This window comes from Beta vulgaris, chromosome 8, assembly GCF_026745355.1.
Source record: "Beta vulgaris subsp. vulgaris cultivar EL10 chromosome 8, EL10.2, whole genome shotgun sequence".
Classification (NCBI taxonomy): domain Eukaryota; kingdom Viridiplantae; phylum Streptophyta; class Magnoliopsida; order Caryophyllales; family Amaranthaceae; genus Beta; species Beta vulgaris.
This window is the reverse complement of record NC_079209.1, coordinates 6157351-6228557: the sequence shown is the minus strand read 5'-3', so window position 1 is coordinate 6228557 and position 71207 is coordinate 6157351. Positions and strand designations below refer to the sequence as shown.

General features: G+C 36.2%; 8 protein-coding genes and 1 non-coding gene across 16 annotated transcripts; 3 read left to right on the top strand and 6 right to left on the bottom strand.

The window, feature by feature from the left end:
• Nucleotides 1-4341: 4341 nt before the first annotated feature.
• Nucleotides 4342-7902, bottom strand: LOC104900811 (RAN GTPase-activating protein 2). The gene is made up of 2 exons (XM_010688334.3): nt 7682-7902; nt 4342-6423 (listed from the first exon to the last, which is right to left on the bottom strand). The coding sequence occupies exon 2, from the start codon at nt 6412-6414 to the stop codon at nt 4804-4806; it is 1611 nt and encodes a 536-aa protein (XP_010686636.2). The 5' UTR covers nt 6415-6423; nt 7682-7902; the 3' UTR covers nt 4342-4803.
• A 4009-nt stretch (nt 7903-11911) lies between these two features.
• Nucleotides 11912-15372, bottom strand: LOC104900810 (gibberellin-regulated protein 2). The gene is made up of 3 exons (XM_010688333.4): nt 15104-15372; nt 13034-13097; nt 11912-12273 (listed from the first exon to the last, which is right to left on the bottom strand). The coding sequence occupies exons 1-3, from the start codon at nt 15167-15169 to the stop codon at nt 12092-12094; spliced, it is 312 nt and encodes a 103-aa protein (XP_010686635.1). The 5' UTR covers nt 15170-15372; the 3' UTR covers nt 11912-12091.
• Nucleotides 15373-16671: 1299 nt separating this feature from the next.
• LOC125492921 (uncharacterized) lies at nt 16672-17631 on the top strand. Its single transcript, XM_048635667.1, has one exon. The coding sequence runs from the start codon at nt 16672-16674 to the stop codon at nt 17629-17631; it is 960 nt and encodes a 319-aa protein (XP_048491624.1).
• A 655-nt stretch (nt 17632-18286) lies between these two features.
• LOC104900809 (uncharacterized) lies at nt 18287-20603 on the bottom strand. 6 transcript variants are annotated; one of them, XM_048634898.2, is made up of 4 exons: nt 20498-20603; nt 20349-20401; nt 19578-19679; nt 18287-18940 (listed from the first exon to the last, which is right to left on the bottom strand). In XM_048634898.2, exons 3-4 carry the CDS (start codon nt 19644-19646, stop codon nt 18362-18364), a joined length of 648 nt encoding a protein of 215 aa, XP_048490855.1. In that variant the 5' UTR covers nt 19647-19679; nt 20349-20401; nt 20498-20603; the 3' UTR covers nt 18287-18361. The 6 variants fall into 6 exon arrangements, with proteins under 6 accessions (XP_048490855.1, XP_057247221.1, XP_010686632.2 ...); XM_057391238.1 differs by having other exon boundaries at nt 18287-18914; nt 20498-20598; XM_010688330.4 differs by having other exon boundaries at nt 18287-18943; nt 20498-20596.
• Nucleotides 20604-37551: 16948 nt separating this feature from the next.
• Nucleotides 37552-38025, bottom strand: LOC125492923 (uncharacterized). The gene has a single exon (XM_048635670.1). It carries the CDS (start codon nt 38023-38025, stop codon nt 37552-37554), a length of 474 nt encoding a protein of 157 aa, XP_048491627.1.
• A 1797-nt stretch (nt 38026-39822) lies between these two features.
• LOC104900867 (two-pore potassium channel 1) lies at nt 39823-41370 on the top strand. The gene is made up of 2 exons (XM_010688395.3): nt 39823-40601; nt 41226-41370. The coding sequence occupies exons 1-2, from the start codon at nt 39823-39825 to the stop codon at nt 41368-41370; spliced, it is 924 nt and encodes a 307-aa protein (XP_010686697.2).
• Nucleotides 41371-47599: 6229 nt separating this feature from the next.
• On the top strand, nt 47600-53219 carry LOC104900806 (microtubule-associated protein 70-5). Its single transcript, XM_010688328.3, has 10 exons — nt 47600-47768; nt 50590-50675; nt 50773-50838; nt 50915-51085; nt 51161-51487; nt 51571-51717; nt 51821-51892; nt 52107-52619; nt 52702-52850; nt 52962-53219. The coding sequence occupies exons 1-10, from the start codon at nt 47672-47674 to the stop codon at nt 52975-52977; spliced, it is 1644 nt and encodes a 547-aa protein (XP_010686630.1). The 5' UTR covers nt 47600-47671; the 3' UTR covers nt 52978-53219.
• LOC104900807 (pentatricopeptide repeat-containing protein At4g16390, chloroplastic) lies at nt 49968-61783 on the bottom strand. 3 transcript variants are annotated; one of them, XM_019251147.3, is made up of 3 exons: nt 59461-61783; nt 57869-58445; nt 49968-50826 (listed from the first exon to the last, which is right to left on the bottom strand). In XM_019251147.3, the coding sequence occupies exon 1, from the start codon at nt 61575-61577 to the stop codon at nt 59526-59528; it is 2052 nt and encodes a 683-aa protein (XP_019106692.1). In that variant the 5' UTR covers nt 61578-61783; the 3' UTR covers nt 49968-50826; nt 57869-58445; nt 59461-59525. The 3 variants fall into 3 exon arrangements, with proteins under 3 accessions (XP_019106692.1, XP_048491682.1, XP_019106691.1); XM_048635725.2 differs by lacking the exon at nt 57869-58445 and having other exon boundaries at nt 49968-50370; nt 50704-50826; XM_019251146.3 differs by lacking the exon at nt 57869-58445.
• A 7664-nt stretch (nt 61784-69447) lies between these two features.
• Nucleotides 69448-69521, bottom strand: TRNAR-UCG (transfer RNA arginine (anticodon UCG)). The gene has a single exon. It is a non-coding gene; the product is annotated as a tRNA-Arg (tRNA).
• Between the last annotated feature and the right edge of the window lie 1686 nt (nt 69522-71207).

Genomic DNA, 71207 nt, shown 5'->3' with positions numbered 1-71207 from the left:
AAAGTTTTTTTATGCACACAAGTGAAACAACATTAAGAGAACGTATTGTGTCAGACTCGTCCGACCATAATCTTTGGTCGGACGACTTTTAGGTGGTTTCAATTATTTTTCAGTTAGTTTCAAAAAAAATTCAGTTTGTTTCAATTTTTTTTCAGTTAGTCTTAATTTTTTTTCAGTTAGTCTTAATTTTTTTTCAGTTAGTCTTCATTTTTTTTCAGTTAGTCTTAATTTGTTTTCAGTTAGTCTTCATTTTTTTTTTCAGTTAGTCTAAATGAAAGTAACTTAGGTCTAAATGAAAGTAACTTAGGTCTAAATGATGAAAGTAACTTAGGTCTAAATGAAAGTAAGTTAGGTCTAAATGAAAGTAACTTAGGTCTAAATCAAAGTAACTTGGAAGTTGGGATTCTTACTTTTATTATTCTTTCATTTAACAACTAACTAATATTAAAAAAAAACACTAACCTATGTTTTCCTCTCACTTTCTCCTTCTTCTTCATTCCTCTTAGCTGATTTCTTTCTTCTTTGTTATTCTCCCTTGTTGTTGACAACATCTTCATGGCCTCTCAAAGGTAGTTATACTCGTGTTTTTTACCTCTAGAATGTTTTCAAGTGCTGTCCAGCAGCGCGGCGGCGGCGGAGGAAGATGAAGAAGGAGCAGCGGTAGCATTGTCGCGATTTCGTCCGACGAAACATATTGGGTCAGACGGTCTGACCCAATACTTTCACTTAAGTATATGAGCATAAAAGGTAAAGTTATGTTACACGAACTCTCTGTTTCACGTCAAGTTACCCGTCCGTAAGGGATGATTTCACCTAACTTTTCTTAGAACAAGCAAAGAAAAAAAAAAAAGGTTCATGTTTACTCCGACTGAAAGTGTCGAAACGGGACCAATGGGCGAAAAATGACCTAACATTTTACATTATTCAATCTTCTATACCAACGTAACTAGAATATGGATCTATCAGGCAGATCAAAGTTCTTCAATTTTTCAATTTCATTAAGATACGATTGAGGTAGTAATGAATAATGATATATGAGATCTAGACAAAATAAATAGAGTCGTAGAAAACATACAATTAAGGAAAAATTTACATGAATAATCCCAACTTTTATCAGCCTCTCAAAATAATCTCAACTTTGAATTATTTTAAAATAATCCCAACTTTAGGTGTACCTTCTCAAAATACTCCGAACTATTAATTTTCAATATATTATAGACCTAAAATGGACTAATGGAGGCAATAAAAAAGATAGTTTGCTCATTTCGAAAAAGTCCTCTCAAAAGTTAGGATTATAATGGAATAGTCCAAAGTTGAGATATTTTGAGAAAACCGGTAAAAGCTGAGATTATTCACATCAATTTTTCCTACAATTAAAAAGAAAAAATGAAGACTCTTCATGCACTATGGATAGTCCAGAATCAGATCCTTCGCATCATTGATTATGAAGTGATTGGAATAGAAGTTAAGAGCTAGGAAATAAGAAGAAAAAAATAGCAAGGGGCAGCTAAAAGCTTAAAATAGGTTATGCCAAAAGCTTACTGTGTTAGGACTACAAACACTCCACTACAACTGTATAAGTTTAATATATGCAAGTAAGGTCAGACAGTATCAGGAAGTTCCATAATCAGGCATATAATGGCGTCATCTTGCGAAAACGATGGCGAATGTAGAAGTACCTGATACAAGAAGCATACATGGAAAAGCTTTCAAAGTAGGAGTTGGGCAACAAGCTAGGCTGTAGATTCCTGTGGAATTGAAAAGAAGATTTAACAGTTCGTGACTTCAAAGATTGGCCCTCTTTCCTGTCATATCTGAAAGAAGATTAGTAGCTTAAGTTATCAAATTATTGCATTAATTAACACATCAAGACTCTTGATGTTCGCTCCAAGATCTAATGTGAAATGCGTAGTTTAAGATGACTTTTAAAATACGGAGAGCACCTTCATTAGAAAACACAATCCATGCATGTCAAAACTTCAGCGTAACAGCACCATAAAAGTCCCATCAAATTCTTCGAATTCACATACCCAATATTCATGATTACCTAAATGCAGAAATGCTGCATCACTTTCAGATGCTAATACCATATATCTTCAGTTTCTTCAAAGCAGCAAATAAACTACAGACTTTTACATGAAGAATGTAAACAAGAGGCAGAGAGAGAAGCCCTATGATCGCCAGCTAGTTCTTGTCAATGATGCCATAATCTCTGCTAGCCATATTTCTACAAGATCTTCAGTAGATGGTACATTTAGGGAACACTGAAACACAGAAACAGAATCATGAAAAAAAAAGTTGTATCTAAGCAACTCCATCATGGGCATTGGGGCAGGCATACTTCTGACCTCCATTATGAAGAACAGAAGAAGCCTCACAAGCTCTTTAAGCACTGTTCAGACAAATCCGATCTTATAGAGTTGAACTTTTGAAGTGAGATCATTAAATTCTGGAAACCATCCATCATAGCTGGTCTGCACAGTTTGATCATTATTCTGCCAATTTATAGGATAATGTAACTCAAGAGGTTAAAGTAATTCTTTGTTATGAGTACTAGAAGAGCAGATTGCACAATATTTCAGAAGATTCAAACTCTTTAGATGAACAATGGACTTGTTCAGCTTCTGGTATCCATATGACAAAGCGTTCCCCATCCATCTTTTCCAAGTGATGGACAAGACTCACCAGTAGCCATCTCAGAAACGGCATAATACATAGGAAGCACCAATGCATGCTTAAAGGACGGAACGCACAGGGGGTGAGGATGTTTTGAGCAAGCGCTTCAATAAGAATACCTGTACTCATACGGATACTTTGCATCTCTTCATATATATGCCCTTCTTCCAGTAGTTGCAGAAAGGCTGATCTACAGAGCAATAAAATTCATGGATCAGTTCAAAGCTCCACACCAATGCAGTACGAATGCAAGGTCAACAGCACACAGAAGAGTTTCTCGTACACCTGCTCAGAAAATTTGCGTAAACAGGTTTGTGCACTGTATATACCTTTTAAGAACATAATATACAGCATATTGAATATGCTGTTGACGCCATTTGAGCAGAGAACATAGGATAACACCCAGGATTCCCTTAGAACAATAAGGCTATATGTTTCTCTGACTCCAGTCCAAATCGAGCAACCATCTGAGTCCATCCAAACCCAAACTGTTCAGCGTTTTATGTGTTATGCCACATAACACCTCAAATTTAGACCTGAAGTCAGCAAAACTTGTTCCAAGCAGAAGAGAGAACCAACACAACTTAGGCAGAATATATCATACAGAAATGATGTCTTTCGTGCTTGCCAAGCCACTCCTTATGGCCTCTTGAAGCCCTGGTTCAATATCAGTTACACTAGTTTGTCGATACTTCCCGTCCATAAAGAGTAGTCTGTTTCAAAATCACAACAAAACCATTGTAGGTTAAGACGATAAAAAAGATGGATTCAAAATGGACATAATAAATACATCAGTATAAATTGTGTATCTAGAACAAAAGGTAGACCTGCAAGGCCCGTGAAGTTGGATGGAGTGTTACCTCATGTGAAGGACACAGCCAAGAAGAATGACCTTTCCATGGCAGTATACCAGAAGACATACCATACGAGATTTGATTGATATGCATTCTAAAAAAGGACAACATCACCGAATATGGAAGTATGAAAAGAGGATATATGGCTGTTAATGCCACACCGTACACCAGAAGACATACCTTACGAGATTGATCGATAAGTACTCTCCAAAAAGGACATCACCAAACATGGAGTATGAAAGGAGGATATATGGCTTGACAGTTGACAACGGTCATACCCATGGCTTGGCTAGGTATGGCCCAGGAACAACACGCTACCTGGTGCCAGTACAGTGTTGAATAGCCTAAATATAGAATCAAAGCCAAGGCAAAACGCTTACTATTGGCCCGTCATGTAGTGCGGTCATGCCTAAGCTTGAAATTCGTGAAATTGTATTTGACAAAACTTGCGCCTCATGACGAGTCGTGCTTCCCATTCCAAAATTCCCATCACAGAGTACCATATCTTTGACGTCTCCATGTCATGCCATGCTTTTCCATGTTAGGTTGTGTCATATTTCAGGCAGTTTCAACCCGTAGACACTTTATTGCAGTACTAGATGCTTTGGAATTAACCTTTTCACTTTTACTAAAACTGAATTTGAAAGTAGAAAAAAATGGAATAGAAGGTGATGGGAGTAGAATAAAAAACAAATTAAAATTCTCACAATCTTCTTATGAAATGAAGCCATTTACAATAATAATTATTCACCTTTTATTGCAATTAGCACTTCGTAATTTTAAGAAGAGAACCTGACAGGCACCTGAACAGTAAACAGAACAAGTTTATATTGAAAGAGCTGACTCTGCAACATCATAAAGTACTACATAACAATGATTCAGCACACTGAAATCTTGAAGTACATCTCCAGCAAAGGTTGCTTCTTTATGAACAGAAGCTCAATATGACGAAAAAATGGCAATCCCTCTTTTACAATATCGATAAATAAAAACAGAGTCCTACATAGAACAGCTCAGTGAGGGTTCCAAAGAAGCAACTTACCCAGAACAATAAAATTACATAAAAGAGGGGAATGGGGAGGGTTCAAAAGAAGAAGAATGACCTACAAATATAAAGCTATAAGCCACTCCCCATGAAAGTCATTTGCTGCCAGATGCTCTAAAAAGCTGTTGATCCAAAGCGTGTCGAAGATAAAAGAGGACAACTGTGGATTCGGATGCTAAAAGTACGCTACTGACTTATCCTACATAATTTTACCTATCAGAAATAAACCTATTCCTCACCGACATCAAGATTCTTCAGCTCAAATTCCAGTTCATTTTCCTCTCCATCACCATCCTCTGATTCCTTTTCATCCTCATCTCCACCTTCCGGGTCATTTTCATCCAATGGCCCGAGCTTCTCGGGAGACTTCTTGAAAATTTCATTAACATCATCAATTCCATCATCTGAGATGAAATTTCCATTAATATTCAACATTTCAAAATCAGGCTTATCCACCACCATATTAGCCAAAACCCTAGCACCAGCCCTTCTTATTGCATTTGTATTCATATCAAGTTCCTTTAACTTAGTATGACCTTCCAAAGCCTTGCTAACATGTAAAGCTCCTTCATCCTTAAGCTCGTTTTCAGCCAAATTGACCTTCAAGAGATGCTGCTTTGATGTTAGGCATGCAGCCAGTGCGGGCGTAGCAGCAGGCGTAACGTCATTTCCAGCCAGCTCCAATACTTCAAGCAATGGAGCTGAATCCTTGAGAGCATTTGCTATAGCAATAGTTCCCTCGTCTTCTAAGTTCAAATAACTCAGGTAGGCCTCAAGAAGATTTTCATGTTTCAAAAGAGCTTTACTCAAAGCAATTCCTGATTCTACACCAAACATGTTATCGCGCAAGTCAAGCTTCTTTAAATGAACACATCCCTCTAGGGCTTCAGATAGGGCAACCCCTCCTTCAGAAGCTACTCTAGTTGAGGAACATCTAAAGTCCTCCAGCAAAGGAGAACGCTTTACAACCTCAGAAATAGCAAGAGCACCTTCATCACCTGTCATGTTGTTGTGAAACTGAAGCACCCTAAGCTTCTCTGTGGAAGGAACCAGCTCATTTACAGCACGTGCTGCCTCCTCTGAGATGCCATCATTCATCAAGTAAAGCTCCTCTAAGTTACTCTGTGATTTCAGAAGTGCTCCAAATGCACGAACACCCTTCTCACCCAAAGCATTGTTAGAGAGGTTAAGAGATTTCAGAACAGCACCTTCAAGGGCAGCTGAGAACATGTTCATGACTTCCAAGGCTTCTACCTCTGGTCTACCGGCTATAAAATCAGACAGGTCTACTTCCTTCAATTTATCCTTGATAGATGCCAAAATGGGTTCTGCTACACGTGCTGCGCCTAAACCAAAACTTCTGTTACTGAAGCATATCTTGGTGTAATTGTTTGATGGGTCCTTTAATGGTGCCAAAAGCTCTTCTGCCTCTTCAGCCTCAATGAAGGCACGAGGGCCTTTTGATATATCAAATAAACTTTCATGAACCAACTCAGAAATTGGCACTTCTCTGACAACTTTAGTTACAGGACCTCTTTTCAGGGCTTCTAAGATTAGTTTACTACATTCCTTGGCATATAACTGAACTGCAGAGCTCCCATCACCATCTGGCTCCTTTTCATAGAACTGATTTGCAGCAGTAAATGCCACCTCTTCAATTTGCTTAGCATTCTCCTCGGCCTCCTCCTTACTCAAGCTACCATACTTCTGGGTAAATATTGTTGGAGTTGAAAGATTGCTGGTCATTCGTTCAACAAGCATGATCCTAGTGTTCTGGCTCGGAGGCCACAATTTAATGGAGAATGGACGGCGTTCAGGATTTGTTTGCATAGCATCCATTTGAATAACCTGTTGATTAAGAACATTAATATGTGCATATTTCTTCATACACATACAAGGGGGGACACTAAAAACAAGTTATCCTGAGGGTGAAAAAGGACAGTGACAAAAAAAAACCTACTTGCTAGTCTGAATTCTACCAACTGAAGAAGAGTATGCTTCATAGAAAGCATATATTAAGCACCTTAGCATTCAGTATGATGATAGCCTTATTAATTTAGGCTTCTAATGTCAAAAACAAACACAATAAGATTAAACTTACATGGCGGCTAACATACATCAATTGCATAACGAAGAAAACGAGTCAAACAAGATCACTTCCATCAACAAACTAAAATACATATTATCAGTTGCATAGAATTTTTAGTAACCGATGATCAAGTGGAATCCATAATCTTTCTTGTAACTCATCAATTTTCAAAATCCCATAACTACTAGCCTACTACTATGGTACTATCGACGTATGAACCCTGTCCACAACTCCATCTCACTGAAAACCCTCCTCTCAGCAAAAATAACACCCATTTTTCTTCTAGATATACCATGAATTGCTCAGCTAACTCCTCTTTCTAACATTGTTCTCCTAGCTTGTTTTCCAATTAGAATAGAATAGTCAAGCTCTACTCAAAATACATGTTCAGAAATTTAGAGATTCTACGGTTAAATTTTTTAAAGGTGCCTGCACTATCAACTTTTTCGTTCATTTAGTAAGTTAGATTGGCAACATTCAGTCTCTGCATCGAATCCGAAAAATTCCGATATCTGAAATTGTCAGATATCTTAAACCTGAAGTTCTTACCATTATGACAATCATCGAAAAATGAGGCAGATTACCAAAATTCTCTCAGCACAAACATGACATAGAAAAACCATCCCTTCATGTTAAATTTTTAAGTGATAATAACTGATCACAATCTAGCATTACATATACAATTATAAATAGTAACAATGTAATAGCAGCACATCAATGAACCTAGTTTCTAAACAAGAGTGAACCTTTTCTTATTTATAATCTAGTATTAAATCATGTGATTGGTAGGTTTAACTCCGAACAAGGAAAAACCACCAGAAAAAAAAAACAAAAAAAAGTGTATGCATTCATTCAGACATCTTAACAATCAACTGTGGAGCAAATAACTGAAATGAGAGGAGAAACACTACAATACCAGAAGATCCAAACTAAATTCAGAAATCGTTTTTTAAAAAATAAGAAATTTCGCGTCAAATTTATATGTTAAAATCTAGAAATCGAACTAAAACACAAAACCTGAATAAATGGAGAAAATCAATGGAGATCTGGGGAGAATATGAGTGAGGATTTAGCTTCGATTAATGGCGGCTGGATTGAATTGAGTGTGTGTGAGAGTGAGAAGAAAGAGCAGAAAAAGTGTGGGTTAGGGTTTTGTTTCAAATTGTGGGTTTCAAAGTTTCAATTTGCGTTTCTCACACATTTCAGTGATGTTATTCGTTCCCTTCCCTCCCCCTCAAAAGAAGGTATGGAGGAGATAGATTTTTTTAAAAAAGTGAACTAGTATTTGAGCTCGTGCGTTGTTACTTATTCGGAATATTACCTTTTTTTCAAATTTTAGATGCATTTTTTTCATTTGTGTTAAATATAATTAAAAGAGATGGTAATTGTGTTATGAATAATACTAAAATGCCGAGTTTAAATCTTGTTGCAAGTCAATTTACTTTTGTTAGTTGGCATGACAGATAGAGTTGAATGTAGAGAGAGATGATAGTTTTATAATTAACTTTTTATATATTGTGAAACTGAACTACTTGCGAATTCAAATTACAAATATCAAATAAGAGAAGGACTAGAGAAATCGTTAACTATGTATGCAATTTAAGTCATCAATAATAAAAGAAGAAACCTCAACGAACCAATCTAAGGGAACATGTAATTTCTCTCGAACATTACTTCCATCGAATATTCGAATCTTACTAAATCGCTCTTGCATGATCATAGATCACTTAACCTAGTAAGAGCTATATCAAATCCTACCTCTCGGTCTATAATTTTGCAATACAATAATAATTAGTTGATTTGGCCGAACTTACAGATTAACTAAACACTATGTACACATATGACACATCAGCGGAGAATTCAAACTCAAAATCAGTTAGTGACCTTATAAGAAACTGCATACTTGTAGTTTAATATTAGGCAACAACCTAAACCCAATGTTAAAGAGAACATACGACAGTTCTCAATATAGTGACCAATTTAATATATATAGTGACTATTTTAATATACTTAGTGATTAGCTTAATCCATTTAGTTATCACATTCTTTAATTCATTTAGTACTAGTTTAATCCATTTAGTAACTAGTTTAATCCACTCAATAAGATTGTTATGTTCTTTTTAAAAAAAATTGTTGTAGTTTGAGATTCAAAGAGAATCAATAGAAGGAGACGAGAATAGGTTGGTGCAGGATGTCTAGGGATAGTGTTAGGTTAGAGTGAGATGGATGGAATTATTATGACAATATACGATTGAATTTGTCTACTTTCATGTTAAAATTAAACCGCATATTCTAATAATTTGTGACTCAAAATTGGTTGGGGCATTCATATTTTCGTATTTTTTAGTTGGCCCAATTGCCTTTTAATTTACTGTTTTGCTTTTAGTTAAGTAAGACGATATACCCTACTGTCTGATATCCAATTCTATTTTTTAGTTAGGTAAAGTTTGCAGTTCCAAGTTGTTAGCTAATCATACTTAACAATCACAACTTTCAATTAACATTTAATAAACCTCAAATTACATTCTCTTCCACCGGAAACATAACATATAAAATGTTCCTCTTCCCGTGGGTCAGGGTGCATAACACAACAACTTCAAAACGAAGTATCAGATTACAAAATACTTTACTCAATTTCAAATAATATAATACTCAATTATCAAATACGCATTTGAATTTAAATCATCTTGATATTTCACATACAACTTTTAAATCACTAATTTAATTAGGACTTCTTAACCAAACTTTAACTTTTAATACACTCCACTTTAATATTTAATACACTCCACCTCCAACACAAACCTACAAATTATAAAAGAAAATACAAAACAAATACTAAACTAACCGTACAATCATATAATCTTTAATCTATTAATTTCATTTTAATATTCTACAGATGAGGTATCTAATGGAGCAATGACGTTCTTTTCAGCACACTAGCATAATCTTGACATATCACATAATTATAAAAGGAAATTATCTCTAGTGACATTGTAATTAGTGCTAATTTTTAAATTCTGAACGATTATCCAAATAGACCTTTACTTTCGATTAACCCCTTTTAATTCGAATGATTTAATAAATTCCATTTTACAGATGTTTCAGAAGAGCACTGAAAATAATAAGGAGAATGTTGAGCATGAACATCACATTTGTGGCAAACAACGTGCACCAACCAACCACACAAATGGTGAAACAATCAAAAGAGAAATAAGAAAATGTATGGGGGCTGACTAAGTTCCATACCGGTCCTTATAGACCGATAAGAATCGTCATGGTCAACGCACTCACCAAAGAACCGTTGACTTTGTCGTTCCGGTTTTATCAGCATATCTTAACGGTACTCCTCCTTGGGCCATTCCCACATGGGTCTGGGTTTGATCCAATTTTTATCTAGATTCTAGATGCACCTACGGGCCTAAAGATAGATACTGTAAGAGGATAGAATTGTATCCAAAGAGGATAGAATTGTACTTAACTAATAGGAGCAGAGTCCTACTCTAGTAAGGACTCTTGCTTTACCCATTATTGAATTAGGCATCGGAGGGGAGTTCCTCGGATCAACCCCCGAGGTTAGCTTACGTATTCTATTTTGCAGGAAATCAAACCAGCTTACATACGAAGGAAATATCGGTTCATACCCTACTAATTATCCATACCGGAACAGAAAATGATGCAAATTGTGATTTTAGAAATTTATAAAGAGGTTTTACGATGACAGAGAAATAAATATGAAAGGTCTAAGCTCTAAGAAGAGTCAGAACCATAACAAATAATTGTTCAAAAGGAACCCAAACAGAACAAGAATTAACGTCATACAAAATTCCTTCATCTTTTCACCCTAATAATAATGTTTTCCAAAGTACAAGATCCATTTATATAATTGCTCAAAAGTGAGATTTTTTTTAAAAATTGCTCTAATTACAAGGTCATCAATGTTAATTTTCCTAATCTTAACATCGATTTTTGTATAACTATAATCTCTATGGTGCATAAACTTACGCTCCTACACAAAATAAGTAATAACTATAATTCCTTTGCTTTCTTAAACACTATTCAAAAGATGTACTTCAATCGTGAAAGTCATGCATTGATGCATATGATCAAATTGTCACTGAGTACATGCTCTAAGTCTAGGAACTACACTATAACCCCAAAAAGGGGTTGGCTAATCTAGGTTAAAGCTACGCTAGAAAGAAGTAAATTGCACGTTGTTGTGTTTGTTGTTTTTCAATTGATCCGTCTACTTCTATTTATACTTCATCATTATGCTTAACTTCCATGCATCTTTGGAGGGAAATGATTTAAATCATTTATGATTCAAACCATAACTGCTTTCTTCTAGCGCCAGAATGGTCACGTCTCAGTGCCCACGTAATTTACATGCTCCATGATCAGATTGATAGTTACCCACGTCCCTTATCCATGTCTTTATAATTGTTTGGCTTCCATCTCCTGAACATTCTTAGCTTCCATGAGCTTCTTTTTATGGGCTTCTAGTCTTTTGACTTTTATTGACTCTTTCTTGTGGGTCCTCTAATATGATTGGGCCTTCATATCAACATAAATATTGAACCCTTTGGGGCTTAATACAATGTATCGTAATAAATGTTAGCAATTATCTAAAAATGGTAGTAAGAAATTGTCCCGCTAATTTGTGAGGTGATGTGCTCAGAACTCACAAATTATTAGCAGAGAATCACGCTTAAAGGTTATAGGTTAATGGTTATAGTCAATATTCTTTAACAATATCCTGAAAGTGACTTCTTCCATTGCTAAGATGATCAACAAACCTTTAGTAAACCTAGACATGGGCCGGGCCTGTTCATGGGCTCGGCCCGCTGGCTTGGGAAATTGGCGGGTCGGGCCAGGCCCGAGCCCGTGAGTGGCGGGCCGTGCCGGGACGGACTTGAAATTTCAAGATTTTGTACATGGCCCGGCCCACGGGCCTGCGGACCGCGCTCGTGCCTACTGCGGGCCTGACCCGTGTTTTATTTATTTATTTTGTAGTTTTGACAGTCTTAGGCTAAAAAACAAAGGAAAGGAGCGTTCGGTCCGCCGGCTCGTGCCGTTGCGAGCCTAAAATAAAATTTCTTGACCGCGCCAGTCCCGCGGCCCACGTAGCGGACAATGGGTCGGGTCGGGCCTTGAGTGGGCTCGTGACGAGCCGGGCCAGCACGCGTTCTACAAGAGAGTTTAGGGTTTGACCTAAGGCTAATAACGTAAATAGATAAATACAAGACATAATACATAATTACAAAAATACATATACATTCTAACAGGCAAATTGCAATTGCAACATGCATGCACCCAAAAATTATTACAACTAAACAATTTTTCACCACGAATGCGCCATAATAATGTGATATATGAAAAATAATTAATGACAGTGTGTAAAATTATTCACACTTCTTACTAATTGAAGATTCATGGACACTTTTTGCGACCACCTTTGGTTGTCATGTTATCCCAACACGGACACACATTAGCATTGCCTGAAGTTCCTGGTGGCACACAGTTGCAACGTTGGCAGCAAGTGTTACATGTCCTGATACATATTCGATATCTTGACGCCACACTACACCTTATATGACATTTTCCCTTGCAATCTGTCAATATTACATCATAAAGAAAAGCAAAGTATGTAAAATTCGTGAGATAGCATCTATATTACAAAAATACTAGTTGAGCTTACACTTCAAAACCATATTAAGGTTGGAAGTTTGATTGTCAATTCCTAAAGGTTTGAGGTTGTGATGGTTGACAATGGGGTATGATTTTCGATTTTCAGCTTTTGAGTTTGACTATTTTTTTTATAGAATTTGATAAGATAAATGACATTAACACTCTTTCATAGTGCACCTAATTATAACCAACTAGTTATTAGGCCCAGGCTATACTTCGGGTAAGAGAAATTTTCATTTATTAATATTATATTTTGAAATGATAACACTAAATATCACTTGGTCTAGTTGTTAAAACTTTAGTATATAAACTTGAAGTCATGGGATCAAATCCTACACTATGCAATTTCTAATTTTTTTGTTGTATGTGAATTACATGGAGTAAAATGAACTTAGGGAGAGCGCCACATGATACCGTTCCTTATTTAGAAACGTCTTTTAATATATTAGTATAGATTCTAAATCCCTTGACCTTTTTTATGAGAATTGAGACTTCGTAGATGGAAGGGCTTAATCACCCTTCTCTCAATCTCAATTAATTATCAAATTTGTAAGAAAAATAAAAAGGAGGAGCCTGACACCCAAAGGGTGATGTTTCACATAAAGAATATGGTTTATCCATCGGATGACTCTATTTAAATTTCCAATGATAGCAACTTTCTTAAGGAATAGAAGAGCTTGTTACCTATTTTTGCACCCAAAAAAGCACCCTTAGCGGGTTGTTGTGGATTTGCACGACAAACCTCCAACTGTAGTTACAAAATAGAAACAGAAATATCCAATGAGTTGGGAAATTGAACATGCTTATTTTGTTTAACAAACTATTAAGAATTCGGTAGACAAAATTACATTATATTCCTAGGGGCATAAGTCAGGAGTAGGGGTGCTTACAAACGAGTCGAGCCCTAACTATATCTCGGTTCGTTTATTGCTTAGCTTCGCTCGTGAGCTTGACGAGCTCGATAAGTGAAGCTCGGCTCGAGCTCGACTTGGCTTAATCCCGATTTGAGACAAATTTAAAATAAACCAGCATAACATTAAACCACCCAAAAAATTCATTTTCGATATTAAAAAATTATTGACAGGACTTGTAGAATAATAAAATAAATTCAAAAAATAACATGAATTAACATATTTTATTTCATTTTTAAATGCTAACCGAAAGAATTAGTTAGAAATACACATAACAAGGCAAACTAGATCTAAAAGGATACAAAAAGAAAAGACATGAATTGCTCAATGTAAAAATTTGTATAAAAGGAGATGGCCTTGTTTGACAATTAGCGGATAGCTATTAGCTGTTAGTTGATTGTATTACCTAATTTGACTAGCGGGTTGTATTAGTTATTTGTATAAAGGTGATTGGTAGATAGCTGATTGTTAATTAATTGTGTAAAATGACCAATAAGGAAATTGGCTTAATATGTTAGGTTTAGAATACCTAGGTAAGGGTAGTAATTTTTAGGGAACTTTGAGACATAAATGCAATTTTTTCTTTCATTATCAAACCTCCAATATTAAAAAGCTTCTCCCCCAACTTTTTCAAAAAGAGCTTTTTGATCCCAAAAAGCTATGTTAAACCTCTCTTTACCAACACCCAAATCAGAGGATTGAATAGTCAAATCCTTTAATATGACCTCAAACCTCTAATTTTGTTCCAAGCCTCTCTTTACCAAACAAGGCATAAGTATAACAACTTTTTTAAAAGTGTTTTAGCCTATAATGACTTTTTTAAGTGCTTTAAATTATAATAATTTTTTTATATAAATTAATAAGTGAGCATGTTCACGATCTTTTCGAGCCGAGTTTGGACTAGTTGGGCTCCACTCGTTAAGGTCTTGAGGCAAGTTTGGACCGAGCTGAGCCCAAAAAGTTCGAGTCTAAATAGTTTAGTATATATCGAGATGACAAACAAGTGCTAGAGTATGGATTTGATTCGAATTAAAAACCAATGGTCAACCATTCAACCTTTTGGGTCTTGGTCGGTTTAGGTCAAATAGATAGTTTTTTTTTGACAATAAGTAATCAAGGTGACTAATCGCAATGCCCTCTTCTTGCCCTAATGTCAAGATCGTGGGCACTTTGGACTCTAGAACGATCCACCTTTTATAAATGGTCAATAGATAATTAGGGCATATTTATGTTAAGTTTCAATTATTTCATTATGCAAGAAATATCAATTTTGGTATAGGAATTTAATGGCACCTTTCTTACTCGAATTAAACAAATAAAGAAGGCTGAGGTCTCATTATATTTCTTTTCTACTTATTACATAGTAGTTTTTTATTTTTATTTTCCATGCGAGTAGTCTTTTTATATTTGGGTCTGCATGGTTATCGAATTGGAGTTTGGGCTGGGTCCATCCAGTTATATCATTTCAAGTCCATTGGGTCAATTTTGATAATTCTAGGGGTACTCGACCTACATGTTGAAGACAATTTGCAATCCAATCTATTGAAAGAAAATAGTCAACAAATTATTAACCAAATTCATGCATGTAGGGTATTGTTCTCTCCAACTTATAAAACAAGTTTCAGGTCCAATATGTTTAGATCACGTTTGATCAAGTCTAACATAGCACTCAAAAATAAGTTCCAATAAGGATCAATTAGGTTTAATAAGTTAAGTTCAGATAAGTTCAGGTTTTTTCACGTAAAGAGAACGCACCAGCAATGTAATTGATTTTTAAATTGTGAAGTAAAGAAATAAAGAATAAGCATTGACATATGAAATGTAGGATTAGGAACATACAAACCTGATGTGAGACGACTAGGCAAAAGATGGCAATGGCAAGGAGGAGGATTCTATTGAAGTTACACATCTCTGGAGAATGTTACCATTCATTGGAAATCCTGAAAAGAGCCAAAAATCAAGAAATGTGGAGTTTTACCAGATTATGTCTTTGAAAGGTAAATTTGAGAGGAAGAGAGTGGATGTTATTGTGTGCCAGCGAAGGGGCTCAAATATGCTTCCATCTAAAGGCAAATTGTTAAAATTCTTACATATGGAGGCTTTTTTTTTATATCTTTGTCCTATTCTTAAGGGTTAATTATCTTCTCTAATTAGTTCTTTTTTCTTGTTGTTTCTCTTTCAAAGGAAACCTATATTTCATTTTCCTTAATTAGTTAGTAATTATTTATTTATTATATAATTAATAGGTTGACATGTATTTATTTTCATATAAATGTATGTCAACTAGTTTAGACGATAACACACCAGCTTTATCTAATCTAGATATGATATTTCGCACCTCCTTATGAACCAAAATAATAGTACTCTAGCGGTCTAAATTTAGTAGCAACAAGAATATACTACTCCACTATTTAGGATCTCTAGAGGTCCTTCTCTGAGTAGTAATTACAATTCATAGTGCAGTTCTCAATATATTTTCTCACCCAATACCCCTCCGGATCTTAAAGCATTATTCCAAGAGACAATCAAGGTTAAAGAAAATGACAATTTAGGGACATATCTAGGCCTACCCATCTCCCATAAAAGACCTACACGTGCCCAAGTTCAATTTGTGGTGGATAAGGTTCGTGCAAAGCTTGCACTATGGAAAACTAAGTTCCTATCAAAGGCAGGGAGACTTTGTTTGGTAAACTCTACGCTCTCCACAATCCCGGCCTACTATATGCAAGCTGCTTTTCTTCCTGCTGCCTCTCTTAAAGACCTAGACATTATATGCAACAACTTTTTATGGGGGATTCCACAAACCATAAAAAACTTCACCTTGTGGGGAAGGAGGTGACTTTTAGACCTAAGAACAGGGGTGGCTTGGGGTTAAGGGACCAAAAATTGACCAATGTTGCATATATGATGAAACTGGGTTGGAAGATCTCTCAGGGCCCACCATCTCTTGCCCAAGACTGCATCAAATCTAAATACATCCACCAGAACCATGCTACTCCTTTCAAAAATGGCTCCATTATATGGAAAAACATAGGAAAAGGGTGGGATCTTCTCCAATCCAATAGCTCGTGGAGTGTAGGAAATGGACAATCAATTAATTTATGGGAGGACAATTGGCTTGCTATAGGATGTCTTCGTTGCCTGATCCATGGACCCTTGCTGGAGTCGGAGAGCTCCTTACGGGTGTGTGACTTATCCTCCCATGGTCAATGGGACTTTACTAGGATCTCATTTGAGCTCCCCCAAATAATCCAGGACCGCATTACTAGTCTTCCACCCCCCCAAGAGGAGACCAGAGGAGATTTGCTCATCCCTCATTTCGTATCCTTGAAGGGGTTTTCTCTTGCTCAGGCTTATGATAGCCAAATTAACTCCCCCCATGTCAACCTGTCTTGGATTTGGAAGTCAAAGATGGAGCCAAAGCTAAAGTTTTTCTTTTGGCTCCTGTGGAGAGACCGAATCCCACATAAAATGCTTCTTGCCCTTCGAAACATTGTCCCTAACTCCTGTTGTCCTCGCTGTCACCTTCCTAGTGAAAATTCAGCCCATGTGATCCGCGATTGTGTATTCTCTATGGAGATCTGGAAAGCATGTGGTTTTGATCCCCTCCCCCTCTTATCCTTCAATGATTGGCTCCGAACCAATTTGGAGGTTGATTTTAGGTTTAAAGGGATTGAGTGGGCGGACATCTTTCCATATTTATGTCATGAAATATGGAAGAATAGGAATGACTGCAGCATTAATGGGGCTTCCCCTTCTTCAGCTGACGTTATCATCCCCAAAGCCATATCGCTGTCTCTTCTTTTTATTCAATCCAAAAAGTCCATTGTCCTACCCTCCCTTGCCCCTCGAAACACGGGGTCTCCTCCTTCGCAGACCACTCGTCCGACCATCCATGTAGATGCATCCTTCACACACCTAGCGGACCCCATGGGTACCGGGGGTGTGGCTAGAGACGAGAGGGGGTTTTGGATCATAGGTTTCGGGACTAGGAGTTTTGCGATAGATGTGGTCATGGCTGAAATCATGGCCATTCAACAGGGTTTGCTCATTGCTAGGCAGTTTAGGTTACTTGAGGCCATTATATTTACTGATTGCATGAATGTAGTAGGATTGTTGTATAATCATGAGAGTTGTGCTGACAAATATATGAGTGCTATTTTTGAATGCAGAAAGTTATGGAGGGATCTCCCCCAAGTGACAATTGAGTATTGCAGCCGGAAGGACAATCAAGTTGCGGATTTGCTTGCCAAGGAAAGTAGAATTAAGGATGGTAGTTGCAATGTAACTAGGATGTTCCCAATTCCCCCTAGCTATTGTAATACGGCTTATATTGCGGATTTTAAAACTCGTTCTAATATGACTATATAATATGTGGCTTACTTTTTTCACCAAAAAAAAAAAAAGTTCTTAGATGTGAGTAATACTACAAGAATAGAATTGGCAAATAGTAAAAGAAGAGAATTGGAATAAATTTAACCATTATCAGATTTTTGTTGTTTTTTGTGGTAAAAGAATCATATCATATTATTAATTATGTAGAGGTTATAACAGTGACTAATTCCGGGCACAAGAAGTATTAGTCATTATATTGATTGTGTATCATAATAACATGGTAAGATTAGTATAAATTCAATGACATATCTAGCTTCGTTAGTTATTTAGGATCTGTTCTCTCCAACTTATTTTCAGTTCAATTCAGCTCTGGACAATACTTTTACTCTCACATATCACTATTCATTTCAGTTCATTTTAGTTCAATTCAATTAAGTTCAGTTGTTTTATACCGAAGAGAACATGCCCTTACTGGAATTATGTTTGCATATGTGTGACAATAATTCCGGGCAGTATAACTAGTTTGTTTGAATTGAAAAGCTGTCTGTTGATCCAAGTTGAGATTCCTATCCTGAACTCTGTAAGACAGGTTCAGACAAATTCAGTATTTCCTGACCTAAAACATGAAAAGCTGAATTTCCTGATTGGGGTTCAAGTATATGCATAATGTGTAAATATGTATACTTTCAAGTGCCACAAAATACAGGAATATGTATATCATATTGTGTACAGTATATTAAAGAATTGATACAATAATCAAGTTCCTCTAAAACCTAACCCAGCAACGAGTACATTGTGCCATGCAGTCTCCTTTGCAATCAACATTATAACCCAAGACTTTAGGATTACGAAGAAGGAGGTTTCTCAAAGGCTTCCCTGTTATGCCCCACTGGTTTTCTAGGATCTGTACATTATTCTTTAGCTCGTTCTCGAAGCTACAACCAAGAACTTCAGGAAATTTCTTGAGAAGTTTGGAGAGATCATCATCAGAGAGACTCAAACTCCTGAGATACTCCAGTATTTTATTCACAATCTTGTAATCAGGGACCTCTGCTTTTCGTTCCTCACCCCAATATGGTGAGCGAATGTGGCCAAATGCTTTTCCCAGTATCTTGTCTTGCTCTTCAATGCTGAAGTTGAACACAGACAGAGCTTCTCTGCAAGATGCCCATTTCTCAGTATCTTCATTGCTCAAGGTTACATCTATTGTTGGAGCTGCAGAAAGCAGTTCCCACTTCTTGAATGGAAGGGAAATGTTCCTAGCTTTTCGAGTCAGTTCCCGTGGAGAAAAGCTCCGTAGGTCTCCATGGACTGCTGAACTAACGGGAGGTGCTACAAAATCAGGCTGCTATAGCCAGCAAGAAAGGGTTGAATTATGAGTGTTAACCAAAAATTAAGCATACTTGTTGCGAGAGAGGCCTAATCCTTATCAGCAAACTCTTAGCTTATATCATAAGGGGTTTTTCTTTCATGTTAATATGACAACATTTGGCAAATTTACTGGGATGGGAAAGACAATAGTTCGAAACAGGAAAAAAGAAAAATGAGAAAGGGATGTGAACAGCCTAAGCGAGCAACTGCAGGGGGAGCCTAAGCTTACTTATCATGAAGGTAAATTTTCTTAAGAAACGCGGTCAATTATAGACAGCAGCTTGATTACTAAATACTAACCCTTGGGAAGTAATAGTACACTAGCTGGCTTTTGCTATGTCTTTCCTTCGGCAGAACTTGTAGCCTAGATTAATGAAGGATGACCAATGAGGCTACAGAGTAGAACTTCCACCCTCCAAAGAGATATACAGAAGCTCTTTCTAAATGCAAGTTACTCCTACCCCAAAGAGTAAAAATGGTATAATACGAGACACCTTCTTATGAGGTCGAGTCAATGAAATCGAAGAAGATACTATATTACTATGGTTAATAAACAATTAAACAACAAATGCACCAGACTTTGACAAACGAGTTTCAGAGTAGAAGCTTACAGAAGACCAGTGTAAAGATGATCCATGATAAAATGCCAAAGCTGGGGAAGGCACGAACTTCGCCAGCATCACTGCACTGATCAGAAGTTCCTTACACAAAACCTTAAATCAGAAGAACAATAACAAAGTTAGACTCTGAACAGATTTCATAGCTTGCACTGTGAATAGCTTCATATTCGATATTAACATAATAACATATCCAGGACTCGATATTGGATATTCCAAAAAGGCGATAATCGATATCCAAATCCTATGCAATTATCGCCCAATCCTATCCAATAAATTCGGGTATCCAATATCCGAAATCATGTGGATCAGATAATTGTTAGATCACACAAATCCGAGGACTTTATCATTATAAAAATCGTCTAAAAATGAGGCAGATTATGATCAATATTCTCTATGTTAAATGGGGTCATCGAATCCTCAAAGAAAAACTCGAATTAATTTACTTTAGTAACCCAAAAAAGTATCATTTATCAGTTCTCCATTTAGTTTTACTCCATTTGAATCCATTTTAAAAGTTATTACCATACAGTTATTCACTATTCACTTATTATTCAATATAATTCTAGTGTTTAATAAGAAGATGGATAGTTTAACTTATAGAACTCCAAGAGTCCAAGCAAGGACAAAATCACAAGCAAAATAAAAGATAAATGATGTTGCTAACATATAATGAATGCCTCAAAACATTAAAATTCATTCAGACATATGAACAAACACACAGTTGAAGACATAACTAAAATGAGCTGAGAAACACCAACATACCAATTCTTTTTCAGCAATAATGCTACGGATTTGGTGTCGATAGAATACGCAACCTGAATTCAGAAATGGATGATAAAATTAAGAATTTTCAGATGCAAAAACCTTAAATTACGAACTGAAAAAAAAAAAAAAAAAGAGAGAAAGTGAACCTGGACTTGATAGAGAAATCGATGGAGAGGTGGACTATATGAGCAAGGTGAGTTTGAGATTATGTGAAATTGAGAGAGGCATGAATCAAGAGTAGAGACAATGGACTATAGAGGAGGAAGTAGCCACTAGGCAGGCAATAGAGGCAATATTTTTATTTTTATTTTTTTTATCCATATGAGCCACGAAGGCGGTACAAAGTACAAACAAGGGGAGGGGGGATTCGAACCTGTGAGGCTGTGACCTATCGTTCACAGCACCTCAATCTTAACCACTAGGCCAAGACATCCTTGATATATTTTTATTATTTTTATTAGAGAAACAAACTTAAGCGAAAATTGGAGGTGCGCACGGAAGCACCTTCTTTGAGGTGCCGTGCGCAAGGTTTTCAATGAACATTAACAGTTTTGGAATGAATATTTGTAGGATCTATTTCAATTTCTCTTTTCTTAATTTTTTCACTTCATGTGCGTAGTGAACCAATAAACATCCGGTTTATTCTAATGACATGGTAGAATAATGAAGACACGCTATTGTTGATTGATTTGCAATTTCGGAATGAACATTTATGAAAAATCTAGTGTAATAAACACATTCTTTCTGTTGAATGAATAATTGCAATCTTGGATTGAACATTTTCGACTAATTCCAAAATCCAGTATGTTTACGAATTTTCAAAATTTTGAAATTGCGCTTGTAGGCGTGTTTTTATTTCGCCTACACGGGATGAGTGCATATTAGATTTGACCATCCCACTGTAAAGGTTTTTTGTGTTGAAAACGTTTTGAAGTCGCCAACAATTCTTTAAAGGAAGAATCATAAACCTAATGTGATATGGAAAATCGTAGGGACAAACTAGAGACTTATCCAATATAGATTTCTCTATCATGACTAAATAGATGGTCAAAATGAATCAAATATTGAGTTAGAGGGTGAGGGTACAAATACAGTCACGAACCATGTTGCACATTGTTGGCTTCTACTAAATATCGATTCATGTTAATGTTTATGCAAAAGAATAACCAAATAATATTTTAAACACCCTAAAAATAATTAGTCTAGGTTGGTTCATGAAACACATAAAAAGACTATTTTTTACTGATATGTTATTATGCAATCAATTTACAAGGAACCTAGCAGGTTGTCCAAATTAATATGATTGATGTTAGAACAATTATGTAGGTCTCGATTAACAATAAATAACACGTGGGTTATAAAAATAATAAAGGACAATCATATAATATGCATAGAACAATCAAGCAGATATAATAATATATAAAAAGAAATAAAAAAGGTTTAGAATATACAGTAGAACGATTTTATATTAAAGATATACATCATAATATATGGTTGGTAACGCGTCTTAAAAAGATGTCTTTTATCCTTTAATTACGGGTATATGATATTACGGAATAAAATCTGATTTAAACTAAAAAAAATATCTTTTATAAATATTTATTTATTAAAATAAATCAGCTAATTATTATTAAACAATTAATCGTACTTTTCAAAGGATTAGGCTCAAAATACGATTAATTATCATGAATAATTAATTGAGTTTTGAAATAGGATTTTAACACTTTTCGAAATGGTTTTGAATTGCTTTTTTAGACTGCTTTGCCCTTGGATTGGACCAATTAATACCACAATATGTTTCATTGTCGGATCCTTAAAGCGGGAGACACGATTAGATATCTACATAAGCCCCCACTTTGACCGAGGTTCAGGAAAACGAAAGTCAAAGTATACGGTGTCGTGACGGAGAGTTTGATGAGAGAGGTTAGAGAGATGTTGGAGGATTTAGGGAGAAGAGAGTGAAAGTCCTTGAAAATTCGCGTGGGAAAACAAAAGTAATGAATTCAAAAAATAGGTTTATGTTTTTCGGTGTTCATTGGAAATCAACATATGTTCATTTCGTGCGTTTTTGGTTTAATGAATAAGCGCTTTGTGCTTTGGGATTTTGCGTTTTGGATGGTGCGCACCTTCCTCTACATACACACGTGCGCACCATCGACAAACTGGCATGACTCCTAACATAGGACCAGCTTACAACATCCTTTCAGATGATGGAATGAAAAAACAACATCAATAGAAGAAAACCAGCAAATCAAAGACGAAGAAGCGTGATCCCAATGAGCCATAAAATTCGCCGCTTGATTCACTTCCCAAAAACAATGATTGACGGATACCTCATTAAACAAACTCAGATCCACAAGAGAGTCCATCACCAAAGACTGAATAACCCAAGGAACCTTCCAACACTGACGGATGGCATTAATAACCACTAAATTGTCCCCTTCCACCACAAGAGAACCAATCCTAAGAAAACGAGTCGCTCTCAAACCACTCCGAAGACCCCAAGCCGCAACCATAAGGATAGAGCAATCCAAAGAGAGAGTCATAGCCCCTGCAAGACATAGCTCCTTTAAATGATTCCAAATAGCAAAGCCAAAAGAAGCTTGCCCATTATCTAACTTCGACCCATCAAAATTAAGCTTAAACTACCCTTCAGACGGGAGAGACCACACCACCAACAAATCAGACACGGGAGGCGGCTAGGGGCGCCCCATCACCACATCACAAACAACATCACTACCACACGAAACCAACAATCCTTGGCAAAATTAGCAATAGAGTACGCAAGCCCAACCACCAAGGAAGAATCCTCCTGGAAAATGACTTTGTTACATTGAAACCAAACAAACCACCAAATAATAGAAAATTTGACTAATGAAGTCGTAGAACTCATTGAACCAACAAGATTAAAATTTCTACCACATCATCCAAAAACAGACCATCATGCAACAAACTCCAACCAAACAAATCATGCATCGGCTTGACCATATCTAACATAAAACGACACCTAAAGAGTAAATGGTTCGCATCTTCAGAACGATAGTTACAGAAACAACATTCTTAGGGCAGAAAAACATGAACTTTTTCTAGTCTAACCTTAGTAGGCAACCCATCTTGGCAAATTTTCCAAGAAAATTTTTTATTTCGCGAGAAACCGCCAGTTTTCAAATCCATGTAGAAACCGAAGACGGAAGATCGATAGCCAGACCCTGAACTAATAAAGGACCAGCCCTAATCAAATATTCACCGTCCAACGTCAGACTCAAGACAATAATATCCTCTTCTATAGTAGCTGGAAGAAAAATCTCCAAAATGGCATTCTTAATATCCAAAGGAACAATCTCTTTTCCAATATTTATTCCATTGCCTATCATTAGAAATAACTCGATTGACCTTATATTAGCAATCCCAACAACTGGGGTACAGATATTTGAAATTGGATAGGGATAAATCCAATTATCATCCCAAAAAGAGATGGATTCAGCCGAATTGACAATCTACCTAAGACCTCTTTTGAAAGTCTCGCTGCTTGACATTAACTTTTTCCAGCATTGCCAAGAGCAATTACCAGACGAGATATACTCAAAAAGCTTAGAATTAACAGACTTAATGATTTCACAACTTTGATTAAAAGCCTTAGCAAACAATATAGTATCATCTGCCAAAGTCAGATTAGGAATTTTAACCCAAATCTACCTAATTTCACACATAATAACTTTTCACCACCCATGGCCTGAGCATAAATTTCCCAAGCTAGGAGCTCCGCACTTAGAATAAAGAGATAAGGCGATAGGGGGTCTCCTTGTCTAATTCCACGAGAGGGCCGAAAGGCCATTGACTAAAGCAGAGAAAGAAACAGATTATCGAAACCCAACTTTTCCAACATAACAAAGATAAATTTTCGTTCTAATTGACCATATGCTTTTTCCATGTCAAGTTTGATAGAAATCCACCCTTCCTTTCCAGATTTATTCTTAAAGGAATGAAAAACTTCATGAGCTAATAAAATATTATCCTGAATTAACCTCTCGAACACAAACACTCCTTGTAAAGGATGAATAATTTTGCCTAAAACAACTTCGAGACCATTAGCTAATAATTTGACAATAATCTTGTATAGCGTAGAACAAAGACTAATAGGACGACAAAAGTGATTGGTTGTCGAAGGATTATCAATTTTGAGAATGAAAGTAATAAAAGTATGATTAATTTCCGCTAATAAATGCCCATAATTTTTTTAAAAAAGGCTTGAATAGCTTTAATGATCGAGTTTTCGACAAGAACCCAATACCTTTGGGAAAAAGGGTGGAAAACCATCCGGACCAAGCGATTTATCTGGCGCTAAATCAAAGAGATTAGCTTTAACCTCTTCACCAGAAACCTCTTGACATAAAAGCTCAGTATTCAAACTAAGTCTATCATATAAAAGTAACTATATTAGGGAAAAAATAATTATATCATAAAAAAAATCAACTATTATATCATAAAATTGACTATGTGATACAAAAATTAACTATATAAAAGAAGATTATATCATATAAAAAATGACTATATCAGACGTAAAGGACAATATTAATGAAAACTAACTATACATATGATTTCTCGGTGCACATTAAGTTATTGTGGACCCGCTCCATTCGAGGTTTTTATACTAGAAAAGTAGCCATTTCTACCTCCGTTTCTTTAAGAATATCATACTGACTTTTTCACTATTCATAAAATTCACGTTCACTATCATTTGTGATTTGTGCGTAAGAAAAGATAGTCATATGGGGATCTAGTTAACATGAATTTTATAAATATCAACTTTTTATAATTTTTACTAACACATAACTAGATATATTAGTGTTAAAAGATTTAAATTTGTATTGTTATGCGTGAAAAATGAAAGTGATAAGTGTAATCATCTTTTAGGAATAGAGGTAGTAAGTTTTAGGAGTTAGCTGTACAAGGACCTACAGTTTGGGACATCTCATCATTATGGACCTAAAGTTTCTAAATCCATCTTTAAAGACCTCAAATTATATATGAGTTATAATGGTGTTATCAAAGTAACTTCATGTCCTTAAAAAGAATCATATTTTAAGTACTTAACTATAAGACATTATAATTTTTTAAACACTTAGGCCCAATCATCGATCAGAAGATTTAGCTTGCATGAATTGTTATTGTTTGATACTAATAAAGGGAGTCGTTTTAGTATTTTTAAAAATACATATGTATTTAGAACTAAAAAAGCGTTTATGATGCATTTGTCTTATGGATTTTCTATATATTTGGTAGATAAATAAATACTCACACGTCTTGTCATACATTCAAGTCTAATACATGCATGATACTAATTCCATGACCTATCAATTACATCCAGAAATTACTCAACATAATTTTCTTTATTAAGTTTCTTTGATAAAATGAATCATTAAGGTATTGTGATGACATCTTGTATCCAGATCGGTAGAATTCCATATCTTGTAAAAATAAAAAAAAAGGTAAGGAAGGTTATAATTTATGGAAAAAATAATCGTTCATATTCATTATTTCGAATGAAGAAAACATATGCTTTGTTTAATTTCAAGTATTCAGTTTTACCAATAAGATTTGAAGACTTACTTTCCATTTGAAATTGCACACAAAAAAAACTATTCGTCTAAGAGAGAACCACGAAAAATTATGAGAAACGCCAACAAACACTGGCTTATTAGTCAAAGATATATATAGTACATTATAAAAAAATTAATAAGTCAACTGAACATTCGAGAACTAAAATCACGTTCATTTGAAGAGTAGTTTTGAATTATTTGATTTATTAGATCTTGAATTTTAATGAATTTCTTTTTATTTTCAACAATTTATGGAAAAATAAATTCATGTAAATAATGAATTGAGGAGTCTATGACTATGGCAACTATTAGGAAAGACCTCCTGATAGTCAAGAAGGGCTAAACACAAACTTCATTCCCTTTTTAGAGGCAACTTCATTTTCCCTTTTCGTTTTTCTCCATTATTCAATTTATTTCTCTCTTCTTTTCCTTTCCTTTAATAAAAATGAACCAAACACACGGTTATACTTTGTTTAGTATTTTTTTAATAAAGAAAGGAAAAAGAAAGGAAGAGAAAGGAATAGAAAGGAAAAGAAGAGAAAAGAAGGGAAAAGAAGGTAGTTGTAGTTTCTAATGTTTGGTATAATTAGTGGATTCGAGATAAATCACATGTTTGGTTGTCATTAGTAAAGGAAAGGAAAAGAAGGAAATAAAGAAAACATAGGTAAAAACTTCTTAGCATTCTTTCCAGTCAAATTCCTCCGGTTTTGGGACGAAAGGAAAGTAAGGATTTAAGAGTATTATTTTCCTTCCACTTTCTCTCCTTCCTAATCAAACTCCTCTTATTTTCTTTTACCAAACATGAGAAAGTTTGTTTTTACTTTTCCTTTTCTTTGTTTTCCATCCAAATCCTTCCTACCAAAGAAAGCCTTAAGAAGAATTTCTTTAAATTAGGGTTTCTTGAAATTAGGGTTTTATTTGAATTATGATTTCTTTTAACTTTCAAAATGAAGTTTCTTGGAGTTTACTTTGCTTTAGGAGCAGTTTTTGAGTTGTCACAGGGGTGGCGCACAAAGCCACAAAAAAGTTAGGCCCATATACTATTTTTATGTTAATAGATATTGACTCATTGTATAAAATATTTTTCATTGTTAGTGTTGGACTCATATATCATATATGCACCGTCTTTATTTTATATATATATATATATATATATATATATATATATATATATATATATATATATATATAGAAGTGAGTTCATATGAGAATGCATACTTATATGAGAAATGAGAATGAATTTTACACGCTATAACTCTTATGAATGAGTGATGTAACTCTAATGAAAAAGTGATGTAACTCCAAAAACAAAATATTTGGAAAAAAAAAATCAAAAAAAACAAACTTTTTTTTGAATTCAAAATTTTTTAGAGGGATATAACTCTAATGAATAAGTGTTGTAACTCTAAACCAATCGTGTGGTTGAGATTCATTCTCATTTCTCATGTAAGGAACATTCTCATGTGATCTTGCCTCAATATATATATATATATATATATAACCGCATAGAAAACTAGTACAAATATTACTCTTGATCATGAAATTACGGTTTTAGTTCCCTTGATGTTAGTCACAAATATTTCAAAAAAATATCTTTTACCATTTTTAACCCTTAAACCTTTCAAACACACCCCTAATTTATACTAATAACAAACTAACACATTGTCCATGTACAATCATAATAAGGATAATGGTAACACCATGAGCTTATTCACTCTTAAAATATATAATAAGATAAGATTATAACACATTGCTATTCGGTAAGCCAACTAAAACAACTTGTCTAAATGCAAATAAGTATTATGAGTCCAGTAGTTAGGTGTACGAGAATTTTGAGTAAGGGGAGTGTTGACTGTTGAGTCTCCTACTCAAAATTAGTTCTATAGTTAAAGGAAAATAAGATGCATTCAGTTAGTACTTAGTAGCGTAGGATGATTTGTTCAGTTGAACCGTTAATGGCATATTATTAGGAGTTTATTTAGCGCAGTCTTTGAGATATTTATAGGTTAGTGGGTCATCATATCTAAATCATGTTAACGCTCCTATTTTCTAGTGTCAGATTGTTAGTGTTTTGCTTGTTTAAGGTAATTTTTTTACGGTTATTTCACCAAATACCCCCGACAAATCAAGAAATTCACCATATACAATCAATGTTTCAGAAATGCACCGTATACCCTTGAGTTTCCAAAACTGTGTACCAGATACCCTTTTCCTAACTGAACTTCTATACGTCGCCCATCATTTACTAAAATCGCCCAAATTTACACACAAATAGACTATATTACCCTTATTTATTTTTCTGATTTTTTTACCCTCTCCCCTCCACTTATCTCTTCATCTTCTTCCTTCACGCTTCATCTTCTTCCTTCACTCTTCCACCATTTACTCAGCTTGTAAAAAAATGTCTGAGGAAAATCAAACAAGAAGAAAAATTATCCTTCGTCTGCAACAGAAATTGCACTTGCAAGAGCGGCAGAGAGACACCGAGAGGAGGCGGAAGCGGCGGCTTTGGCGGCGGAGCTTGCGGCAGCAGAGAAATGGACGCCGAGGAACGGCAGTCATCTCAGGTAATTTTTTTTACACAAATTTCACGCCAACGTTTGCCCGACGATTTCCCATGGAAGGATCGTCTGTCCAGGACGAGGATCGTCTGTCCAGGACGATCCTTCCATGGGGCGATCGTTTGCCCAGGACGATCCTCCCATGGAAGTACTGTCCAGGACAGGATAGGATCGTCCTGGAAACGATCGTCCCATGGAAGGATCGTCCTGGACAGACGATTCCATGGGTTTTTTTTTTTTTTATTTTTAACGGATGGCGTGATTTCTTAGGTTATGTTATTATTATTATTAATATTGTTATTATTATTATATTTATTATCATTATTGTTATTATTATTAATATTGTATTATTATTACTATTATATTTATATTTATTACATTATATTTATATTTATTATATTATTTATATTATTATATTTATTATTATTATTATTATGGTTAATAATTTGTTGTGTTATTTTTATTATTATTATTATTGTTATTATTATTATTATTATTGAAATATTTTATTAAAGTAATTGTTGGTGAACTAGCCATCTGGGTTTCAACAATTTGCTGGTAAGACGATTCCCGGATTTCGAGTTGCGCAGTACGAGGATTCAGGACCGCGTCATCCGCATTCACGTGGTGTTTCCGCTTCCGTTAGAAGGACGCGGATGAACCCGACTGAGCCGCGACGTCAGCTTCAGTTACACGATGAGGGTGGTGCGGCGTACGATGCAATGGAGCATCATGATGTAGATGAGGGGGGGATGTTCTTTACGGTGATGATGTTCATGAGTCAGTTTTGCATGAGTTTGAGAGAGATGTAGATCCTACAGTTGATGATCGTTGGAATGTTCGTAAGGGTAGGGGTGGGCGATTTATTCGGGGAGAGGGGAGTTCATCGACTGTTGAGAGTCGAAAGGGAAAGGGGAAAGATGTTGATGACCTTAGCTGGAAGGTCACAGGTCCAGTTGCAGGAGGACCTACGGTTGGGTCAGTTATCCCTAGTTTTGGTGGACACGTAGCTATGGAGATTTGGGGAGGAGGAGATAGAATTCCCCTGAAGTGTCAGACCGAGAGAGGATTTGTGCACGTTTGAGGACATGGGTTAGGACATTGCCTCCCGATACGGCTCGTCTTCGTAGGACGTCTCTGTACCATATCCCTTTTACTATGTTCACACACATTGATGCACCCTTGATTTCAGCATTTGTCGAGCGGTGGCAACCCGATACGAGTTCTTTTCACCTACCGTTTGGGGAGATGACGATCATGATGCATGATGTAGTGCATATATTGCATCTTCCAGTTGAGGGGTGTCTGGTTCATGACACCACTTCATCTGGGCTCTTAGGGGTTTGGTTGCTGACTTGATCGGTAGGACAGTTGCAGACCTTGGGAGTCCATTTTGGGATAATGGTGCTATTAGTGCACAGGGGGTTGCTGAGATTCTGTCAGAAGAGCCACCTGCTCCATTGGAGAGACAGCTGACGGGTATTATATGGTTGATTTTAGGGTGTTGTTTGTTCACAGATAAGAGTGGATCGAGGTTGAGACCATTTGACCTTGTTGAGGCCAGTTCTCCAGATAGCATTCACCGTTTTCCTGGGGTCGGCTACACTTGCGTACTTGTATCGTCAGTTGGGTGAGGCTAGTCGGACCTCCACAGTTGGGATCACTGGATGTTTGACTTTACTCCAAGCATGGATTTATGAGTACTTTCCATGCTTCAGGCCCGCGCACAGCATATTAGTGGGGGGAGGTCCACGAGCGCAGAGTTGGACTGTGTACCGGAGAAGAGGTCTCATGACCGTCTTTGTTCCATCAGGAGACAGCTGGACACTCTCACAGCAGAGGATGTAAGTTAATTTTTATGTACTATTATTATGAGTTTTTTTATACTTGAAGTCATTAAGTGAGGTTGCTGATATTTGTAAAATTGCAGGTGGATTGGTTGCTGGTCATGATTTTGATCCGACCACCATCTCGAGAACATTATACAGGGGTACCATTCGATATCGGGGAGTCGTCGAGCCCTATATGCCTGATCGATGTTTGCGGCAGTTAGGTCGTATGCAGATTGTACCTGTTCCTGTTATTGCTCCAGAGTCTGCATCTAGGCCTAGCAAGGGAAAGTATGTTGTGCAATCTTCTCCTGTCTACTGTGAGTCATCATGGTCCTCGTTCCCGACAGGTAAAAATACTAATATAATTATTATTATTATTATTATATTGAAATTTATTATTATTATTATTTATTATTACTATTATTATTATTACTACTATTATTATTATTATTATTATTACTATTATTATTATTATTACTATTATTATTATTATTACTATTATTATTACTATTATTATTAATATTATTATTATTATTATTATTATTACTATTATTATTATTATACTACTATTATCATTATTACTATTACTATTATTACTATTATTATTACTATTATTATTAATATTATTATTATTATTATTATTATTATTATTATTATTACTATTATTATTAATATTATTAAACAAATATTATTTTGTGTACAACAGGTAATTGTATATACTTAGAACTATTTCAGAAAGGTTCAACACCGTCGGCTTGTTCTACTGATTACTTATCCTGGTATGAACGACATTCACATCCATATCTATTGAATGGAGGTAATGTTGCACGATCCATATCAGATCGTACGGCGACCGAGCAGGTAAATATATTTAAATGCTTTAAATATTTGGATTAATGTACTTGTATTTCATATATTGACGAGCACGTAAATATTTTTTTGTTTTGTTTTTCAGTGGATGAATAGGTGGATACATGCAGCCCGCCCAGTATTAGAACATAGGGATGAGAGTGAATGGCTAACAGAAACATGTCAGACGTTTGATCAGCTCATTCAGGATTGGAACAAAGTGTTAAACAATACGAATGAAGAGAATGAGTAGCATATTTTAGTTATGTTTAAACACTTTAAATCATTTAGCATATTTTATTTGAACTCGATGTTTTTGTTAGTTTTTATAATTCATAATACTTTTAACTATTTGTAGTAGTTTTATTTAGTTCAAATTATTTTTATATGCTTTTCATTTTTCTTCTTTATTACCATCTATAGATGAGATTGGAATTGTTTAAAATTTATTTGGGAACATGATTCATTCAACACAACTCATTCATAAATACTACTCTTACTTTATAAATTAACACAGTTAGTCTATTAAGTAAAAAGAGTAAAAACTAATCAATAGTTGTAGTTGTTGTTCGAGTCGTAGAGGTCGACGATGAATCCCAACGTTGTGTCCGTCTTGAATAATGTTGTGCCCAAGAAAGAACATTTTGGGAAGCAACTCTAAACCATGGTGGAGGAATCTGAGGGACCGGGTGTCCTTGCTTAAGTTGAAGCCGAATGAAATGCTTGTAACTCCCAAGATGAGCTATGGCTAACTCTCTTTGTGGCAGAGCGTTCCTACCTCCAACATCAACTGGAAGAATTGTAGCCGACATATCAAAACGACCATTTAGACCGAAAAAAAAGATTGTGCATCTGTAATGGTTCGCAATGGGGTACAAATCTGCAAGGACCTCCATATAGTGTTCCTCCCGCAACGTTCACCTTCCATGTAATACGCGTAATTGCCTCATTCAGATCATCACCATATATCCAATGAAACAGAGGACCATTTTGATGCAATTCACTCACCGTAGTTCGACGTACAATGTCCCAATTGTCTTGACCCGAACAAAAAGCATCTGCTACGCATCGAAAACCGCAATTACCATCGGCAACTACATCAAGCCAGCCTTCAATATGCTTTGGATGGTCAGTGGAAGTCTATGAAAGTATGGAAACGTTCCATATCGAATCTCCATCCTGCAAAGTTAGTACAAATCAATTTAATTAAATGTGTCCAACTATACAAAACAAACAATTAAAGTAAATAGATATACGTATAATTACCAGTGGCCGCAGAAGATTTTCCACTACTCGTAGACTTGCCCATAACGTGCTCAAACCTACTTTTGTTCCGTCGCAACCCCTTGTTCAACTTTCCCCGACCTTTACTCGTCGCATTAACTTCTGGCTCCTCAAATGAATCAGCTCCAAACAGTACTGAGAGCAAACACCATTCAAGGCGCTATATGGTAGTATGTCAAACTCAGTCCCATGACTACGACGGGAGGCTTCCAAGGAGTTTCTGATCTCTGTCAACTGTCCGGCAATAAAAGAATCGATCTGCATAAATAATGTGTCGATTGCTTCGGTGGAGTAGCAATCCACTCCTTCAAAGCCAATGTGAACTCTCGCATCTGTTGTTGGTTGTGTTGCCAAAGTGTCGTACTCGATCCGTCCAACATTGCACAAACTTCTCCTTGTGCACAAGCCAAGTTCCGTTGATATAGGTAGGAAAATCAATAGATGTGTTTTTGCCAAGTTCACCCCACTCATCCATCATATTGGCTACATTTTTCTCATACTCATCCTCGGTTTTTGACTTCATAACCCTAGCCCAAGCCCCTCGGCCGAACATAATCCCGATCTGCTTTATCCCACCACACTTCCTCGCTACCCATGCCTCCACATCATTGTTAATATGCCACGTGCAAAGTAGATGCGCAGATGTGGGAAAAACGTCCGAGATATATTTGCATAAAGCCAGATCTCGATCACTCACAATGGCATTTGGCGCCACACAACCAATGAGGTTTTTCAGTGCCGACAACATCCAGCGGTAACTCTCAGCATCCTCATGTTGCAGCAAAGCCCATGCAACAAGAAAATTCTTGTTGGTTGGTGTGACACCAACAATCTCTACCAAAGGATACAAGTACTTGTTTGTCTTGTACGTTGCATCAATGTGAAGCACATGCGGATATGTACGGACTAAGTTCACGGACGTCGGGTGTGCAATGAATGTATGTGTCACCCTACCCATCTCGTCCGAATCAAGCCAAAACAGATAATTGCTTTGAACAGCCTGATGAAGAAACTCCTGAGCTGCATTTCTGCCTTCTGATCTCTCTCTTCTTAACAAATCTTTACAATTATAAATGTGCCTCATGTTAGGTTTCACTGACGGAAATGCACTTGTAATGGCTTTCATGATGTGTCGTGGTTTCACATGGGCTGCAGTTAGTTCTCCAACTAACTTCTTCGCACCGGGACTGAGACCGCTAATCTGTCGATGACCCTCTGGGTATAACATCATTGGGTGATTATGAAACCCATGTTCTCCTTAGCCTTGACAACCCAATACGAATAGTTCTTCATTGGGACAAGAAACAACCGAAATGGACAACCGCATGCTTTTCTCTTCGTTTTTCTCCTGATTGCTGAACTGAAATCACGAAGTTCTTTTTTCTTACCACGTTCACAATCTAGATATTGACAATTCTTTTTGTGACTGGTTATCACCAAAAAAAAACCGAATTCAAGAGCAATCTTTCTACACCATTCGACAGCATCATCACGATTATTAAATTGAGGAGAATTGTCAAAATAACGATTATAATTAATCCCATTATTAACAAGTCCTGGAAAAAAAAAACAAATAAATTATTGTTAATTAAAAAAAATAAAATATTCAAACCAAATAAAAAATTAAGAATATTCCAAACAAATATAAAAAATAGAATATTGAACATTTAATAACTCTTTAGGTTAAATGTTCCCCCAGTTTTTCCAAAAAAAAAATAGGGTTGGCGTTCCCAGAACCAACGTCCGGCCAGGACGTTGGACCCATGGGTCTAACGTGTGGCCAGGACGTTCGACCCATGGGCCCAACGTCTGGCCAGGACGTTATGTCCATGGGTCGAACGTTTGGCCAGAACGTTCGCCCTATGGATCTAACGTCCTGGCCAGACGTTGATCCATAGGGCGATCGTTCTGGCTACACGTTCGTTGTTTTCGAAGCGAAAAAAAAAATACCTGATCCGAAGACGACATTATTCTATATTAATTAATGGCGTTCGCTGGAGATCGTTAATTTCAATGACTGCGGTGCCGTAAATTTTAGAGTTAATTTCAATGAATATGGTGAGTGCCGCCGGTTATTTTAGAGTTTGGAGAGAAGTGAAATTAAATTTTGCATTACAGTAAAAATTTGGAAGATATAGTAAAAAATAATATTGGTTAAAACACATAAGGACATAATCGTCCATTCATATATAAATTTGGGCGATTTTAAGGAAATAATGGGCGATGTTTAACAATACCGCCGTTAACCTACCGTTAGATTTATTTACGATTTTACCAGCATTAAGCCCTAATCCTAATTAAACCTAACCCTAATCTAACCCTAATCCTACCCCTAAACCCTCCCCCTTACCCTAACCTTACCCCTTGGCAGCCCCCTCCCCTCCACCACCCCAGCCCCTACCATTCCCTCTCCCCCACCGTCGATGTGCGTGTCGGCCTCCCCCACCCCCACCGCACCGACGCTGCGCATGCCGGCCTCCCCAACCCGTGCACGTCTGTTCGCCGACCACCCCTCACCGTCCCTTTCGAACACCAAACCCCCACCACTCCCCCTCCCCCTCCCCCTCCCTCTGCCGCAACCCCCACCCCTCCCCCTCCCTCTGCCGTAACCCCCACCCCTCCCCGTCAATTTCCCTTCGCTCCCCCACCCCCTCCCCGTCGATTTTCCAATCGCTCCACCGTCGCCATCCCTTCGAATTCGAACAGAAATCACGTTGCTATGGTCGCCGGCGTTCGAAGGGGAGGAGAATGAGTTTGGCGTTCGAGGGGGAGGGGTGGGGGTTTGGCGTTCGAGGGGCAAGGGTTGGGGTTTGGTGTTCGAAGGGTTGTGAAATCGGAGCTAGGAAATCGGCGGCTGGAAATCGGCGGTGAGGGGTAGGGGCTGGGAAAATTGCCGGGGAAATCAGCGGCGAAGGGGTGATGGGAGGTCGGCGATGACAGACGCGTAAGGAGTGGGGGAGGCCGGCGGTGGGGGAGGGGGGTAGGGGGTGGGGGCTGCCAAAGAGTTAGGGTTAGGGTTTAGGGGTAGGATTAGAGTAAAGGTTATGATTGGATTAGGGTTAGGGTTAGGTTAGATTAGGGTTAGGATTAATGATGGTAAATTGTAAATAAAGCTAACTGTGGGTTAACGGCAGTTAGGCAAAAGGGTATCTGGTGCACGTTTTCGAAAACTCAAGGGTATACGGTGCATTTCTGAAACATTGAGGGTATATGGTAAATTTCTTAATTTGTCGGGGGTGTTTGGTGAAAAAACCATTTTTTTATTCTGTTTTGAACGCAAATCTTGAATGAAGTAAGAGTTTGAGTAGTATTTGACTTGTTATTCTCTTTTATCTCATGTAACTCTTCATTTACCAACATAATTATCGCACAGACTACCTAAAATGTCATTGTTCTGAAGTTTGATTATTTCTCTAATGGCAGCTAATGTATTTGCACTTTTAATGTATTAAGTAAAGACTAATATTATTTTATCATTGTACATCGCTTGCTTGGTAACTAAATCACCCCTAATTTTTTGAATATTTTTATATTTTTTGAATATTTTTATATTTTTTGGTAACTAAGGGGAATATTAAGTACCTAGCTCGGTGGGTACTCAGACATGGAATGCAATGGCGAGTGTGCAATGGAGAGAGTATAAAGGTATGGTCCGATCCTTGGATTCTGGGAACCCAAACCCAAAAAATCTTATCTCCTAGGGATGAGGCGAATGAGGCGATTAAAGTGGGGGCATTAATAGACCCTATTAGAAAAGTGTGGAATGAAGATTTATTATCTACTCTTTTTTTTTACCTTTTGAGATCGAGCATATATTAAATATTCCCCTTAGCCATCGAATGCCGGAAGATTGTGTGTTGGGATTTGGAGAAAAATGGTTTGTATTCAGTTAGATCCGCTTATAGGGCGTTGGTTGGTGATGTTTGAAGTAGTATGGAAGAAGCTCCTTCGCGTGTGACGGATGTATGGAACATATATGGAGTGCTACTGTTCTGCCAAGGGTGAAGTTCTTCGCTTGGCGTGCTTGTCTTGATGCGCTGCCTACAAAGATCGGACTCCATAAGAGAGTCCCTGCAATCAGTGCTTTATGTGGTGTGTGTGGCGCCGCGGAAGATTCAGCACTACACTCTTTAGCCTACTGTCAACTGGCACAGGGTATATGGGCTAGTAGTGAGGTGAGGCATGGCGTGCCTCGTGGCTGTTCGTCTGTGGCAGATTGGTTTGCGTACTATTTTAACTTGATGGACGATGGAGAGGTATGTTTATTTCTGACCACCTGTTGGGCTGTGTGGGGGGCGAGATGCAAGGCGTCGATAGAGCGAGAGGTGTCCCCTGTCCCCACCCCATCAAACTACAACATATGACGCTAAAACATGTGCCGAAGCAAGGGAGGCAGTTGACATGGTGAAGGCAGCAGGGAATGGAGTCGGGTATGTGACGATTCCAGTGAGGTGGCAGGCACCGAGTGAAGGCTGGCAGAAAATTAATGTAGATGCTGGACAGGCAGGGGGGTCTTTCGGGTTTGAGTGTGGTTTGTCGAGATGCGGAAGGCTCCATTTTGAGCTGCGCTGCTGTCCAGGTTCGTGCGAATCGAGAGGCACCCATTGCTGAAGCTCGAGTAGTCTTCGAAGGCGTGGTGATGGCAAAAGTATTGGGGCTGCAGAATGTGATCATCAAAAGTGATTGCCAACGGGTCGTGCAAGCGTTACTAAAGCAGGAGAAGGGCTCTAGTAATTTCAATATAATTATTGACGACATTGTATCTTTAGTCCCTCCATTTCTATTGTTGTGTGGTTGTTTGTAAAGCGGGTCGGGAATAAGGTAGCTCATGAGTTAGCCCATTTTCAGCCTTTGGAGGTGGGCTCACGTATTTGGGGGGAGGATTTTCCGCACTCTATGGTTAAGTTTGCTTTGGATGATTTAATATAATTGTTCCCGTTGGGTTCCTTTCAAAAAAAAAAAATTAAAAAAATAAAAATAAATCAATCAAAACTGAAACATATTTGTACTTTTAATTTATTGATAAAGGGTCCAATATAATCTTAATTGCACAGAGCCTTGTGGACAATTGAACCTACTTCAATATATCAAACTCCGCATAGCGATTAATAGTGTCCAGAAAATTGTCAACCCAACATCTATAGTCATACTCCATAGGTTGGAGATGAGCCATCATATGAGCTACCTGATTTCCCGCACGCTTAATAAAAGACCACACAACTACATCAAAATGCTTAACAGAATCAAGAATGTCATCAATAATCAAACAAAAAGCACTAGCACCAACAGACTTTGACGTGAGAGAAGAAATAACTTGGAGGCAATCACTCTCGACAAGCTTACTAGCACCGAGTTTCTTTGCCAACCGCACCCCTTCTACTACCACCCGAGCTTCCGTGACTCGCATCTCCCAGCCCACTCTTTGCTGCATCATACCACACCCCTGCAACTCTCCTCGATCGTCTCTACACACCGCCCCAACCCCCACACCAAGCCCTGCCATATTTCCAGCATCGACATTGCACTTGGACCACCCCACCTGCGACATACTCCACACTTCAGGGTGCGGGACCAACAGCTACGAGCACCCCTGCGGCTTAATCACCGAGGCTTCCCTGACCTCATGCCAAGTCTTCAAAGCATAACTACACGTTGCAGCAGGTATAGAGTATTACGAGTCCAGCATTGAGGTGTACGAGAATTTTGAATAAGGGGAGTGTTGAGTCTTAGACTCAAAATTAGTTCTATAGTTAAGGAAAATATGATGCATTCAGTTAGTAGCTTAGGATGATTTGTTCAATTGAACCGTTAATGGCATAATATTAGGAGTTTATTTAGCGGAGTCTTTGGGATATTTATAGGTTAGTGGGTCATCATATCTAGTTCATGGGTTCACGCTCGTTGTTAGTGTTTTGCTTATTTAAGGTAATTTTTTTATTAACATTTTATTTCATAAATATAACACCAAGGCTATGTTTGGCAACATTGACTGAAATGGAGCTGAAACTGATGAGGTGGTTGAAACTGATTAGGTAACAGCTGAAACAGTTAAGCTGCTAAAACTGATAACTAGCTGATTGCATAACCTGTTTGGTAATATTATTTATGACTGTAGCTGAAATATCTTTTTAGACTTAAAAAATAAAAAAAATATCATTCTAAGCTTAAAAAGATAAAAAGAAAATAAAAAAAAAAAATTTCAGCACCTGATCTCAAAAGCTATATTGGCTCTGTTTGGGAAAGCATTTTAGCTACCTTAAATGATAAGGTGCTAACATATTTTAGGTGCTAAAATTTGATTGGAGGTGCTAAAATGATTAATAGTGTTTGGGAAGCACCTAAAATAAAATTTCAGGTTGCTAAAATGACTTAAATGATAAGTTAAAAAATTTACCTATTCCAAATCAGGTGACCGAAATTTTGAAAAATCTTTCCGAAATTTTGACAACAACTCATTTTGCTAAATTAATTTATCAACTTAATCAACTAATTTTGCCAAACAATTAAATTAATAAGTTACCTTATCAACAGAGCCATTTTACTCCAACTCAATTTCAATTTAATTTTGGACTTAAATTTTATTTAAGTCCCTCCACCAAACACCACTAATCATATAAGGTGACTTAAAATTGTAGCACCTTATCTAAGTCACCTGAAATGCTTCCCCAAACAGAGCTCAAATATTACTTGATTTGGTTTTTTTTTTTTTTTTTTGAAATAACGTGGTTTGGTTTGATGGTTAAAATAAGCTTGAGATTATGAGATCAAATTTTATAAGATGCGATTCTATTTTTTTATTATATGCGTGTGTTTATATAAAGTAAACACACTATGAGATAGCATCATGTGGTATATATCCTTGCTTAGGAATGCACTTTTTAATAATTAATAAATATTGATATAGATATGTTGTTAAAACAACATTAAAAAAAGCAGAATAATAAGTGGAGGATTCGAACTCCTACCTTCAACGTCACTAAAAATGCCAACAATACAAACTAATTCCTATTTGGAGGGCTTTCATTTTCCCCATCCCATGATTTGTTGAGTTGAACGTTAATGGCATATTATTAGGAGTTAGTTTATTTAGCAGTCTTTGAGATATTTGGGTCATCATCTAAATCATGGTTAACGCTCCTATTTTCTAGTGTAAGGTTGTTAGTGTTTTGCTTGGTTAAGGTAAATTTTTTTATTCTGTTTTGAACGCAAATCTCGAATGAAGTAAGAGTTTGAGTAGTATTTGACTTGTTATTCTCTTTTATCGCATGTAACTCTTCATTTACCAACATAATTATCGCACAGACTAGCTAAAATGTCATTGTTCTGAAGTCTGATTATTTCTCCAATGGCAGCTAACCCTGAGAATCTCAAAACCCCATTGCTTGGACGCCCTATTAGTAGTAATGATCAGTCAAAACCAGTACTTTTACGCGTGTTCGTGGCGTTGGCCTTGTACCTTGGTGTTGGAACAATTTGCTTTGTATTAGTTAGAAGTCAGCTTGAGGGAAAGAAAACAAATGATATAGTGGATGCCCTGTATTTTTGTGTTGTCACAATGAGCACGGTTGGATATGGAGATCTTGTCCCAGCCACCACTCTCGCGAAGCTACTTTCGTGCTTGTTTGTCTTCACTGGGGAAGCCATGGTCGTTTTGGTTCTTAGCAACGCGGTTGACAACATTGTTGAAAAGAATGAAAATCTTGTGGCAAGAGTTTTTCATCTCCGCGACAAGGTCACCCCTGCTGAGTTACTTAAAGAGGTAAAAACTAACAAGACTAAATACAAGTTTTTGATGGTGTTGTTCTTTCTAGTGTTGCTTATGAGTTCCGGAACGTTGTTCTTGAAATTTCATGAAGGTATGAGTACAATAGATGCCTTCTATTGTGTTTGTGCTACAATTACTACACTTGGTTATGGAGATGAGAGTTTTGTTACAGCAAAGGGTCGGATGTTTGGTGTGTTTTGGATATTGAGCAGCACCATTTGTTTAGCTCAGTTCTTTTATTGCTTAACTGAACTTTATTCAGAGAGGAGGCAAAGATATTTGTTGAAACGGGTTCTTGGTAGGAAGCTTACTTTTGCTGACATTGAAGCAGCTGATCTTGATAATGACAATGTTGTCAGGTGAGTTCATAAACTCTAGAACTGTCAACTCCCTAAGATCAAGTTATTTTTTTTCATTTGAAGTATATATTGATGTTCAAAATCAATATGCTTTACCCAAATCCATACTGGAGTAACGGAGTAAGTGCAACACTTGTCTCCTGGTGGTGGAAGTAAGGGTATGTTCTCTTCGCCATAAAACTGCTGAACTGAAATGAATAGTGATATGTGAGAGTAAAAGTATTATCCAAAACTGAACTGAAAATAAGATGGGGAGAACAGGCGTAAAAAGTTCATAAACTATAGTCGACTAGTCGTTATTTAGCTTGACCATTTAAACAAAAGAACGTCATGTTAGAATAAAAGCTCTGGCAAATTAAGTTTGATTAGTTTCGAGATACCAAAGTAAGGTGTGTATTAGTGATTTTATTTTATGAAAGGTAAGGAAAAAAGAATATCGAGAGACGACCCTCCTCTTCAGGGGAACTCCTAACGTGTCAGTACAAGAAGAAAGTAGAAAATGAGTATTGCAGACTGAAAAATCAAGTATATATTGCACTTATTAGGAAAGAGTAAAGCTGATCAAAGAACTGTTTAGTTGATTATATATTGATCTTTATATTTTACTGAATGTATTTACCACAGTGTTGCAGAGTTTATTATACTGAAGCTAAAAGAGATGGAGAAGATTACCAATGAGGATGTCACTCTTTTAATGGACTGCTTCAAGAATTTAGACGTCGATAAATCAGGAACACTGACAACAGCTGACATTATTAACACAGTCTAATCTGCAGCGTATGACAACATACAGGTCCAACATCTTTACAAGCTTACTACCATTTTTCTTAGAGAATTCTAGATTTTATTCACTTGCATAATTTCTGAAAACAAATACTCTGAGACACAAGTTTTTATCTGATTTCCATTTTCCACATTGTGCAAGTTATATTTCTAAGATCATGTTTTAACCCATACATATAGCGTACGAAAATAAGAAAATGTGCCACGTGGCGCTCTTTCTAAAGAGTTTTAGTTCATGTATTTCATGTACAATAAAAAAAATAAGAAATTGCATAATATAGGGTTGATCCCGATATCTCAAGTACATATATCAAAGTTTTAACCACTAGATTAAGTTGTATTTAGTGTTATTATTATAAAGTATTATATTGTTTCTTACCCGGGGCATAGCCCGGCCTTAATAACTAGTTATCAAGTTAAAAATAGGCTATTTTTCTTCTCCTTTTGTGTGCTCTTCCAAACGTCTAGATTCTTTTTCATCTTCTTGAGCTACATTTTGCATCATCCCTCCATGGGATGAACTAGTTGTTGAGTCTCCTATTCAAAATTAGTTCTATAGTCTAGGAAAATGTGATGTATTTAGTTAGCAGCTTAGGATGATTTGTTCAATTGAGCCGTTAGTGGCATATTATTAGGAGTTGATTTAGTTAGTGGAGTCTTTAGGATATTAATATGTTAGTGGGTCATCATATCTAGATCATGGTTTAATGCTCCTATTTTCTAGTGTCAGGTTGTTAGTGTTTTGCTTATTTAGCGTAATCTGTTTACTTCTATTTCGTACGCAAGTTTTGAATAAGGCGAGAGTTTGAGTAGTATCAAACCTTGTTGTTCTCTTTATGTTTTGCAATTCTTTGTTTTCAACACTAATTTATGTTTGCGTTAGGTAGCACAAATATTTTCTTACATCATAATACCAACGGCCAATGCCTAGCCAAAAGAAACGATATGATTAGCTTAGGATGGATAGAATTAATATATACTTTTACCTCAATTATGAAATAAGTGAAATATTTCTCTCAAAAAACCCTAATATAAAAGAGATGAATATTTTACTATTTTTTTAGAACGGACGAAATATATATTATGTAAATTCATAGAGTCTGGATTATGATTATTGTGTCTATGGATTTGAAGTCCAGAAAACCAACTCCTCCTACTCATTTTATACAATGTCGTTTTCATTTCATATTCTCATATATTAAAATACTAATGAAAAAGAAACTCATTTATTAAGAAACCATGCTTTTGATTTATATTTGACCCGCTTTGGAAATCATTTTACTCTTTAATTAAATTTTCAAATTATATAAAATTAAAACAAGGTTGTATCATATAATCGAATTTATATGATCAAATTTTCCAATAAAGAACTTTCTCTTCATTTATTTCATTTTATACAAGCATGATGTAATAGTGAGTTAAGGAAATAAATGGGGACTGAACTTTATGGTTTTTCACCTTTTGGGGACTCATCTTTTTTTTTACTTCACCGTTTGGGGACTCTAATGGAAAGGGATTAACTATAGTTAGTTTATGGGCCTCCTATTAACAAAATTTTTTTTTTACTGCCTATCATTCTCTCTATTCAACTTTTGATTTCTTTTCATTTATCTCTCCTCTGACTTTAGGGAAATTCTTTACTTAATTCGCTTCCTCAATCGATCTCCGAACATAAGCATATTTGGCGGATTAAATGATTGGTTGTGTTCACGCTACGGACTGCCCCTTGTTCTTGATGGTTTTAGCCTCAAACTCTCATCAGCTTGGGCTAGAAATTTGGTATAATTCTTGGCATGATTTGCCGAAATTCTTGAATATAAACGCTACATTATGTCCTCTAATCATAAGCGACTACTGCTGGATCAATTGAATAATAATAGCTCCAATTTTGGAATGTTAAATCCTTCGATTTTGCTCCCAATTCTTGGCGCATTGGCCTTGAATTTTCGTCAGTTTGTCTATAATTTGCGGCGAGGGTTTTGTCCCAATATGCCATTCTGCGTTTACATCTTCTCTTGTGTCGCCGGTCAAGCAAGCCACCGTCCTTCAATTTTGCCAGACCGTCGTTGTTTAAGTGAGTCTCTTTTAATTATTTGCTGGAAAATATGATCTGTCTGATAGAAACAGTTGATCTCGATGTGAATTGTTTGTGAAGAAATTATCAATTAATGTTGTGACTTAAATTACTTTTCCCAATTCAGAATTTTATTTTCACAATTCAGTCATATATTCACAATTAAGATTTTTTTAATTCATCAATTAATGCTCAGGTGAGTTAAATCACTTTTTTGGTTAGTTAAATGACTTGATATTTAACTACAGTTCCCAAAGAGTGAAGAAGAAAAAATGACTCCCCAAAAAGTGAAAAAACATGAAGTTAAGTCCCCATTTGTTGCCTTAACATGTAATAGTGGAATATGAGAATATAGTTCCTTGATTCTGGCTCTTTATCACTCTTTTGGAGTACCGGGTAAGTACTATCCCCGGCAAGGAAAACGAGGATCTACTTGGATATCCGGATTGGTTCCTAGTAAGCAACACATCTCTTCAAATATGTTACATAGATAGATAATAATCATCAATTTGACGTTCAACTCGCTTGAGCAATTTTGTCTTTATATCCCCTACGTGCGTTCTTTTCAGCTTAATAAATTAAGTTTCAGTTCCAATCAATAATAAGTTTCAATCAGGTGCAATAAATTTCAATTAGGTGCAATAAATTTCAATCAAGTCCAATCAGGTCTAATAAGTTTTAATAAGATTCAAATAGTCAATGATCAATAAGTTTGAATTAAAATTTTAATTAAAGTACCATTATGATTATTATATAGTACTCCCTCCGTTTTTTTATATCTTTCTCACTTTCCTGTGCACATCTCCCAATGCACATCTTTGAACTTAAATATCTTTTATTATATATTAGCAAAATTATAACGATTGATTATTAATAACTTACTAATTGAGACGAATCAAACAAGACCCCACATGACTATTTTTTCTTATAAATTGAAAAAATTGAGAAGATTCTCTCTAAGTATGAATAGTGTCAAGATTCTAAGTGAGAACAATAAAAAAAACAGAGTGAGTATTATATTTGTAACATTATCTATTATTTTATTATTTATATTATGATTAACTGATATCTTATCATTAAAAAATTTAATTAAAGTACCGCTATGATTATATAGTATTATATTTGCATTATTATCTATAATTTTATTACTCATATTACTATTGACTGATTATGTTATTATAAAAAAAAATATTATAATCGTGGTCAAATAATAAATTTCAATGATTATTATGTTATAATAAATTTTGAGGAATAATATTTATGTTAGGAATAATATTTATGTTATTACTGATCAACTTTTTTGTTAAATAAGGTTAAATAAGTTCCAATTAGGTTTAATAAGGTCTAATAAGTTACAATCAGGTCTAATAAGTTTCAGTCAGGTCCAATAAGTTCCAATGATGTCCAATAAGTTTAGTTCAGGTTATTCAGGTGAAGGAAACGCATTCTAAGAGTTATATAATTCGCATTATATCCACAAAAATTTACAAACCTAGTTATTTTTTTTAAGGTAAGATGAAGGGTCACATTTGAGTAAACATAAGATAATTCCTCAAATAAGTACCATGATATTTAATTCCTAACCCTCAGAGATATGAGATGATTACTGTACTACCTCAACCTCATACAAAGCTAGTTAATATTTTCATATAATATCATATGATAGATGTAATGCAAGTATGAAACACACAAGAATATCAACAAGGCCCCTTTGCCCTTTGCTAATCTTCAGTATGACAAGAGTTTTACCTAACCCAGACCACTAAATGAGGCACAGAGAGGAGTAGCTTGACAGCCCCCATAGAAGAAGTCTCTTTCAAATCCTGATTACATGAATAAGCCCAATCTCTTAATCAAAGCCCAATTTTTGACTCTCAATCACTCAAAACGTTTTGCAAATTATTTGGTGACATAATTTTTGGGCCACTACAAAAATAAATGTTGGTAAGATGGAAACTTTTGTTTGTGCTTTGCTCTGCCAAGTGGCCTTAGCTAAGTACTTGGTACTTATCTTGAATGTAATTTTAATCAAAATACATCATCATTTATATTGTATACTTTTAAGCAAAGATGAAAGGAATCTTAATTTCATCCGAATTTGGTTTTGACTTTTAAGCCACTTCAGTACAAAATCTATCAAATAACAGTCATTAGGCTTCATAATTATTCCTCTAAATAAGTTCAGTGTAATGGTTAATCTAATTTTCGAGTGAATAGCAAAGCATGGTTTATGGAAGGTTTAGCGCTAACGCAATGGACTATTATTATCATATATGCTTGTCATGTGGCACGAGGGAAATACAAAGAATGTTACAATTAGTTGTTAAAAGTCTTATAATCACCAACCTATTAGCATAGTCATCAACCTCGTCATAATTACAAAGCAAATTGAACTCTGATTCCTCCGTTTTTTTATACTTTCAACGTTTTTTTTTTAACTTAGGTTTCTCTATTACTTTCAACTTTGAAGTTTTGATAATATATTCACTTTTTCTCTCGCTTAGCATATGAGGTTCTCTTTTATTTGTTTCTATCGATCTCTTTTCCTATCTTTGATCCTTGTGCACATTTCAATTTTACGTATACTAAAAAGTAGCAAAAGTATATCTTAATTTATTGGGATGCTTTATGTTCCAAATTCGAATCCCTTGCCTTCAGTTTTGATTGGTTCCACCAAGTAAATTATAGCAATTGTCCTAAACATTTTCGAGAAAATATAATTACTTACGTTAACTATTCTTAAGGTCATCTAGGAACAAAAGAAAATTCCAACCTAACTACTACCTTTTGGATTAAAAAAGTTAAACCCTTCAATATCAAGAATAAAACCATCTAGATTACTCTATCACCTTCAATATTCATGTTTATTATAATGGTTATTTAATTTTATTGAAATGGAATAAAGCAAAACCATAGTGTACTATAAGAGAAAGTATAATTAAATCTCGTATCAATCTCTCTAATTGATTAATGAGTGGTGATGAAGAAGAAATAACATTCCTACTAGATTGATGCTTATGTTCCTCAAAGATCAATCATCATCTAATACGATATTTACAAAGATTCCAAAAACCAAAACCAAAACCAAAAATAAAAAATAAACCTATGGTTGATATAAGTGGAGAGTAAACTCACGTTTCGATCTTTCTCCCACAACACAGTGAACTTTATTTTTCCATAAATTTGATTAAGTAATTTATTTTCTATAAATTGTAATTTCATAAAAAAATTTGACTTCCCACATAAAACAAATGATCATATATAGTACTCATACTTCTTCAGAAAAAAAAATATATATATATATATATAATATATAATATATATATATATATATATATATATATATATATATATAGTACTCATACCAAATCCTCAAAACTTAATGAAAAATTCATCCAAAAAAAGCACACTAGCATTTTCATTATGCTTTTTAAGACCACACTAAATCCAAATGCAACCGAGTTATTATTACAATTTATTTTTTCTCAAAAACTAAACTAATAGTCGCATATGGCTTTATTTTTTATTTTGAAGTATTCTATTATTTTTGGGAGTTGTTTGGGTCGAGAGAAGTTACGTATACAAATATATTAAAAGGTGTGCGTAACAATGTATATAAGTCATGTGATTAGCAACAAGATTTGAACCCGTGACATTTTGTTATTATACATGACACAATTACCATCTCAACCAACTTTTAATCATGTTTTAAATGTCCACATTATTATATTTGTACCTTTTAAATGTTGAGTTTCCTTAATATATTTTAATTGGAAATAGAACAAAATGCGTATCAGGTACGGAAACACACTATCAATCCAGAGAAACGTCCGGACCCAAAAACTAATTAAGAGTCAAAAGATGATCAGGAAATGAGAAATTGATATGATTAATTAGATAGTAACGGTTACTCTCAAAGGAGGAGGAGTCTAGGCGGGTTTAACGGACTTATGAGATGATTAAGGATTAGATTATATGAAAGGAAAATGAAATTTGAAGGGGAAAGAAAATGATTTTGGCCAATTCTTCCCTCTCACATTTCTTACAAGTCTTAAGCGCTAATAATTCCTTAAAACTTAAAAGCATGGACTTCCCCTACCCCCATTTATCATCAACTATATTAAGCCCCATTTTTTGCACTTAATCCACAGTACAAATTTCATCAGATTACAAGGAAATTGAAAAACGATACTAATTTGTTAGTATTTGTATAATGGAATACTACATAACAGAAGAGATGAACTTCATTTCTCAGCCTCAAACGGACCCTTATGTGTTGGAGCTTAATAGATTGCAAAATCAGCTTAAAGGTTTGTTGCTTTTCATATGCACATATAGACGTTTGTTATCTACCTTTTTGTGCAACTTTGCTGTGCTTCTAAATCTATGCCATCCGACATGAGTTCAACATATCATAGCATATATAGATATTTCATATTTATGGACAACAACTATAAATATCATGTCGATGTTAACTAGTTTAGTTTGTATACTTTTTAAAAGTGTTGTACAAGTCTTGTAATAAATTTCTAAATGCTCACTACTTGAAAAAAATCATGTGAAAAATAAAATATGAACAAGGTTACACCTAAAAAAACTAATATGATCCTAGTGCACATTAATTAATATGCACCAGATTCATGTCACGTGGGTTGTAAACTTGTAATCATTACAACTTTCAGTATTGCCGCCTTGCCTTTTATTGGGTTTCATTTGTCTTTCTCTCTACTTAGATGATCTACTCATTTGATAACTTCTTCGTTTTGTTATAACTTCTTCATTATCTGTCTCGTAACTTAAAATTTTATTTTCTCTTTTATAACTTTTTCATTTTCTCCCGTTTAAGTTGTTACTCTGTTTTCCTTCACGGTCGTATACTATAAGAATAGATATTAATTTAGTGCCAAAGATAATATGTTTCTGAGAAGGTCTAATTTTTTTCCCTTGGTGGTTGGGTGTGGCCGTGTGGGGTTAAGATGATAATGTCAAATAAAAATCATACCCAGATTAATGCATTTAGTTGCATAACAAAATAGTATGACTTAGATATGACATGATTCATATCAAACAAGTCTGTTTGGTGGATAGTTTAGCTTTCTATTAAATATTAATGTCACTTGTTTTGAACGTCACCCCTTTCCTCTCTTTTAAACACCATTACAAAATTCCCCAAGTCTTCTTTCTCTATTAAAACTATCTACGATAATTGCATCATTCCTAGGTTCGGCCCATTGCTCAATATCAGGTGCAGTTTTTGAACAACCTTATAAAGTGTTAATTCATATGTGAGTTTGTCTATATTGAAATTAGAGAGAAGATCCTTAATATTTAAGTTTGATGAGCTACTCTTATAACTAATTGATTTTACAATTAAACCTTATCAAGCTTATACGTGTTCAAACTCTCCTCTTATGCGATTTTGTGTTAAATCGGATGAACTTTATCAAAATCAATGATTCCTATCCTTGCCAACTTACTTTCCCTTCTTAATTAGAAACTAAGACCTAAAACACCTTTTTGGGCAAATTAAAATTACATACTTCTTTTATTTCTTTATACTTGCAATATTTCAGCGACCATGAACCACGGAAGAGGAGAACAAATCAAGCATAACTCATATCTTAAATAAATTAAGGCTTTCTTTGTATAAAAATTTACCAAAAAGTGAAATGTTGCAAGTGCGTAAAACATTCTTATCAAGAATACATTACAAAACAGGAGAAGTATCAAGTATGTGATTGAGAGCATGCCAATATATCGTTTCCAGACAGTCCGAGCCGAGGAACATGTTGACCAATTCAAGGTCTAGGTCCATGTGATACTATAAGCATCCCGTTATTATAGTTTAGATGAAGGCTTGTTCTCTTCAACATAAAACAACAGAAATGAACTGATTACAATTGAAATGAATTGATTACAACCGAACTGAAACTGAATTGAACTTAACTAAATTGAACTAAAATGAATCAAATTATGAAATGATAATTGGAGCTGAACTGAACTGAACTAAAAATAATCTGGAGAGAATAGGTCCGAAATTACGGAGAGAGCTCGCAGGTTGCCCTTTGTCGCACTTGTCTTAGCAAAGCACTGCAGTCGTTTTTAACCGGCAGTTGTTGCGCAACCCATATGAGAAACGTGGAAACAAGGATATATCTAGAACATTTGTAGCAATTGACATATTTTATTTTTTTTTGGTATATATTGCTTTGTTCTCCAGCAAGACTATGAATGGTGAACGGCTGAGCAACCCTACCCTTGTAATGTAACCCTCTGTTTAATGTTTATGATCTGATATATCATCTAACCGACCTACTTCTACTTCGTACTTCATTTGGTATTGGACTTCATGCGGCGCTCAAATCTTTCTTAAATCTTTGATACAAGCTATTTTATTCAGCCTCTTCATTTTACCTCAATTATCCATGTCAATACCGACACTAACATAAGTAAAGGCTAAGCCGCTAAAGGTAGTATAACACTTCATTTTGGGCAAAAATCACGAGAAGTTTTCATGAAATAAGTTAGTCGGACAATTATCCATGTCCAACACTTGTCTCACTAGCATAGGGTACAGCAGCAATGTCATACAAAAATAAAAACGAGAAAAGAAAAGTGGTTTGCTCATTTAAAAAGTAGCTATCTTCTACTATGCTAAGCAGATCTATGAAGATGAAATGAAGTCTCCTTAATCAACATTAGGTGGAGTGCATCTTTTTTGCCCCACTGCTTTCAAATATTAAACACTACCAGGATGCATGATCTCTAACAAACTGATTCTGATTAAACACCTGAAAATCAAAGTTCCAACTTCTTCCAAGAATTTAATCATCTGTAACTCACGTTAATTATGTTGAGAACGTACCCTACAACGGTCTTTGATGCACCAATCACCATAGCAGTATAAGAATTCTGTTAAGATGTTGGCATCTAAGTAACTCATAAATCGCTTTTAAAGATGCATGGCGAATAAAACAACGTAACAGATCAAGTTTTCAATCACTGATTAACAAACTATAGCTTTTGACATATTATATAAGAAGCTACTATTTTATACTTCATCAAACAATGTGTTTAGTCAGCTATGTCTGAGTTCCAACGAATTCTTTTGGGTTTTAATCATGGCTTTAGAGAAAGATAATGAGCTAGGTGATGCACATAATGAGATCAAGGCTTCGCGAGTAACTCAAGCGCTGCAGGAAAAGGCTATAGATGAGGTACTTATACTTACAGATTTTTTCTTACCCCATGATTTTCGCTTAAGCCTGTCTATGTATCGTGAATTTCCTTCTGTTTTCTTCCCCACTCGTGCAGCTCAAAACTACATGTAATAGGTTAGACGAGAAACTGAGAGTCACAGAGAATATCCTGCAACAGAAGGTATGCTTCCATTCAGTTGTTTATTAAGGTTTCATAAGGAACCAAATATTAAGATTAAAGAGCTGATGAAACACAGAATCTAGAGATGAAAAAATTAGCAGAAGAGAAGAAGGATGCATTGGCTGCACAGTTCGCTGCTGAAGCAGCCCTTAGGAGGCTACACACAGACCAAAAAGATGATGACTTTTTACCAATTGATTCAATCATTGCTCCACTTGAAGCCGAGATCAAGATGTACAAAAATGAGGTAATGCTGTATTTAAAGTTAGAATCTGATTTACATTCTTTCACTTATTCTTCATGTTCTCTTTTTCTTTTTTAGATTGCATCTTTACTAGATGATAAGAAAGCTATGGAGCGTCTTACAAAGTCAAAAGAAACAGCTCTACTCGAGACAGAGAAAATCTTGAGGAGTGCCCTCGAAAGAGCTTTGATAGTTGAGGATATACAAAACCAAAACCTTGAGTTAAGGAGAAAGATCGAAATCTGCCAGGAGGAGAACAAAATACTTGAAAAGACCAACCGTCAGAAAGTCGTAGAGGTTGAAAAACTTAGCCAGACTGTTCAAGAACTTGAGGAGGCTGTTTTAGCTGGTGGAGCTACTGCTAATGTTGTTCGAGACTTTAAACGCAAAATTTCTGAGCTCTATGTAAGATCTAATCCTCTGACAGTAAATCGCTTCCAATTTTTCACTGGTGTTTGAAGCTATCAATCTTTTTTGATACATGTTAGGAGGAGAAGAGAATTCTGGAGAGGGAGCTTGCACGAGCCAGAGTGTCAGCGAACAGAGTAGCAACAGTTGTTGCTAATGAATGGAAAGATGAAAATGATAAGGTTATGCCAGTGAAGCAATGGTTGGAAGAGCGCAGGGTCATGCAGGTATAAAACTTTTAGCTAAACTCTTACCGAACAAATGCTAAGGAAATCCAGGGAGCTGTTCATTTATCAGTTAAGAAAATGACAACATTATACTAATTTCCAGGCAGAGATGCAACGTTTAAGAGATAAACTAGCTGTGACAGAAAGAACTGCAAAGGCAGAAGCGCAGCTAAAGGTAAAAATGTAGTGTTTTACACCTATGTTATTCAGACTCTTCATTTTACCTTATTTACCCGCATTGGATATTTGATGCACTAACAATGAATCTGAACACTTAAACGGTACTTTTTCGGCCAAATTCATGTACCGGTGTCCAGCCCAAGAACCCAGCTTTGCATTATTATTTTACTCTCCCTCCCCCTCCAGAATCTCATTAGGTGCTTTCACAGGAAAAATTCAAGCTGAGACTTAAGGTTGTAGAAGAAGGCCTGAAGCATGCTTCAAGCAACGAGTGCACACCAAAAACCTCGAATACTACTCATCAGATCCTGGGATTTGTTACAAACAATGGTGGAGCTAAGAAGAGATCTTCATCGCAGCCAAGAGCTTCAGTGATCAATAGTAGGAGCTCTCCACTTCACCAGCCTTGGATGGAGAAAGTGAATAGTTTGGAGAATCATATTTCAAGAGAGAATATATCCAAGAAAAGTTTATGGGGATCTAAGTCTAAGGCGATGGGTGCAGAGTGTGGTGGGAAGGAAAACTCGGAGTTGATTGCGAAAGCTGACATGTCAAAGAACAATAAATCTGCAATTCAAACAGAAATAGAAAGTAAAGATATAGGGAATGAAGATGCAGTGTCAGGGTTTTTGTATGATAGACTTCAGAAAGAAGTGATCAATTTAAGGAAGACTTGTCAGGCCAAGGATGATGGATTAAGTGCCAAAGAGGAAGAGATTAAGGTATTAATTTGCCAAATCAAGATAACTTTTTATGTTTTCTCTATCAGGCAAATATATTTATCAGCTAAAAATTCCTTGGCAGATGCTTATCAAGAAGGTTGACACTCTGAGCAAAGCCATAGAAGTTGAAGCAAGAAAAGTAAAGAAAGAACCATCAGCTGGACAAAAGGCAATAATACCAGCAACAATCGGTGATAACAAGAAAATTTGGGGCAGAAGTTTCCTTAAACGGTAATACTTCAATAGTAACTTTACATGTTTTTCAAAGTTTAATGTATAACATCAACTAATGTCACTAATTTTAGAGGTCATTAACTCGTGAAATATCTGATGATTCTGCAGGGTCACAAAATCCTAATGAGGATTCAATAAATTTGGGAACTTTGAGCTCAAGAAGTTAAGATATGGAGATTTTCCTGTGCATTTTTTTCAGTGTATGTGAAGAAGGTTATTGTGTCACGAGTCACAACAGCTAGCCTTAGAAAAACCGCCGTTAATCGGTTGGAAGCTGAGATACATGACTCAACAATGTGATTTTGTAAATTTTGATTTCATTTTGTTCTGTAAGTAAAATTATCAGATATACATTTTACTTCTCTATATGCTGATCCCTAATCTACTCAAGTAAAAGAGAACATTCAGATCATTATCATCTGATCATCTCAACTTCCTAACTTATGATATACTCCAATGCAAATGACTAAATGAGCTAATAAATTACAAGATATAGTAAGTTTCCTGTATAATTCTATGTTCCAGAGACAATTGCTTAGTCACATGAATTGATATACAGTACATCCTCTTCCTAAATCACTGAGGTAAGAAAGGTACAATCCAAACTAAAAAACACCTCTCATTTTCCGGACAGGTTTTACACAAGTAAAAACACAGGCGTCCCGAGAAAATTGGGTTGCATCTAATCTATATACCACTAGAAAAATGACAAAAAAGTATCCCTAATGTGCTCATAAACTATGTAGCATGAAAATGGCTGGAATTTCGGAAACAGAAGTAATTCTGAAAATGAAATAAATCTCATGTCTCAACCATTTCCGTTGTTTTGTAGCTTATCAAAGCACACAAAAACCTACTCTGGGATGGTAGTAAGACATGGCTGCCACCTGTGTCTCGTTCTTTTTTCATTTTCCCAAAAGTTCTCAGAAAACTGCACAACACTTCCGGCAGCTTCCAGCTCCTTCACATTCTTCAGCAATGCCTCCAACTGTTTCTTTGTTACCACAATCTTTACAGTTCTACGTTTGGTCATATCATCAGCCGGCATTGTTGGAGAAGTTGGGGGATTAAGCAGGATCTCGGTCTTGCCTTCCCATGGCAACGAGGCGAGAAAAGGAATCGGGTGAACCTTTGCATACTGCTTAAGTTCCTCGAATTCCTGTTCCCTGTTAGAGCTAAATGCCCCCTTTTGAGACATCATAACTTGAAAGCAATTTCCCATGGTGATTGTATAGCTTGAGACTATATCATATAATAAAGGCAACACCCAAATATCACCCTTATATAGAGTTTGTTCTTAGTTTCACAGCAGGTCAGACGGCAGAATAACGTGCAGGCCACCTAAACTGATAAGGTTTTAAACATTCTAAACAGAAGAGAAGGTCAATACAGTAATGTCGGCTTGCACGTTCAGGCAATAAACTAGGAATTTGTTTAAGCACACTTGCTCCATGTCTTCCCTAAAATACAGGGTCGCCTAATGTCAAAACTTCCAATTGGTAGATGGTGGACTAGTGTCTACCCTTCGTCTACCATTAGAATGGTAGACACGGGCCAAAACGCAACCCAAAAAATATAAAACTCGTGAAACTAATGTACATCAACTGTTCTCCAATGAACATGTGAAACTAACGTACATCAATTGTTCTCCAATGAACATCGATCTCGACGATTCTCCTTTGTTGACCTTTATTTTTATGTTTCTTAGTTTGTTTGTTGCAAATATTTCTTTGTTCTTTGTGTTTTCTTTGTCGATTCATTAGGTTGAATGGTTGTTCATCAGATATTTCCTCTTATGTTCATCTTTTTTTCTTGTTGTTCATTGTTGATTCAGATGTTCATTGAGTCTTGTGTGTTGTTCTTTTGTTCTACTTTCATCTTCATGTTGCTTAGTTGTTCATTGAGGATGTTGTTTTGTTTATTGTATTATAATGCGAATGGTGTGTCTACCATCTAATTTGCGCAAAACTTCTGCCTTTAAAAATCTTCTCTTCAAGTTTATTGGCTCCAAAAAGAAGGTAATTTAAAAATTAAAGAAGAGGCCGGACGTATAAAATTAAATCCCACATAGTCAAGCACAACTGTGTCAATCATTCTGCAAAGGTATGCTTAAGAAATCCCATATGTCTCTATAAGCGACAATTGAATATTATTTGACTTCACCTGAAAGATGTTTTAGATACCTTCAATTGAGGAAAAGGAATCAGAATTGTAGATGGAGTAATATGATTAGAAGCAGTACAAAGGACAATTAGTGAAAACAACATTACTATTAACTATAAAGAAATGAGGTGGAGATTGAAGAAAATTGCGACGACGTGCAATTCAGGCTTGAGAAATCTAGTTTAACACACTGCTTGTAGAAATCCGGTTCCCAGAACCCATATACACCACAACAGAACCAATTATAGCATTCTCAAGTATTTTTTAATGGAAGAATTACGGTAGGCCATAATCTAAGTTACTCGGACTCATCATTATACCTGAAGTATCACTGTTAGATCTTAATACCCTAAAATGTGTTCTTGGGCCATACTCGCAAAAAAAAAAAAAAATTCCTAAATTTGCCAAGATGAACACTTGTGCACATACCCATGTCCGATATGAATAGTAGAGTCCGAGTTGAATAGTCTCATTCAGTCAACTTGAATCCTAAGATGAACCAAGACAAAGTAAAGACTCAAATCCTGTCATCTTCCATTTAGTTAACTGTTAGCTTATAATCCCACAGAAGTACTTCAAGTTGAATACTTCAGTACTGCACTGAAAATCCAATTAAAAAACAAAAGAACTGCCCTACAAATAGCAATTTTACCAACTAGTTGGATGTGCTTCATCACCTTCCCATTCAAAACAAATATAATCATTTCAACCTCCTCCTACACATAGATACATTCACCAATCCCCACAATTATCAGTATGATTCTGTTGCCAGGAAAATGACCCCATTTACTTTCCTAATCATCCAAGTAAACTATACAAATATAGATGTTTGCCATTACTATGTTTCCACCTACTTGTATCATTTCATAGTGCAAGATAAATACTTGGACCTCATATTTCACAATTCATCGACAGATAAATAACCCAATGTGGAAATTGGAGAAGTTCAGTTCATTGACAGTAGCACCTAAATAGCCACAGGAAACAGTCATTTCAATCACAATACATGCACGAGCTGAAATTCAGCCATAATCGCGAATGCTAGCCTTAAACACCCAATCAGATGTGCTGCAAACGTGTTAGTCCCACCCCACTTAACAAAGAAGTCTATCACTGAACAATATGTTTCTCTTTGTCAAGTAGGTTAATTCTCTAACATCCTTGGATAAACATATCCTCGTTATAAACCTCAATTTCAGGTTCATAAACTTCAGGGAAGGGGGTGAGCAATTGAGCATCGGTCCAGGAATTGCCCTTTAGTTGGTAATGAAATAAATTCTAACTATGAACAGCTTGACAAATCCCTAAAATACAAACTGGTAATGACTAACGACCACTTCTAATTTGAGGCATATGACAATAAGCCTGGATCCACAAACTAATCCCAGCCAGTTACAATTTAAAAAACTATGTAGTTCGAAAATTAAGAACCCGCAAAAGCTGTATTGTTGCTTAACTGGTTTATATGTCAGCAAAATGTCAGCGATCAAAGTAATCGGAATTCTTATATTTATATTGGGAGCCAGTGACTATAAGCTATGTAGCATGGGTACTTCTTCTAGGTCACGTACTCGTACCCGATACTATAGGTACGCGTACCCTTTCCTAAATTTTCAAAATCTTGCCGTTTTCTGTCCCCGTACCCGTACTCGTATCCGTCTAACCTAGACTACAAGCTGAATAAATTTCAGGTTCATATTAATCAGTACTATAACATTAATGTGTCAACCTAAGATTGGGTAAGGCAAAAGTTCTCTGTTGTAGACATAGAGCAGTGGCATAGAATTATATTAGGGACTAACTCTAAACATGCCTCAACAACTCAACAACTTCCCCATTTCACCAATAATACCAAGAATTGTTCTAGCTTTCATTTTCGAGAAGATATCCAAAACAATCCCAATTCTGATCCAGGGATAATTGATTCTACGTCAGTTACATTTGTCTTTACAAGTACTAACAAAGTATCAACCTCATAACAAAAAATACAATGGAGTAGCACAGGGTGATAGGACCTCATTTGAGGTATTAAAAACTACAATAACTTGGAAGTAAACACAAGGAGGACTGAGGTTCATTTATCATTGTCCCTTGGCATGGTAGAGCTAAAAGTTACAATAACATGTCACCAGTGGCGGAGCCAGGATTCTCAAAGTGGGGGGACAAAATTTGATCGTCAAGCATTCGGAAAAAAAAATTAGAAAAAAAAAAACAAAACAACTCATATCAAAGTATTCCTCTTCAAACCAATTACATAACAAATATGCAATTTGGAATTTTTTTACTGTTTCTAGATTCCTCTACACAATGTAAGAATCTCTCCTGTAAAAACTTTCCCTCTCTTCAATAAACAAAACTTACTCTTCTTCTGTATCAAATTCCTAGTTTACATTTCATTTTTACCAGCTTAGATTTATGCTTTAATGGCTTCCTATGAGTTTTCTGACAAATATCAATTAAAATATGCTTTTGGGTTTTGTTCCTCTCCAACTCTTGTATATCATTATTTCCAACTCAAATTCAATGTTGCTAGCAATATTGCGACCCTTGTAGAAGCTACTTTAACTTCATATGAATATAAATATCAATCAAAACATCCACGAGCATATATTCATCAAACCAATTACATATTTATAATTTCCTAATTAGAAATTCCAAATTGCAAACTAACAATTTCTTAAATCATGAGTTCGTGACCAATTCTAAACCAACAACAAATCAATCAACAACCATAAATCCACAATCACAAATTAACATTTCACAAGTAGTAATTCACAACCAAACAATGTAAATTGTAAATATTACCTTTTTAAAAAAAACTTAAACTAAAACTTAGGGTCAAGAACACTTACTGACTGACTGAAGTGAGCGTCACGAGAGGTCGGCGACGGAGAATGGACGGTTGCGGTGTCGCTTCGTCTCTTGACTCCGTCGTGGCGTCGCAGCATCGCTTCCTCTTCATCTCCTGAGTCCGTCGCAGGCTCGCAGCGTCGCTTCCTCTTCGTGACTTCGTTCCTCTTCCTCACCGCTCGTCGTCGTCGGCTCCGACGAAAGCGAATGTGCGGACGACGTTGTCGTCCCTCCGTCGCCGTCTCTCCGTCGTTGAGATTAGGGTTTCTCTCAATCTCTCTTCCTTAGTCTCTCTCTTCTTCAGTCTCTCTCTTCAGCGTGTTTTTTTCAGAATGTTTTTCAAAAACTTCACGCGTGCTGCTGGCGTGTTTTTTTTTTTTCTTTTTTTTTTAAAAAAAAAGAAATTATTTTTTAAAAGTGGGGGGACATCTGTCCCCATGTCCCCCCTGCTGGCTCCGCCACTGCATGTCACTGATGGGTTTCACATATCATTGTAAATGGGCAACGCATATGTAGACCCTTCACTTCATAGATAGAAGCATCTCAAAGAGATCCCTATCTTAGAATCGTTGTCATTGCCTGTGGTATGCAAGAAATGAGCTCCGGTGCTCCACACTTTACATTTTGGAGAAAAACATTTGATACAGTAAAGTGGAACATCAAATTAGAAAGGAGCCATTCAGCTCAAGCTTAAGTAACAACAGCGATTGCCACAAGCTCTTTGACAAGCACATTGCACTTTTTTGATAATATGAATAATAAAATTTCAGGGAATTCTTATCTAAAATTTATACATAACTGTAAGCAATACAAAGTTCGGCCTAAAGATATACTACTATGCAGCTGAAATTCTATATTTTGTTCACTTCTAACTTTACTCACTCTGCATGAGAACTCAAAATCACATCTCACAATCTGCTTTCTATTTTATACACAAAAGGCACAGTGATGTCACAATGTAGAGGAAAAGTGATCATATTGAATTTTGGGATACCTTCGCAGAAAACATAGGTACAATGTAATACACCCTTCAAAAGTATTACATTATCCCAACCCTTCATTATGGAGGATTCAACATAACTTCACCAATAAGAACCTTAATAATGGGTTGTGTCCTTCCCATCCTCTCTCCACGTTCAATATAATAAGGGGTATGATGAGAAATCCAATCATATACTTCTTTATATTCTAAGAAATATGTGACAACTTTCGTTGGACATCATTGCATATATGACTATTAATTTAGGACGGAAACATTAGTATTTAGAACCCTGATTCTCTAGCACACAATATGAGAACATGTTAAACAGTGCGGTGAGATACGCATAATCTCTGGAGCAGTTGTTGCCAATATACTGGAAGTCAAATAAGATTATTATCATCAAAGAAAGGGATTTTGTTTCAGCATCAATTGGAGCATATAGAAGCGTTTGGTCACTTCTACTAGAACTAAACTTGGAGATCAATTAAGATTGAATAAGATTCCTTCAGTTGAGTGTGACAACTATTGAAGACTTGTAACCAAAGGGATACAAAATTACCTCTATATAAATATTCATCTAATAAATAAAATGCTGCAATGAAGAGCACTTACTATGACTGTGTGAGAAGGTAGACAATTGATCCATCCACGAAATTTTTACAAATGGGATGCAGAGCTTAACCGGAAACTACTTCAGGGGATTTTTTAGACTCCAACCATGACAGAGCTGCAGCTTTTGTTGTCAGAAACCAGCCAAGCTTATCTGGAGCCTCATGGAATGGTGCATCAAGTTTCTTGAGATGTGCCTCAAACACACCTGCTAATCCTTTCTCGGAGTACTTGTGCTTTCCATGTCCTGTGTTAATACCAAGCAATGGAGGAAGTTCCTCCCCACTCTCTATGGCCTTTGTCAAGTCATTCATCCAAACATGCAAGGAAGTCAAAGCGGCTCCAAGGGAAAGAGATTTCAAGTGCAAAGACCACTGAGTGGGTGTTCTGGACTGTATATTTGTGTATACTTGAGAAGAGAGTCCCTGTTCCAAAAGCTCACAAGCTCTGTCCAATAGATTAAGGTTAACACACAAATCAATCAAGCAATTACTATAAGCCTTCTTAACGTCAGTACTGATTGTATGAAAGAGTTCAGATGCAGCTCCTTTGAAATCCCCTTCATTGCTCTCTCCCTCCAACAAAATTTTAACCACGGTACCAAGTTTCTGATTGGACTTTTCAATGCACTCAAGCAGCTTATATAATTCTTCTTTTGGTGTTTGTGTCATGACATTTAGAAGGCAACCACAAAACCTATCATCAGGAGTTATACCCAGTTCCATGAACCGATTGAAAGTCCTCACTACATCATCAGTTTGGTTGGCCTTCCCATAACATTGGATAAGCGAGGTTAGAACAAAGATGTTAGGCTCAAAACCAGCCTGAACCATCTCATTTAGCACATTCTCTGCCTCCGAAACTTGCCCACTGCACGAATATACGGTAATCATAGACGAAAAACTCCAGCTATCTGGTTTGCAAGTTCCTGAACTCTTCATCTCTTCATAGATTTGTATAGCTTCATCAACATAAGCCACATCAGCACACATGGCTAAAAGCGAGTTATAAAGAATAACATTGAACTCCAGTCCCTTCTCTTTCATTTCTCTATAGACCTTAAGAGCATCATCACCATAACGAGCCCGACAAAAGGCCCGCAAAAGAGCAGCATAAGTTCCCCAACTCGGAGAAATCTCATTGCTGCTCATGTCCTTGTAAATATTCTTGGCTTGCCAGGGCCTTTTAGCGCGCCCCATAGCATCAAGCAATGTATTATATATAACTAAATTAGGCTTAACACCAAGAACCTTCATCTCTTCATAAACATTCAAACACCCATCGAAATTCCCCGACTTTCCATATATCTTAATCAAAGTAGAAAAGGTAACAGCATCAATCCACCACCTCTCAGTCCGCGCACGGTCATACAAAGCCAAGGCTCTATCCACATTCCCTGCCCTTCCATAGGCATCAATCATAGCAGAATAAGTAACATCATCAGGATTACACCCGAAAACGGGCATCTTCTCAAACCATTCCACAGCTTTATGGGGTAAATAACAAACCCTACAACAACTTATAATAGTAGAAAAAGTAACATTATCAGGCTTAACACCTCTCTGTTGCATTTCATCAAACAGCTTCTCTGCTCTCTCTAAATCCCTAACTTTCCTCAAAACCTTCAAAGTGACATTATACAACACAACTTCTCTGCTCAAATTAATCTCATTCTGAAACCAATTAAGCGCCAATAAAGCGGTGTTTGGATTCTTCATATTATTGAGAATAACAACAGCATCTTGTTCTATTAAATTATCTCCAAAACCAAACAAAACCCTAGAAACATCTTCATTTGTAGCATTACATGAATCTAAAGAATGTGAGATATCCACAAGAGAAGTATACCTGGAATCGTAAGATTGTTTTCGGAGCTCCGAAGCTCTGGGACTATTCGGGTTGACCCATATGTAGCTTTTGGGAGGAGAATTGGAGGGTCCATTTTGGATTTGAAGAGAGGATTTGATAAGGAGCTTGGAATTTGAGGAGAAAGAATTGGGTTTGAAAAGGAGAGAGAGACGAAATGAGGGAGAAGGTGAGGTAGAAAATGGGTGCAGAAATTTGGAGGGAAGGATTTGATAATAACAGAGAAATGATGATGATAATGATGATGATGCCATTTCTTCTGTTCTTCGCCCAACTGTTGATGCCTTATCAACTCATACTCAACTCTGAAGGAACATCCAAGTAGGCAAGTACACAAACTCTAGGAACAATTTACACATTCTCCTCGTCGTAATCTCAATTCTCGACCATGGATGACTTTCGCGTAACTTACACCTTGTTTGGTACAAACTAAAATGACAGGTTACATGTTCGAATCTCTTCTCTCTTTTACTTTATACTATCTTTGTTGTTCATATGGATCAACAAAAAAGAAAGGATTTCGAAAGAAAAGGAATAAAGTGGAAGGAAATATGGACTTTCTAATATTTGGTTCATTAAAAAAAAAAAAAAATCAAGTGAAAGAAAATGGAAGGAATTGGAAAGATATACTCTTTAATAAAATTTTACTTTTCTATCCTCTCAAAAAAAAGGAAATTTGGGTGGAAAGATAAATTTTATACCAAACATGGGAAATTAAGATTTTTTTTTCTTTCTCTTCCTTTCTTTTACTTTTTTTACCCTTTTTTTCTCCTCTCTTCCTTTCCTTTACTAAAAATGAACCAAACATACTTGGTAAAGTTTTGTGTGGGATGGTACCTGAGATCTACAATTATATTCTATCTATATCACTGTGCTTAGTCGCTCATTTACACTAAAAGAAATTGTGGATGACTTGTTGAATGATTCTAGTTATAAAGGTAGCTTCTGAGAATGATCTAGTAATTTTTAAATAATAAGATCAAAAGAGGTAAAGTTTACCCATTCGTCGGGCCGCGTTCGGGCCGGGCCGCGACCAAAAAAATGTCTATTGGTCGGGCTTGCCCAAAACCCGTCCAAAGCCAAAAAAATGCGGGCGGTCCGGGTCGGGCCCGGCCCGCGGGCCAACAAATTCTGCCCAAAAATGGGTCGGGCCAAAATGATCACCTCTAAGGTAAACTAAACTTAATTGAAATTAAGCTCAAAAGTATAAGGCCTAACTAAAGTTTTCACATGCCTTACTTTGGCCTAGTACACTTATTATTCAAGGGTTACTAGACATTTTTAGAAACTACCCGGCTCTATAGATAGAATTGTTTAGAATAATCTAGTTAACACAATAGTTATTTATATAAAACACATCTTCTATATTCCTTTAAAAAAAACATCTACTATAAACTCTATTTATTTGAAGATGACTTGAATAGTTCACAAACTTATTATTTCGAAAGATTTGTATGTAGATGAAGAGTATGAATTGAATGAATAGTTCACGGACTTTATAAAAAATATGAATAATATTCAAAGTTAATATGGTATAACTATTAAAAAAACGAATAAAGTATATGATATGTTTGTTTTATTTTTTTGGTACATAATGAAAGTTAGGACACCCTTCTCTCAAGAGAGACTCCTAACGAATCTAGAAGAACTAATTTGTTTAACAAAGGATCCATAGAGATATTCACGTCGACCGAGGCAGCGAAACTAGTGTGACCTTTTTTTGATAGAAGATCTGCTACCCGATTAGCTTCTCGAAAAATATGCTTGATGGTGTAGAATCTAAAATGACGAAGCAATTGTCGAATGTCATCAATTAGGGTTTGGATAGTCCAGGGGCAATTATAATGCCCTTGCAGCACTCTTATAACTATTTGATTATCTCCTTCAATATATAGATCTTGAATATGTTGTTGGATGGCAAGTATCAGTCCATTTCTTAAGCCCCAGGCTTCAGCAACGAGCGTTGAGGTTTGGCCAAATCGATAAACTTGAGCGGCCACAAGAAGACCCTCGGAGTTGCGAATGGCAACATCGGCAGCGGCTGATGAGTCAATAACTGAACCATCAAAGTTGAGCTTGATGCAACTGGAGGGAGGAGGTTGCCAGCTAACTATGATGGGAGTAGGGGACCTGCAACAAGGAATTGAAGATATAATAAAGGAAATATCCATCGTAGTTCGAGTAGTCCATTCCAAATACAAATGTCAAGCTCTGTAATAAAGACGATTTAAATTAAGCATAATTTCGTCGAAGATAATTGAATTTCGTTCCTTCCAAATACTCCACAAGTTGTAGCAAAACACTTGCGAGGCCTTAGGGTAGGGACGAATACACGTTAGGCATTGTATAAGATCTTGAGGCACTATATAACGGATTTTTGGTCGTATATAGTTTCAGTTCCAATATTGGCTAATTAGAGGACATGTGAAAAATAAATGGTCAAGAGTCTCAGTATCAGATTTACAAAGAGGACAAAGAGCGTCATTAGTGATTTGACGGTTGGCTAGATTGCATTTTAATGGCAAGCCATTTTGTAGACATTGCCATAGAAAAATTTGTAGTTTAGGGGCTATATTAATGTGAGGAGTAATTCCATGAGCGAGCCAGGTGGCTGTTTTTACAGTAAATTCACCAGAGCTAGTAATCCCCCAACAAGGAACATCTACTGCGGTGGGATAACTAGGGATAGAAATCCCCAAAATTAGGTGGACGATGTGGGATGGAACTAATTCATTAAGGAGAGAAACATTCCATTGCCTAGATGGAAGAATGACACTACTGACAGTAAGTTGCAGATTATTATAGCCGTGTTTGAAGATTTAGCATTTCAATAAGGCTTTGATTAGTACACCAGTTGTTAATCCAAAAATAAATATTTGTTCCAGATCCAATTTTCCAACGTATTCCTTTCCTTAATAGCTCTCGAGATCGGAGAATGGACTTCCAAATATGAGAATCTCATGACTTAGTTTTGTATTCAAAGAAAGAAGTATTCCGAAGATATTTTTGGCGCATAAGAGTTGGCCAGAGAGAGTGTTCGTCAGAAAGGATTCGCCATCCCATTTTAGCTAAGTATGCTTCATTTACATGGGCCGTTTTTCGAAAATTCAACCCACCATATTTTTTAGGACGACAAATTTTTGACCATGCAATTAGGGTAGTCCGGAAGAGTTCGTTGAGGATCGCCAGAAAAACTTTCGGTTGATATTATCTATTGTAGAGCATATTTTCTTGGGAAGATGAGTTGTTGCCATAAAATAAGCTGGGGATGATTCTAGATGACTATGAATAAGAACTGATTTTCCAGCTTTCGAGAGAAAATGATATTGCCAAGAATTAATTTTGCTGTCAATTTTTTGTACTAAGTTGTGGAAATCACTAGGCATTGGCTTATAATTGGAGAATATAACGCCCAAATACCTTCCCAAAAAACCTTGGGGTCATGTTAAAAATACCAGCAATCGATCTACGTCTAGAATTCGGAACTTGTTTTGAAAACATGATCGATGATTTATGAAAATTCACTAACTCTCCTGAATTAATGCAAAAAAAAGTCTAGAATATTTTTTAGTCGATGGCAGACTCTAGTTAGCTTTACAAAATAGTAAGCCATCGTCAGCAAAGAATAGTCCTAGAATTATCTGCGAATGTGGGGCAAGTTTGATTCCAATTCCTGATTTTGAATTTTTTGCTGCGCAATCCAGTTGTCGACAGAGGACATCCATACATAAAATGAAAAGATAAGGTGATAAAGGGTCACCTTGGCGAAGTCCTCGAGAAGGGTGGAAGACAGAGGTTGTGTCTTGATTGATGATGAGTGAGTAGGAGACAGTTGAGATGCATTGCATGATCCATTTGATCCATTGTTGGTGAAAACCATAACTTTTAAGAGCATGGGCTAAAAAATCCATTCGATACGATCATAGGCTTTTTCCATATCTAATTTCAGTGCAAACCATCCCTTTTACTTTTTGATTTATTTAAAGATATTCAGGATTCTTGAACAATAAGTACATTATCATGTATAAGTCTTCCAGGAGTAAATGCATTTTGAAATGGGCTGATAATTTTAACAAGAATTGGCCGAAGACGTTCTACCAAAATTTTGATATAATTTTGTATAATGTGGTGCATAAGCTGATAGGTCTGAATTGATTCGGCTTTTCAGGAGTAGTAGCTGTTTCGGTATCAAGGTGATTAATCTATGATTAACACTACGCAATAGATGACCATGATTGAAAAATTCATGTAGGGCTTTGCAGATGTCAGGACCTATAATATCCCAATATTGTTGGAAGAATTTAGATCCATAACCATCTGATCCTGGGGATTTTGTGGATCAATGCTAAAGATTGCGTCTCTTATTTCTTTGTCCGAAACAGAAGCTACTAAATGTGAATTATCTGTATCGGAGACAATAGGTGAGATGCAAGGTGTAGATACATGCCGATGACACTGGTTGGCAGAATGAAAGCGTTCTTGAAATTCTGATAAAAAAGCATAGTGTATTTCATTCGGGGAATCGACCCATTGATTCAAATGATTTTTAATACACAAAATGCGTTGACGTTTGAATTTAGCAGTAATTTTGGAATGAAAAAATGCAGAGTTACGATCTCCTTTTGTCAACCATTATTTTCGAGAATATTTCCCCCAAAACTTTTGGTAAAGTTAATAGTCGTTCTCGTTGGCGAACTAGTCGTTCTAAGTGCTGCTCAATATGAGGATTGCTAGGAAACTGGAGTAATTGTTGTTGGACATTTTCTAATCTAGTATGATTTTGTTCCAGTTTTTGTTGGACATGTCCAAATTTTTTCCTTGCCCATATTTCAGTTCTTGTTTAATAAACTGAAGTTTTCGGGTTATATTATAAAAATGCGAACGTGAATGTTGTCGGTGCCAATATTTGCTAACAATTTTTCTTGTAGTAGGGTCATTAGTCCATGCATTTTGGAACGAAATCTGGCTGGCTTATATTGTCTTACTTGATTGTAGTTAATATTATAGGTGCATGATCAGAGCAAGTATAAGCATCATATGAAGAAATGATTTCGATATTTGAAGCCCATTGGGGAGAGACTAAACAACGGTCAAGTTTTTCATATATATACTGGTCGTTATGTTTTTTTCTCCAAGAGAATACATTCGAATGGCTGCAAACATCTTGGGCCTGACAAGAGAAAAGGAAGTCCGAAAGAATTTGACAACGTAGAGGGGGGCATAATTCCCCCCTTTTTGTCACTGATGTGCAAGAGTTCATTAAAATCTCCAATAAGGCACCATGGAAGGTGAAGACTGGAGAAAAATTCAGTTACATTGTTCCAAAATGGAGCTTTATCAATGTTTTGGGCAGGAGCATAAATACCAGTAAGCCAAAAAGTAAAAGAGAGCATTTTTCTTGAACTATAAAGTGAGCCAAACGGGCGATGATGTTTGCGCGTGTAATAGAATAAGTCGTTTTTTCCATAGTACCCATATTCCACCACTATGTCCAATCGGATCTATATGAGTATATCATCAAAACCCAGGGTAGAAAGAATCTTCTGCGATTTACTTTTGAGCTCATGGTTTCAAGTATAATTACAATATCAGGTTTGTATTTTCGAGTGAGAAAAAGAATCTCACTAAATGCATTCTGTTTTTTAGCACCTTGAATATTCCAACTAATAATTTTCATGGAAGACATATATTTAACATACTATTCGATTGTCGACAAACGTCGTATGCCTGCGTAGGCATCACAGAATTTTGGGCTAGGTCAAAAACCAATCGCGTAGAGTTATTGCAAGGATAATAGAGAGTTCTAATTCAAAACCATAATAGAGTTACAATAAAATTGTGTTTCACTTTGAATACATATATTAGTCGTATAGTGTGACAATGTAGCTTTTCAAGTACTTTGCATTGCCTCCCACAGTAGTTTTCACATTGATTTAGCATATAACGTTTCAAAGACAACAAGTGTCTAGACAGGCATCGAATGATGCTGGGCAAGGCTATCGCCAGTCCCAAAAGTCGGGCAATATGGTAAATTGACATTTACTCACAGAGTTGCGGCAATTAACACAATCACAATTAGCTTATACAATCGCAAAGAGAGAACAATCTTTCTACAGTGTCGTGGCTTTGGCATGAGATAAATTCATACATATTAGTAATTGCAAGCCAATTATGTCAGTTATCCAATCACTGGTTAGATACTCATAGAGCGATAATCTAATAGCAAACCATTTCAATATGTGTTATATTGCTTAACAATGGACAATATATTATCCAAGAGCGCACCCATATGAGGTGTCGTGGCAAGTGATGATGCACATAGAAAAATATAACAATGTCATGTACCATGTAATTATAGCCTTCATTAATTTCCCCGACTGGGAGGCGTACATATAAACGATGGTGTGCATCGAATGTGCATATAACGACAATTATAAAGAAAGTAACAATACTTAGTATTGCAGGACTAAAAGACAACTAGTATAACAATGTCAAATTGAATTCCATACGAACACAAGGCCAATTGATAAATTTGACAAAATCTCCATAGGTGGCTACCATACTGAGGCGAATTCCATGAAGTTCCATCGTTTAAGCTGACATACCTACTAAAAACAGAAGACCCACAAGGAGTTTTTATCATAATATATAGCAATTTGAAATTTGGTCTGATTTCTTCTTTAGGCTTAATTGTGCCGATGTTTCCAGATAGAAAAACCGGATTTGTTTTTTCATTGCGTAACCCACTCTAAGAAAATACATTCCGACCAATGTAAAACATATTTATCATGGGTACATGACATACGATTATAACAACAGGTTTATAAGCCCTAATTTGTGATGTGAACCGATAGATGCAATTGTAAAGAATGCTAAAGTACTTAGTATAGCAGGACTGAAATACAACTATTACAATACTGTCAAATTGAATTCCATAAAAATACATGGCCAATGGAGAACTTTGACAAAACCACCATATGTGGCTGCTAGCCTGAGGCGAATTCCATGAACCACGATCGAATACACTGACATATATATTGAAAACAGACGACCCCCAAACGGAATTGATCATATCAGAGAGCGATTGAATTTTAGGCCTGATTTCTTTGTAATTCGGAGAACTTGGTGCAAAATTATACTTAATCAAGATTAATGAATTGAGTAAAGGAGATAGAATACTTACCTGGATTGAACACCAATTACGGCGTCGGTGGTGGGGAATTCGAAGGTGTCGGCTACGGCTTCTGTGCTGGGTAGGTGGCTGGAGAAGGTGAATCATCTTCTTCTTCACTTGATGTTTGCGAAACACAGCGGCGCAGAGTGAGGTCGGAGCGTGTAGTCATGGGTGATTGAGGACGTGAGGAGATCAGAGGAGAGTTAGATGTGTTGGGTGGTTCCGGCGGTCGGGGGTTTGTAAACCCCATCTTGAGAGCCTCTCTCTCTTCCTATTCTCTCTCTAGAGTTCAGTACATTTTCACATTCAGACATACTTCGACCGTATATGATATGTTTGCTTGATACTTAAGCATGGGTGCACAATCCCCTTATTGCGGATTATATTCACCCAAGGACGGCAATTTGTTAGAGATGATCAGCACTGCCCTAACCCAAAAATTAGCGGGTTTATCCTGACCTCAAAATTAACGGACTTAGGATACAATATTTCGTCCAACAATTTGTTCGGACTCGGTCCAATCTTATAGCGCAAAAGACAGATCATGGACAACCCAAATTCGAAACTTTTGACCATGCTTAAAAAAGGCCTAAAAGCCTGAGTGGCCCAACACAAAATGGCGGGTTTGGCATGAAGAAGTTAGCCCAAGACTTTGGTCTCAAACGGGTAACTTTTTTTCGTCAAAGCCCGACCTGGCCGATGATCATATATGTCTTACAATATCTTCGCATAAACTTTTACCTTAAAGAAACAAGGATGGCTCTCATGTCAAAAAAAAAAAAAAAGTAATGATGGGGAACTGGGAATGGGCTTAGACGCTTAGTCATGGAAAAGACTAAAGAGGAGTTTGGACTTTGGACGTGTGGCTGAACTGAACTTGTACATAAATAAGGGAAGACCAGCTCAGCTGTTACATTTTAGCAGAAAATGCAAAAAATCATTTAGGGTGGCGACCACAGTGGGAGTCGAACCCACGACCTTTTGATCCGAAGTCAAACGCGCTAATCCACTGCGCTATGCGGTCAATCTTATATGATTACAGATTGAATCAAAGTAATCCATGAATTGCAGCATTGGTCTTTTTCTCTGACTTTTCTTAGTTTCAGAAAAGTTAAGAAGTGTTGAAAATAATAATGAAAATTTCAAATTTTTGATGGGAGTACTTTAAACTTTAAAGTAATAGTTTTGATGTTTTTCTTTGAGATAGAAGGTGAAGTAGAAAAATGGGTGTAGACAGGGCCGTTCCTGATAATTTTTGGACCCTAGGCGGACCTAAAAATAAAGGCTCATATATGACTCGATCCTAATATTTTATAGGCCATATAATTAAAACTTTCGTACCTAAAACTATAATCTATATTTTGTTAATGATACCAATAAAAAATAAGCACATCTATACAAATATATTAAAAGGCGTGTATAAACAAGAAACTGTGCCACGTGGCGCTCTTTCTATCTAGGGAGTTTTAGTTCATGTTATCCATGTACAATAAAAAAATTTAGAAATTGCTTAGTATAGGGTTTGATTCCGAGATCTCAAGTACATATACCAAAGTCTTAACCACTAGGCTAAAGTTGTACTTAGTGTTATTATCATAAAGTATTATATTAATAAATAAAATTTTTTCTTACTCGGGACATGGCCCGGGCCTAATAACTAGTAATATTATTAAAAATTGTACAAAATAGCACAAATTTCACTAAATATTCAAAAAGTGTATCAATTTTTATTTAACTGGTCATAGTTAATTTTTTTTTTTTGGGCCCCACACGATCGTGGGCCCTGGGCGGTGGCACTCCTTGCCTACCCTCAGAACCGGCCGTGGGTGCAGAAATCTGGAGGGAATCAAGGAAGGATTTGATAATCGCAGAGAAATGATGATGATGTCATTTCTTCTGTTCTTCGCCCCAACTGCCGATGCCTTTTCAACTCATACTGAACTCAAGTATGAAAGAACATTGAAGACTCCAAGTACACAAACTTTAGGGACAATTTACACATTCTCCTAGTCATAATCTCAACTATGGATGACTTTTGCCTAAGGTAAAGTCTTGTGTGGTCATGTGGATGGTACTCGAAATTTGAGATCAAATCTCATCTATATTGGTGTGTTTAGTCGCTCATTTATATATAAAAAAAATTATAAATGACTTTTGGGATAATTCTAGTTAGAAGGATAGCTTTTAGGAATATTCTAGTAACTTCAAATAATAAGTTAAAAAAAGGTAAACTAAACTGAGTTGAAATTAACTGAAAACAAGCTAAAAAAATAAGACGTAACTTAAATGTTCACATGTCTTACTTCGGCCTACTATACTTATTATTTAAGGTTACTAATCATTCTTAAAAGCTACGTATTTGGTGTAGACTTCACCGTATTGTTACTGTAAACTTTGCCACATTGTTACTGTAAACTTCGATTGACGACGCTTTTGACCGAAAAATTGATTTTTTTTACCGGCATTTAGTTTTCCGATTGTTTTTGCCGTAATTCGTGTACCGAATCATCGGAATTTCTCCTTTTCCGGTGGATTTTGGTGGTTTTTAGTTCAGATTTGAGCTTGATTTTTGAATTGAAGTTACGTGGTAGAGTGAAAGTGTGAAGTATAGTAGAGAAAGTGAGTTTGCTGGTTAATTAAGGGTTTTACTAAATGCCCCCCTTCTTTTTCCTACTAATGCCTTGTATAGAAACTTCATATGTATTTATAC

Coding starts and splice junctions, on each gene's coding strand:
- LOC104900811 (XM_010688334.3), bottom strand. CDS start 6,414: ATGGATGCTATGCAAACAAATCCTGAACGCCGTCCATTCTCCATTAAA.
- LOC104900810 (XM_010688333.4), bottom strand. CDS start 15,169: ATGTGTAACTTCAATAGAATCCTCCTCCTTGCCATTGCCATCTTTTGC. Junction 13,098..15,103: donor GCCTAGTCGTCTCACATCAG/GTTTGTATGTTC, acceptor TTGTAACTACAG/TTGGAGGTTTGTCGTGCAAA. Junction 12,274..13,033: donor TTTTTTGGGTGCAAAAATAG/GTAACAAGCTCT, acceptor TAATATTGACAG/ATTGCAAGGGAAAATGTCAT.
- LOC125492921 (XM_048635667.1), top strand. CDS start 16,672: ATGGAGCCAAAGCTAAAGTTTTTCTTTTGGCTCCTGTGGAGAGACCGA.
- LOC104900809 (XM_010688330.4), bottom strand. CDS start 19,646: ATGCTGGCGAAGTTCGTGCCTTCCCCAGCTTTGGCATTTTATCATGGA. Junction 18,944..19,577: donor CATCTTTACACTGGTCTTCT/GTAAGCTTCTAC, acceptor TGCTGGCTATAG/CAGCCTGATTTTGTAGCACC.
- LOC125492923 (XM_048635670.1), bottom strand. CDS start 38,025: ATGTCGCAGGTGGGGTGGTCCAAGTGCAATGTCGATGCTGGAAATATG.
- LOC104900867 (XM_010688395.3), top strand. CDS start 39,823: ATGGCAGCTAACCCTGAGAATCTCAAAACCCCATTGCTTGGACGCCCT. Junction 40,602..41,225: donor GATAATGACAATGTTGTCAG/GTGAGTTCATAA, acceptor TATTTACCACAG/TGTTGCAGAGTTTATTATAC.
- LOC104900806 (XM_010688328.3), top strand. CDS start 47,672: ATGGAATACTACATAACAGAAGAGATGAACTTCATTTCTCAGCCTCAA. Junction 50,676..50,772: donor AGGAAAAGGCTATAGATGAG/GTACTTATACTT, acceptor CCACTCGTGCAG/CTCAAAACTACATGTAATAG. Junction 51,718..51,820: donor AAGAGCGCAGGGTCATGCAG/GTATAAAACTTT, acceptor ACTAATTTCCAG/GCAGAGATGCAACGTTTAAG.
- LOC104900807 (XM_019251147.3), bottom strand. CDS start 61,577: ATGGCATCATCATCATTATCATCATCATTTCTCTGTTATTATCAAATC.